The sequence below is a fragment of the Triplophysa rosa genome, unplaced genomic scaffold, assembly GCF_024868665.1.
Source record: "Triplophysa rosa unplaced genomic scaffold, Trosa_1v2 scaffold451, whole genome shotgun sequence".
NCBI lineage: Eukaryota > Metazoa > Chordata > Actinopteri > Cypriniformes > Nemacheilidae > Triplophysa > Triplophysa rosa.
Window position 1 is genome coordinate 13,080 of NW_026634454.1, and position 59,063 is coordinate 72,142.

Sequence of the window (59,063 nt, forward strand, 5' to 3'; positions counted from 1 at the left end):
TTTATAATTTAGCATTAAAGACTGTAAAGTGTCCTTCAATTTCCTACATGAGCTCTCAATTATACTGTTGAATGGCTATAATTAATGTTAAAATAATCAATTTAATAGAGACATCAGTTACAATACTAATATCAAAATGTTAGCTTTCATAAAATGATGCTGTTAAATAAATATGTTGTTTCTACATCAATTTGAAGATTAAATGTGAAATTATTAAAATGTAAAAGTATATTTTAAAATAAAATAGTTGTGTGTGATTAATCGTGATTAATCACAGAAAAAATGTGTGATTAATCCGATTAATTTTTTTAATCGATTGACAGCACTAGAGTTTACTAATATAATCTTTAATTTTGTCAATTAAAACACCTCTCCCCTTTAAACTTTAAAACTGCGCAGCTTGAAGAGATGCATGCAAAACACGTCTGACTTTAACACTGCGCACCTCTCGCTTCACGGAGAGACGCATGCACCGAGAGATACGTCTGACTTTAAAACAGCACGACTTGTGCCGCACGGAGAGACGCATCCACGGAGAGACACGTGTGACTTTAAAACTGTGCATCTCGCGCTGCACGGAGAGACAAGTGTGACTTTAAACTGCACAGCACGGAGAGACACGTGTGACTTCAAACTGCGCACCTCGCGCTGCACGAAGAGACGCATCCACGGAGAACCAAGTCTGACTTTAAAACTGCGTCACTCGCGCAGCACGGAGAGACACGTGTGACTTTAAAACTGCGCAGCACGGAGAGACACGTGTGACTTTAAAACTGCGCACCTCGCGCAGCACGGAGAGACACGTGTGACTTTAAAACTGCGCACCTCGCGCTGCACGAAGAGACGCATCCACAGAGAGACACGTGTGACTTTAAAACGGCGTCACTCGTGCTGCACGGAGAGACACGTGTGACTTTAAAACTGTGCACCTCGCGCTGCACGGAGAGACAAGTGTGACTTTAAAACAGCACAACTTGAGCCGCACGGAGAGACGCATCCACGGAGAGACACGTGTGACTTTAAAACTGCGTCACTCGTGCAGCACGGAGAGACACGTCTGACTTTAAAACTGCGCACCTCGCGCTGCATGGAGAGACAAGTGTGACTTTAAAACTGCGCAGCACGGAGAGACACGTGTGACTTTAAAACGGCGCATCTCGCGCTGCACGGAGAACCACGTGTGACTTTAAAACGGCGCATCTCGCGCTGCACGGAGAGACACGTCTAAAACGGTAATTTTAAAAGGGAAGATGCGCTTGATTTATAACTGCGCAGCTCGCAAGTGACGTCACAGACCAACTAATCGATAATGAAATTCGTTGACGACGAATTTCATTATCGATTTTATCGATTAGTTGTTGCAGCCCTAGAATAAACTATGATTATAATAAATCTCAATATTAAACTGGTACAGTGAACTAAACGTATGGAACTGACCGTAGTAAATTTACCATTTGATAAAATGTCACTGTTATGCAAAATAACAGCAAATATGCACAATATGTTAAATTTAAGACTGACCACAGTCAAAATCACTCGTCTCAAATACAAAAACATAAACAACTGTGCACATCAGCAACCAGAATGAATTGAGGCACGGTGGCCTAATAAACCATAAATAACTTACAATTGAATGATCAATTTACTTGATAACGAAGTCGTCCTCCTGTTGTTTTGATTGAACAATGAGCTTTTCTCTCTTTTCCGAGACTTGATAACAAAGTTCATCCACATGCTGTTTTGAATTATGGCATTTCTTCTTCTTCTTTTGAAGTTTTATGGGGGTTGGCGAACCAACTTCTGGTGCTTCTTCTGCTTTACGAGACTGCTGGTGAAGCCCCCAGATGGCCCCCAGATGGCCCCAGATGGCCGACACTTAGTAAAAAACAAAGCGCGCCCGTTTAGAAAGTTGATATGATTGGTCAGTTTTAATGTCACTCAAAATTAATCTCTCTCATTGATTTACTATTGTACTGTCAGCAATAGCCTAATTGAAGGCCCCCGACCTCTTGCAGCATGTGCAGGCTGCACAGACAGCGTATGACATCACAGAACTGCGACTGCTCCATGATCTTGAATTACTCTCGTGAGACGCATTTATAAATATATATATATGTGTGTGTTTCACAACTGTATTATACATACTGTATAATGCTTCAACAATTATGTTAATAAATAAATGTATCCTATTGTTAACAGCTAAAAAATTGTTGTGTCTTAAAAGATAAACAGTATAAATTAAGTACGATGCAAAATACCTTTTATTTCTAAAATCCTTGAGAAGGTAGTTTCTGTCCAGTCATAAATTTTTTTAGAATCAAATAGTTGTTGAACCTTTTCAACCTGTTTTTAGGAAATGCCACAGTACCGAATCTACTCTTTTAAGAGTGTCAAATGATATTTTATTATCTGTTGATTCTGGGAACTCTGTAATACTTTTGCTGTTGGATTTGTGTACGGCCTTTGATACCGTTGATCATGATTATTTAAATAATATAACTTTTTCTGTTTATTTAAATGGATGTCTGACCTCTAATCCAAAGCACATCTGACCTGCGGGGTTCCCCAAGGATCTATTCTTGCTCCTGTTTTGTTTTCTTTATATATGCTCCCTTTGGGTAAAATTTTTTGACATCACAAGGTATTATTTCATTTTTACGCAGACGATACTCAAATAAATGTACCCATCAAGCACCACGACAATGCTGGTCTGTGTGCTTTAGTTGTGCGCTTGTCAGATATTAAAGCATGGGTATCCAATATTTTTTTTAATTTAAATGAGAGTAAGACTGAGGCAATCATGTTTGGACCTTTATCTGCCTCTGGCAGCTTAAATCAAGTGCTGGGCAGCTTAGCTGCTTTTGTGAAGCCATCTGTGTTCATCTGTTGGGTGTTGTTTTTGACTCTGCCCTGTTATTTGATAAGCAGGTACATGCAGTAGTCAAATCATGTTTCTTTCAGCTAGGGATGCACGATATGTCATCGGCTATATCGGAATCGGCTGATGAATGCAATTTTTGTTGTGTTATCGTTATTGGTCCGATAAGAAATATATGTCGATATATTAAAACCGATAAATAACGTATTATTTCCTTTGGTTAAACCGCTTCTGGTACACGCTGCTCTCTACATTTTTATTGGTGCATTATGCGTAGTGTTAGGGCTGTCACGATAAACCGACGATAAATATCACGTGATTTATGCACAGCTTTTGAGTGAAGTACGAGAAAATGCTACTGCATCCGATAGCCATAGGGCGCACTCGTGCGGAAACTCCAAATACGCACTGCAGAAGAAGACCATAACACGGTCTAGAATCTAGGAAATGCCTATGGACATCTTTTTATCACTGTTACTCAAGCCTCATCGGGTATTTTTATGATAATAAAGTATATTTATAATGATCATGTTTGACGGGTGTTGCCTTTTCAAATGCACATTATAAGCGACTCAAACTCGCACTGCTTTTATATCGAGCAGCATTTCCTACTGATCCCAGAGACGTGCTTCACGGACAAGCTACGCATTAAAAAAAAAATATCGACACATTGCATATCGCAGCCAGCTCGATTACAATAGGATTTGGTGGTAGTGTTGTCAAAAGTCCCGGTACTTCGGGTCCAAGTCGGTACCTAAAAATAAAAAAGTTGTCGGTACCTAATTTTCATAAGACCCGGTAGCACCAACGTACCGGGTCAACAGGGTACTGATGCTCTGTCTGACAGGTTGTCAGTCGGAAACTTTTTATAGACGCAATAAGACGTGATGAGCGGATAAGCGCGGCTCCGATCCACAAGAGATGCGCACAGAAATACTTCAGATTGAAGTCATATCACGAAGAAAATGAACAGAGTTTCAGAGGAAGCATCCGGATTTAAGTTAACAAGTTCAAGCGGTAAGTTTCAAATCCTGTTCGCATTTGCATTATGAATGTTGTAGCATATGTTAAGTTAAAGGTTACGTTAAAACAAATGTCCCTGTTTGCGTGTTAATTTGCTAGTTAACTGTGACTCTATTCGGTTTAAAAAGCCACATTTAAACTAAAGAAAAATATATCTGTTGCATTTATTATTTTAAAATACAGTTACCTTAATGTAAGTAATCTTGTTTAAATGCAGTATAAAAACTGAGGTTTGTTTTAATATTGCATATGCATGTTTGTTCAGTCAGTTGACTTACTGAAGTTTATTCTATTTGTCTTATACAGCAGCAGACTGAGGAGGATGTTCATCAGCATGAAAGACCCCAGTGAGCACGCAACAGTTTCAGCAACAATTAACTTATACTTCATGTATACTTCATGTATACAAAATGGCATTGCTTTCTATACATTTATATTAACTATGAGCTTTTTTAATAAAATTGTGTTTCAATTAGCATGTACTGGTGTTTTGCTTTTGTACCGAAAGTGGTACCGAGAACCGTGGAATTTTGCTGGTATTGTTACAGACAACTGAAATTTTGGAACCGTGACAACACTATTTGGTGGTATCGCAATAAATTATCGTGCAGCCCTACGTGGTGTCACACATAAGCAAGCAGCAGGCTACGCAGAACGCCGCGTGCTTCAAAGTGGCACAATGTCGGTTGTGTGGGAATTTTTCACGGTGAAGAAAGACCATATTAAAACTGCAATTTGCAAGACCTGCCAATGTGAGGTAATGCGAGGAGGCAGCACAACAAGAAATTTTAACACAACAAACTTAATAAAGCCACCTGAAGTTTCGCCATCCCGAAATTTATAACAATTACCAGAAAATGGTCACAGCTAAACAAACTAAGGTACCCACGGGTAACGTTAACCTCCGGACAGTGCAACAAACAATTGAAATTCCGCGAAAATTCTACAAGGACAGCACAAAGGCAAAAGCAATCACAAAAAAAGTGATAGAAATGATTGCACTTGATGACCAGCCTTTCAGTGTGGTCGAGGACCAGGGATTCCGTCGGCTGATTGAATTCATTGAACCCCGCTACACTCTCCCTAGCCAATGGTACTTTGCTTATGTTTCACTCCCCGCTTTATATAATGAAGTAGCAACACATATCCACACTCTTTTGAGCAAAATTGTAACTGACATAAGTTTTACTACTGATTTATGGAGTTCTGACATAAATCCCCTGAATATGTTGAGCCTCACTGCTCAATGGATTGACGAAAACTTTGAATTAAGAAGAGCAATGCTGCATGCTCAAGAATGCTCAGGCTCTCACACCAGCGCAAACGTAGCGCACGCACTTGAGACCATGTTAGTTCTTTGGAACATAACAAAGGATACAGTGCACGCAGTATTGCGAGATAATGCCGAAATAAGTCTTGGCTGTATGGCTCACACTCTCCAGTTAACCGTTAACAAAGGGTTTTTGAGCCAGCGCAGTATCTCCGATTGCATTGCAATAGGGAGGAAGATGGTTGGACATTTTAAACATTCTAAGCTCGCCGTTTTTCCGAGAAATACAGACCAATCTAGGATTACCACAAAAGATGCTGCAACAAGACACACCGACACGATGGAACAGTACTTATTACATGATGTCGAGTTTGTTCTCACAAAAGCGGGCACTCGCTGCTTACGGAGCACGATACGAGCTTCCCACATCTTTCAGCGCACACCAGGGGCCTCGTTGAAAATGCAATAACACTACTTGCAGACGTGATTCCCTCTGTCAAGGCTCTGAACCGTTTATTGAGTAAGAATCTTAGTGAAGACAGCAAAAACTACTCTGCTGGAGAGTCTGAAGTAGACATGTGCACGGTTAACCGCGGTTACCACCAAATCCTACTGAAACCGAGCTGGCTGCGATAATGCAAGGTATCGTTTATTTTATTGATGCGTACCTTGTTCGTGAAGCACGGCTCTGGGATCAGTAGAAATGCTGCTCGATCTAAAAGCAGTGCGAGTTTGAGTCACTTATAACGTGCATTTGAAAAAGCAACAACCGTCAAACATGATCATTATAAATATACTTTATTATCATAAAAATACCTGAGGAGGCTTGAGAATCAGTGATAAAAACATGTCCTTAGGACCTGCAGTGCAGCAGCATTTTACCGTACTTCACTCACAAGTTGTGCATAAATCACGTGATATATATTTTCGGTTAACCGGGCATGTCTAGTCTGAAGCATCGTTTTAACAACATATACACCAAGCTTTTGTAGCTTTACGGGTATTTTTGTGTTTTGATCAAGATTGAATACACTTGCGTTCCTCTTTGTAGGCGAGTGCATATCTAAGTGAGCAGCCCATTTCCAGGAATGAGAGCCCACTGAAGTTTTGGAAAAGTAATATGTCCCGTTTTCCAGCTCTGGCCAAATGTTTACTTGTTTGCATTATATAAGAATAATTTATTTTTCAGTTAAAGTTGAATATACTGTAGAACTGTAACCGCCATTTCTTTTGTTGGCCTACCTGTTCTTAAAGAAACAGTTATGCTTGAGAATTGTTTCAGTGCACATGAAATGTGATTCTTTATGCAATAAATGTTTACTATGCATTATTTAATAATAATTTATTTGTCAGTTAAAAGTCATAGGATTTTGTTATTTGCAGTTTATGCTTTAAAAAAACGTAGCCTGTCCACTGTATTTGTTTGCTTTTTGTTTCAGGCTCAGATAAATGTATATAAATATTTATCGGTCAATATATCAGTCATCGGTTTCTAAATGTAAAGAATTATCGGTTATCGGCCAAAATTTTCATATCGGTGCATCCCTACTTTCAGCTGAGACTAATGGCCAAAGTTAAGCACTTTTTAACTTCTGCCGAGTTTGAAAGTAATACATGCATTTATATCCTCTCGTCTTGACTATAGCAATTAAATTTATTTAGGTATTGGTCAATCCTACATAAACCGATTGCAAATAGTACAAAATGCAGCGGCCAGAATGCTTACTGGCACACCTAAATATGAGCACAGTACCCCTGTCTTACTCTCTACTAAAAACCCATCCTTAAGGAAAGGCTTATAATATTTGAGTCGTTTTTGAGCTTGTTTTTTATGTCTCTGTTTTGTGTGTTTCTATTTATTTATATTTAAATTGTTAGTATTGTACAGCACAATGGTCAACGACCGTTGTTTTATTGTGCTTTATTAATAAACTAAACTAAACTAAACTAAACTAAACTAAACTAAACTAAACTAAAACAAAAAAACAAAATTTAACCAATAGAACATTTTAATTTATTTAGTTAAACTATATTTTAACTTAACAATCATTTAAGTATTAACCAATTTTTCATAGTACATAACACCATGTATGAACTATATACTACACATCATGTAAACATTACAAAAGCAAACAAAAGTCATAGCACAGAAGGCACACAATTAACAATAACAATCAAACCTAACTAAATAAGATTAAACGGTAACCTAAAATAAATCAAAATTCTTAAAACGCAATTAATCCTGAGAAATGTTTTGTTCAGACACTCACTCATCAAGGAAAATGTCCATATCACCCTCAAATTATTAACTCTCATCATGCGTTTCTGACTGTGAAAGCTGCAGAAGGGCTTTTTCTGGTCTCCCTTATTCAGCGTCAAATAATCCAACAACAATCGATTAACTGCACAAAGACAACTTTTTACCGTGTTCTCTTTCTCCGCCATGACGTTCGTTTACTTCTCACTACTTTCGCCCACTTCCGGCATGAGACTGCTGCCATGGCGCTGCTGCCTTGTGACCACTGTGACGTATGGTTCTACAATCGGTGTGGGCGTTGCCTAAACGCGCTCTGTCTAGTGTGTATGTGTTGAAAATAAAAATATTTTAATAATGTTAAATATATAATATCAGACGTTTTGGATCATTGCCACGCATTATGTATGCGTGTTTTATTATGTCTGCTCTGTGTTACTGTCATAGGGGAGTTGTTTATGTAGCCTATACAGTATATTAAAATTAACGGAAGACCATGATTATTCAGGAAAATTAGAATTTTATGTGCAGTATTGAAAGCGACCCATTAAAAGATTGGAGAAGGACAATACAGCTGTTTATGGTAAGCATTTTATAATGAGGTCTAATTTATTAATATTGGTAATAATACAATGTTATACTTTGTATTTCTTAACCTTGGTTAATTTTAAAGTTGTACATTTATTACATTTCACAATTTAAGTTTTAACATTTTACATTCTGTATTATGAATGAAGAATAGTGTTGCCACCCGTCCCTTAAAATACAGAATCGTCCCGTATTTGAGAATGAAATTGCGCGTCCCGTTTTGAATCAATACGGGACGGGTTTTGTCCCGTATTTTTTATTATTTTTTTAAAACAGCGTCTCATGCAAATCATCCCACACGCATTTTATGAAGATGCTTCCTTTCCAACTCTTGATTGGGTAATACTTGATGTCATCGCTAGTATGATTGGTTTGTTTAACTGTCCAGTGAGGAGAGCGGGTCTTTTGAGCAGAGTCTGCCAAGTCTTGGCAGAGAGTAATTAAAACAATGGCAGATGCGTCTCCAGGGGCCTGTTTCAATAAGGAGGTTCAACCAACTCTAGGTTAAACCTTGAACTCCGAGTTGGTTTACTTAGAAATTAGAAACTTTGAGTTTTTGGTTTCAGAACAGCTGATTTGAGTTAGTTCTATTTACTCTGGTAGGCTTACCCTGGGTTAAGCGCGTGCGCCATGACTATAAAAAGCCATCATCAATGGAGCTCCGATATTACGATTCACCATGGCAACGGCACCAAAAAACAACATGGCGGCAGGAAGCACGTGAGAGTGAAAGTGAAGTGAAAGTGACCTATTAGTCAGATATATGGTGACCCATACCCGAAATGTGACCATCCACAGAGTAGTGAACACACGCACAGCAAGTCGTGAACACCCGGAGCAGTGGGCAGCGCTCAGGGAGCAAGTAGGGGTAGGGTGCCTTGCTCAAGGGCACATCAGTCACTACCCGCCGGCCCTGGGGATTGAACCAGCAACCTTCTGGTCACGAGTCTGTCTCCCTAACCATTAGGCCATTAGAAATAATAGCTTAATAGCCTGTAGCTTGTCAGACTATCGTGCAAAATTAGACTGATCACCGGTTAGAACCCTGCTCTGAGCAAATTTCAGTTAGAATGGCTGCAAATCAAAATTACTTTTTTTACTTTTTTATTTTATGTATGTCTGTATTTATTAATTTCTTTATTCATGCACTTTATTTATACACTTTATTAAGTCATTTATCATTGTCCATAGAAAATTATGCTCTGATGTAATACAAACCCGATTCCAAAAAAGTTGGGACACTGTACAAATTGTGAATAAAAACAGAATGCAATGATGTGGAAGTTTCAAATTTCAATATTTTATTCAGAATACAACATAGATGACATATCAAATGTTTAAACTGAGAGAATGTATCATTTTAAGGGAAAAATAAGTTGATTTTAAATTTCATGGCATCAACACATCTCAAAAAAGTTGGGACAAGGCCATGTTTACCACTGTGTGGAATCCCCTCTTATTTTTATAACAGTCTGCAAACGTCTGGGGACTGAGGAGACAAGTTGCTCAAGTTTAGGAATAGGAATGTTGTCCCATTCTTGTCTAATACAGGCTTCTAGTTGCTCGACTGTCTTAGGTCTTCTTTGTCGCATCTTCCTCTTTATGATGCGCCAAATGTTTTCTATGGGTGAAAGATCTGGACTGCAGGCTGGCCATTTCAGTACCCGGATCCTTCTTCTACGCAGCCATGATGTTGTAATTGATGCAGTATGTGGTCTGGCATTGTCATGTTGGAAAATGCAAGGTCTTCCCTGAAAGAGACGACGTCTGGATGGGAGCATATGTTGTTCTAGAACTTGGATATACCTTTCAGCATTGATGGTGCCTTTCCAGATGTGTAAGCTGCCCATGCCACACGCACTCATGCAACCCCATACCATCAGAGATGCAGGCTTCTGAACTGAGCGCTGATAACAACTTGGGTTGTCCTTGTCCTCTTTAGTCCGGATGACATGGCGTCCCAGTTTTCCAAAAAGAACTTCAAATTTTGATTCGTCTGACCACAGAACAGTTTTCCACTTTGCCACAGTCCATTTTAAATGAGCCTTGGCCCAGAGAAAACGCCTGCGCTTCTGGATCATGTTTAGATATGGCTTCTTTTTTGACCTATAGAGTTTTAGCCGGCAACGGCGAATGGCACGGTGGATTGTGTTCACCGACAATGTTTTCTGGAAGTATTCCTGAGCCCATGTTGTGATTTCCATTACAGTAGCATTCCTGTATGTGATGCAGTGCCGTCTAAGGGCCCGAAGATCACGGGCATCCAGTATGGTTTTCCGGCCTTGACCCTTACGCACAGAGATTGTTCCAGATTCTCTGAATCTTTGGATGATATTATGCACTGTAGATGATGATAACTTCAAACTCTTTGCAATTTTTCTCTGAGAAACTCCTTTCTGATATTGCTCCACTATTTTTCGCCGCAGCATTGGGGGAATTGGTGATCCTCTGCCCATCTTGACTTCTGAGAGACACTGCCACTCTGAGAGGCTCTTTTTATACCCAATCATGTTGCCAATTGACCTAATAAGTTGCAAATTGGTCCTCCAGCTGTTCCTTATATGTACATTTAACTTTTCCGGCCTCTTATTGCTACCTGTCCCAACTTTTTTGGAATGTGTAGCTCTCATGAAATCCAAAATGAGCCAATATTTGGCATGACATTTCAAAATGTCTCACTTTCAACATTTGATATGTTATCTATATTCTATTGTGAATAAAATATAAGTTTATGAGATTCGTAAATTATTGCATTCCTTTTTTATTCACAATTTGTACAGTGTCCCAACTTTTTTGGAATCGGGTTTGTACATGTATGGTGGCTGATGTTATTGATGTTAGAATGGATGAGATATATTTTGATATATCTAATTCACTGTAAAGAAAAACGGTTCAATTTTAATAAAAATGCACAGGGAAATGACAAAATTGCTCTCCTGAAATCAAAGTACATCCCAATGAATTAATGCAGCCTCTTCATGGATCCTCTATAAAAGCACATATGACATATAAGTCACTGAGATGGTCTCTATGTGATCAAAATGTGTACCATGAATGACTGTATTAATGAATGAATGAATGAGTTACACCACTTGCGCTTTAAAAGCGGGAGGAGATCGAAAGAAACTCTGGGTTTACCAAAGAAAACCTGCTCCTGACCAGGTTAGGTTCACAGAGTAAGTTACTATTGTTACTGACTCTGAGTAGTTACCTCTCCTTTAGAAACGGGCTTGAGTTACCCCGCTTTCTCGGGTTTGACATACCTCACATTCTGAAATGGAAAACCCAGAGTTTCCCTCATTTCAGGGTTGATATACTCAGAGTTTTCACTAAACCTCCTTTCTGAAACGGGCCCCTGGTAACCCCCTGCATCTTAAAGTTTCAGAGCTTAAACCAAAGCGGCTGCAAAAATACCGCAGAGAGTGGGAGGAAACAAATACTTGGCTGCAGAGTGTTAGCGGAAATTGTTATCAAGCCAACTGCACAATTTGTCGGAGAGCGTTCTCTGTGGCTCATGGTTGTCTGTCAGACGTGCGACAACATGCCTCCGGAGAGCAGCATTCCCGCTATGACAGAGCTCACAAAAATCAAAGCACAGTCAGACAGTTCTTCGTACCCCAAGTCTCTCCCGAAGCAGACATGGTAATGACAGTGTGATTATTATCAACAACATTCAGGTTAATTGCTAAATAATGTTAAAAATGTGACCCAGTCTGTGAAAACCTAGCTGGAGTCATTTTTTGTAATTTACTGTTTTCTACATGAAATAAAGAACAGTCTGTGAAAATAATACAAAGTATAAATATATTTATTTAATATTAACTGAGTAAAACCATGTCAACAACTGAAATCATAGTGAAATGAATGGCTAAAATTAAACTTTATCTCAGAATTAGATTTGCCCTGGTTTCCACACACTGGGTCACAAATTGTAATTTGTAAAAAATTCTGTAAATACAATGTAAATGGATCACATTCCAATGTAATATTATGATTTGTTTGTTAAGGTTAAGTCAGACACATAAGCATTAATTTATTACATGAAACATTACATTTAATACATTAATAAACAACATAATGCCCATGTAAAGAAAATAAACTAGTAAATTGCAACTTTCAATATTTTAAAAATAGAAATAGGCTACATAAAAACTTTACTAGCTACTGTTTGTAGCTAGTTTATGTATGTGCTGTTTCCATGTTTGGATAGGCGTTACTGCAAATAATGACAAATATTTTAGCCAAAATCTGTTATCAATACCACCCTTTAAAATTAAGTTCATTACAGAGGTGTAAAGAGTACCTGAAAACCATACTTAAGTAAAAGTACAGATACCGTGCAGTGAAAATGACTCCATTACAAGTTACAAGTCACCAATTCCAAAACGACTTCAGTAAAAGTCTTCGAGTATCTGATTTTAACAGTACTTGAGTATTTTACTCATACTGAATGTAGGCTCAAAGCAGCACTATAGTCCTCAACACTTAAGAGACACGTCAGTGAAAAACTAGAAACAGATGATTCGTGAGGAGAGCAATCGCATTTATTTTCTTAAATCATAATAAGACTGAACACCTCAAAATGCAACAAATCATGGCCGACACCATAACCTATGTCATTACAAACACCCAAGTCTCATTTAAGCTGAAGTGCTCATAAGTAAACCAAACTCCTTCAAAAAGGTCTCTTCAATATAACAGATAAATAAAATAATGTTAAGTAGAATTAAAAAGTCAAAGCCTTTTTGCACTGGACATGCTGGTTTGGGCCTCATGGCCAGCTGCAGTCATGTCCTCATTTCACATACACTGTTAGCCCTTACCTGCCATTTCTACAGTCATATACTGTCAACACTGTTGCCTGCTAGTTACTGTAGGTGTTTTACAGTAAACTACTGCAATGGCTGTTTGAAGATTCATTATAAAGAATCTATTAATGCACTTAAGTCACACAGTCTTAGATGAACACGTGTAAATAGCAGATGAACACAATAAATCTGTCAAGATTTCACCAGAGGAGAATTAAACACAAACATCAATAACATCTTCACATATTACAGACACCACTTTCACTTTATTTCTGTCATCTGTGTAAGATCTTATTGAGATTGAACTCTAGTTCATAGTGGTTCAATTGTGTTTTAAGTCACCATTATGGTGATCAGTGTTTGCTTTGGTTGGACTCTTTGACTTTCTTGTAGCTTTAAAATGTACACTTATACAATAACACTGAAAGGGACTTTACAGGAACCGCAACTTTATGTTTGCTTAGTAACTGAAGATACATCTGAAAGAATTCAATCATTAAATAATAATAATATAGCATTTAAGATTTATTAAGATATGTTTGGTAAAGTGATTACATGTTATAATGGAAAGATCTCTGTCAGAAAATCTTTCTTTGCAATTGAGACACAGTTAGACACTTGACATACAAACCTCATCAATGGTGACAAACAATCATGAATGAGTTTTGTACTATGTACCCAGCATGCATTGCAGCATGAAGCTGTTCAGTTGATTGTCACCATTGTTGAGATTCATATGTGGATTGTTCATTTCTCTGTGTCCGACTCATTCTATAGGTTAATATTTTGTCTATATAGTGTGAGAGCACTTTTGAAAATTGAAATACTATACATTCTTTTTACTGGTTTACATCACTTCATGGCAATAGTCCCACCACATGGTCAAATTTTGAGCAAACATGTTTAGAGCACATTTAGGAAGAGTTAGTTTTAAAAATAAGAGCTTTTGTAGATGTGTGACCTACAGTAACTAGCTGGCAACAGTGTTGCCAATATATTACTGTAGAAATAGCGGGTAAGGGCTAACCGTGTGTAAACCGCCAGCGATTGACATCTACCTGATACTGCACTCATATTCATATAAAGAAGCCATGTTGACAAGTTTTTGTAAGTTAAGGCAAAATCCACAAGATTGTAGTACCTTCATTGCCCCGTAAATGGCAATATTAATTATAAGATAGGTGTCATGCAAAATGTAATGTGTAATTGCATTAGTCATTACAAATGTAGTGGAGTAAAGAGTACATATACTTGTTCAAAAATGTAGTTAAGTAGAGAGTAAAAGTTGCTAATATCTTTAATACTCAGTACAACTACAAAGTAGCCAAAAAGATACTTAAGTAAAGTAACTAAGTACATTTACTCCAATACTTTACACCACTGCTCGCAAGATAGCCGCCAAGTCACACCAAGGTCTTCAGCCACCATGGACGACACACCCGTGTTCCCAGGAGACGTGGACGACACTCCAGAGTTTCCGGTCATCATTGTCACCAAACCAGAGTTCCCAGTCATCATGAGTGTAGCATGTGATTACTTAAAGGCTTTCCTCAGGCATTTGAGGCTGGTCTCCCAGGGCTCAGTTCTTGGACCACTGCTCCTCTCCATAAACACAACGTCCCTAGGTTCTGTCATTCGGAAACATGGCTTTTCCTGTCACTGCTATGCGGATGACACACAGCTACACCTGTCATTTCAGCCTAATCATCCGACGGTTTCTGCGCTCATCTCAGCATGCCTGAATGACATTTCACTGTGGATGAAGGACCATCACCTGCATCTAAACCTTGCAAAAACTGAACTGCTCGTGATCCCGGCCGACCTGAAGACTCAGCACGACCTTTCGATCCAAGTAGGTTCGTCAACCATTACTCCTTCCAGAATGTCCAAAAACCTGGGAGTGGAAATTAATGACCAGCTGAACTTCACAGATCGTGTTGCCAGCACCACCCGGTCCTGTAGATTCTTCCTTTACAATATTAGGAAAATTAAACCTTTCCTGTCTGAGCATGTTACGCAAGTTCTTGTTCAAGCTCTTGTCCTGTCTAGACTGGACTATTACAATGCTCTACTAACTGGTCTTCCTGCTTGTACAACCAGACCTCGTCAGATGATCCAGAATGCAGCGGCAAGAGTGGTCTTCAACTACCTGAAGAGAGCGCACGTCACAACCTCTCTTGGTTAGGTTGCACTGGCTCTCTATAGTTGCTCGAATCCAATTAAAATCTCTGTTCTTGGCCTAAAAAAACCATCACTCGCTAATTCCGACTTATGTACCCGCCCGATCCATGCGCTCTGCAATCAAACAATGTCTTGTGGTGCCATCCCACAAAGGGAAAAAATCACTCTCACACACTTTGTCCGGATGTGTTCCACGACTCAGGAATGATCTCCCTCTTTCCACAAGATCAGCGGATTCTGTAGTTGTCTTTAAGAATCGGCTAAAAACACAACTCTTCCATCAACATCTGACCCATTAGTACAGTCTTCTACTTCTTTTCTACTTTCCTATCCCCCCAAAAAAATACTGTGGTAGGCTAACTGAGACCAGTTTTACTGTACCTATGCATTGATGTTCTTTTGTTGAACAAATTGCTTCTACTGTTTTCTGTCACGGATCTCAGGTATGGACTATTGCAGGAAAGAACCCAATTGCAGGCAGCGGGAGTACAGAGAGAACAAAAATACTTTATTTTAACAATAAACATAAAACAAAAACCCACGATGGGGTGAAAACAAGAACAAGATAACAATACAAGCAATGGAGACGTAAACTAACTTAACACTAGACTCACATAAACTTGACAAGGACTAAACTAAACTGAACTAAACAAAACACTTACTACAACAGACGAAACAGCAACAAGAGGCACAGGCATTACGGGGAACGTAGAACGCACACCATACACATACAATGACCGACACAGGACAATGAAACTTGAGGGTATTATATAGGGTAAGACAAACGAGGGATAATGACACAGGGCAGGTGTGGGTAATCAAACACTCAGGGAAAGATAACAAGGAAACGAGAGGAGTGGGGCCAATGACAAGACACTGGAGAGAACGTATATTATTGTCAAAAGGACAATAATATGTTTCTCTTCACACATAACCAGGCTTTGTCATGACTCTGCTACAGGACCAAGAAAAACATGACTAAATGAAGCAGAGCCATGACAGTTTTCCCCTACTTTGTAAGTCACTTTGGATAAAAGCATCTGCTAAATGACTAAATGTAAATGTAAAGGTCAGTGAAAGCAGCTGGCATCCCAAGGCTCCCAGCAGAGAAGATTGTAGAGGTATGTCCCCTATCTACTGTGATTCCTGTGATGGCTTCAGCTCTGTGGTGTTTGTAGTCTACGGTCTGTTCTTCAGTCTCCCTAGAGGTTGCTGCTGTCCACAAACCTGAGTCAAGTCAAGTCCAAGAATTCGCTCCTGAGTCAAGTCCAAGAATCTGTTCTGAGTCTAGTCAAGCCCAAGCATCCACTCCTGAGTCAAGTCAAGTCCAAGAATCTGTTCAGAGTCTAGTCAAGCCCAAGAATCCAGTCCTGAGTCAGGTAAAGCCCAAGCGTCGACTCCTGAGTCAAGTCAAGTCCAAGAATGTGTTTCTGAGTCTAGTCAAGTCCAAGAGTCCGTTCCTGAGTCAAGTCAAGTCCAAGAATCTGTTTCTGAGTCTAGTCAAGTCCAAGAGTCCATTCCTGAGTCAAGTCAATCCAAGAATTCGCTCCCGAGCCAAGTCAATCCCAAGAATCCGTTCCTGAGTCAGGTCAAGCCCAAACGTCTGCTCCCGAGCCTTATCAAGTCCAAGAGTCAGTTCCCGAGTCAAGTCAAGCCCAGGAATCCGTTCCTGAGTTTAGTCAAGCCCAAGAATCTGCTCCTGAGTCAAGTCAAGTCCAAGAGTCTGTACCTGAGCCTAGTTCAGTCAACAAGTTCGTTCCCAAGTCTGGTCAAGTCCAAGAGTCTGTACTGCTGAAGCCACCAGGGGCTCCACCTATGCTGCCCAGACCACCATCTGTTTCATCGGTGCCACCTGCTAGTCAGTCAACTTCACCTACTCCGCCTCTGTTCCTTGGCCCAGGTCCGCCTCTGCTCCATGATCCATGCCAAGGCCAAGGTCCTGTTACCCTTCACTCCGCTCCACCACCCTCCTGGACTGTTATGGGTTTTGGAGCACCTGGAAACCACTCTTAAAGGGGGGAGCTATGTCACAGTTACCAGCTGCAGTGCACCCTCAAGTCCCATCATCACCCGGTCTGCCAACACACACTACATTTCCCATAACCCTTTGCACAGACTAATCAGCCATGATTGTAGTCACGTGTGTCTTGTTAACTGTGTCTACAGTATTTATACTTGGTCCATTCTGTCATTCAGTGTGAAGTCTTGTTAAGTTTTACAACTGCATTTCTGAGCAATTCTCTATTGGATTACTTGTGTTTTTATTTTTGGACTTGCTTATTGTTTTGTGAACCTCTGCTGCCTGCCCCGACCATCACCTGTGACCTAGTTTATGATTGTTTGCTGCCTGCCCTGACCTACTGAATGTTTATCTCAATAAAGCTGCATTTAGATCCTCAACACCTTTGTGTCTCGGAGCAATTCGCAAGACTAGTCCTCTGGGGGGAAGTTCACTTCCTGAAGTCTTCAACAAAAACACACTGCTTATACAATATCAGCACTAACGTCCTGTTTAACAACTCAGAGATGGGCCACACTAAACCTGTAAGGTGTATTTTGTGCTGCTTTTGCTTTGTTTCCATAATATTACTGGCTAAACTACTTAAGATAATCTGTAATACTGTTTTAGTTCATTTTAGAGCAGTGCTCTAAAAAATCATGGTAGGATTAGGAAATGATTTCACTGTAGCTATGAAACATTTAGTAATGTGTATGATTTTACAACAATGACATCTGTTTATATGATTGTAATTCAGTAGAACTGAAAGAAGGGAGGGCTGTTTGAATTCACATAACTTGCCATTTGAAATCAAAGTACAGAGAGAGAGAGGGCGGATCAAATAAACTGACATCAGAGTTGCATGCCAGAATGAAATGTAGTTCAACAACAGTGAATAACTGCCAGAAACATTTGACAAGAACAGAGTCAAGCGACAACACTTCACCATAATGGAAACTCCTGACATGTCCTCAGTGAGTAAATAAATCTTTTTAAAAAAAAGAGCTAGTTAGAAATACATAATACTTTAATAAGATATAATACTTATAATAGATAATACTTAAGAAATACGTTTTAAAACATGTATTTTGTCTGGGTCAGTCATCTAAAATCAGTTCGTATTTTTTATGAGCCAATGTTTTAGTGATATAAAATATGTCTAGAACCAGAGCCATTGAAATACAGAGTTACGACATGCAATCTCGCTGCAGTGTGGTCATTTGGTTCAAGGAGCGCTCAATAGTTCCAAACAAATCTGTGATGTCAACCTATTTGATTGGATTTTAGTGGGACAGACAACAGTAACTATATTTGCATACATTTTGCTAAATATATTAGCACATTGTGTACACTTATTTCCAGTGTTTGGCACGTTACTTTAAAAGAAGTTATTAGTTATAGTTACTAGTTACTTCACACAAATAGTAATTGAGTTAGTAACTGAGTTACATAATTATAAAAGTAACTAACCCGGGTATGTAACTATTGCGTTACCTTTTAAAAAAAGTTCAAATATGTCAAATAACTTGGATGCCCCCAATATTAAATATGTTAAATGAATGACATGGAAACTAAATAGTAAAAATGATTTGTATAAAACATTGAACACTAATATGCACTATTGTAATGTTGCTGTGGGTCAATGTGACACCTATTAAATTCAATTTTTTATATCAATATATTATTATTGTAAATATTGTAAATATTATCATAACTATACTGGAACAATAAAACACAATAGAATAGTTCATAACTTTTACTATTTCTTGCACAGACCACAACTGGTCGACAAATAAGTCTATAAATTATGCTTCTAAAGACATGTACCAACTTCACAACTGCTGGACATACTGTACTGTACCACTTTTTTTTGTAGTTTTTTACAAAAGTAAACGGTTTAATAACAAGGAGTGCTCTTAATGTTTTAACTGCTTTCCAGTATGATAGCGGAATTTTAGTTTGTGCATACTTGATATTGCAATTTAGGAGATATTTAATTACTCGCAGTTATTGTTTGACAGCGGAGCACGAGGATAGTTTCACTTTCGCTTTGGAAATATTATAGTTTTGTGTTACGCGCAGCAGCATCCCTGCCTCATTCCATTCATTTAAAATAAGTCTCTGTGCTCTGTGCTTTGCTTCACATTACTGTGACATAAAGGCAGAAAGTAAACAAACGCCCACAGCATGGATTAATACGTATACGTTTCAGCGTGGATAGGCAGCATTTGGAAAACACAGAGGGGCAGGATCGTGACACAGACAGTATCATACCATGTGATGACACACTCAAGCCATATTTGACCTCGCAAAACCCGCCCCTTTTATTATGTCCGACATCAGCCAAAGCGCTCCCACTGCACTAAAGAATATTTATCTTGAAATAATCATTTCTGGAAAAAGAAGACGTGTACTTTCAGCCAAAAACAATAAGAAGGTCTGCAATATGCAGTTGATGTATAAATTTAGGATGTGGAAGTGACTTGGAATAAAGTAAACAAAAAAAAGATTGAAGCTATTGCCTACAGATTATAAAACTACTAACAGTAACAGTAGCCTATAGTGTGTTTGCTGTAACGACATAACGTGTGGATAGCGCCATTGGATTCTGACACATTTAGGCAACGGGTGAAACTGTGATTATGACCATAAAGATGTTTTTACCTCCCATAAAATTCTGGCAGTGTTGATGAGACACAGTCCTTCAGTGCGGCTCATATGACACTCTATGAAAACTTCTTATGTGAAAGTCTATGAAAGTCTTCTTGTATAAGTCTGTTTTAAGAAGTCTTTATTGTTGTACATTATGACAACTAAGATTCCACAGTGACATGACTTTCAACTGGGATCATGTTCGTACAGTGTGACGGCCAGCAACATTTGCGAAGGACTTTTTAAAACTGCATAGTGCTCAGCCGGTTAAACTCTATGGTTTGAATGTCGGACAAAATGGTGAATAGCGATGGGGGGGGGGCGCATAATATCGGCATTATCATTGGTCAGGTCGCCTGTCACTCAAACTCCAGGCGAAGGGTCAATTGTCACATTCAGCTGTAAGTTTAGACTGTAACTCACTTCTTTAAAATTAAATAACCTATAAGGTCTTGTGCAAAGATGAACAAAATTACAAAAATTCGACTTTTTAAGTCAAGTCATGTCGATTTCCTCTTACCTTTCATTCACGGGATATAAAGTCAAACACTAAACACTTAATCACTATGGCTTTTAATCACTAATCCTACTTGTGAGTAAGATTAACCAAAACAAACCAAAACGCCAATGGTGTATATATGTGGAGGAAAACAGACGTTCCCAGGAGAGCTGGTTTTATGCTGGCACATTACCAAAACACTGCTGCATGTTGACAAGCTAATACTGCTTGTAAAAGCTACTGAAAAAACAACCCATAAAAAAAGTATGTATCTCAGTGTTCTGATCACTTTTTGTAGTTTTGTGGCAAGGGCTTGTCTGGCCATTGCATCCCTATTGTGCATACTCCACCAGTCTGGTCACTTGCTGGATCATTTGTTGTTCCTGGTTTCAGTTGATCTAATAATAGGCGTCGAAAGCACAAAAAACGTGGGTGGGTCCTATCCCAGAAAGAGTGTTAGATGTAAAAACAATGTTACTTAACCAGCAGCTTCAGTGGTGTAGTGAGAAAGACATGTGACAAGTAGTTTTGATGCTATCGAATCCGCCTTTCACCAAACTCGCTCTTCTACATTTTTACATCATATATCAGATCGCACAGGCATTTATTTTTTATCAAAATCAAAAAATTATTTGAAAAATGGTTAAAAGGTGTTTAATAAAAAAGTCTACTGGTTAGGGGTAGTAGGGGGGTCTTTATTGTCCCAATTATGGGGCATCCATTTAACATTTTTATTATATATATTTATTTACACTATAGTATTATTGTATAATGAATAAGGTATAACAATTCTGAATATCAATAGCATCTAACTACTATTTACACTTTATGTGAAGAAAGTACGGCTAAAGTGTAAATAGAAAAATAGAATATCACTATTTTCACTGTTATTAGCATATAGCTAAGCAGTTTAAAGCTGCCATAACACAAGCAGTTTCTGCCAATCTCATATTAATCTTGAGTACCTAATAGAGTAGTATTGCATACTTTGTATCTTCAAAGAGTATTTAGTTTGATCAAATTTATTAAAGATAGATACAGCTGTACGATTATTTCCAGAAAAATACGACCTCCTGGGGGTGTGCAGGGGGAGGAACTAAATCACGAGCACACAATACATCATCGCAATACATTATCTCTGCATAACAATTGATTCACTATAAGTTTGTGTTGTTTACATTATGCACGTAGGTGCCGATTGCCAAAAAGACACAAACATATGACTTAGTTTCACTTACCGCACGGGTTCATGTCTGGTATCTTTTAGCGCTGGGACCGCACCATCTATGAGTTTCAAACGATCTCCAAATCCAGCGTTATATCCACCATTTATATAACATCCATCAATGAAATGCCATGAATATCTATCGCAAGAGTAACGAGCTGCAGCTGCAGGCCCACAGCACAGCCAATCTTGATTGTAAGCGGGTCTTCCACGCTCGTCGGTTGATGCGTGGGCGGGCTATTTCTTTCGCCTTGCCGTGGGCGTTCTTTTCCGGGAGAATTGCCCAAAAAGGGACAATGAAAAGTTGTTACAAAATGGATTTTCATGTTCGAAAAAAACTTTCCGAAACCTATACGAACCTTGGGGGATATCCTCTGTATCGAGCACAGAAATACTATGTAATACATCCAACTCGTTTTTTGACAAGTTGACCATGTCAAGCATGAGAAGACAGCACGTTTAACATTGTAAATAAGTCAGAATGCATAAAACACCGTTGCCTTTAAGTTTAAAACGGACAGATTGAGAGATACAATTGTGTCATGGCTCTGCTTCCTTAGTCATGTTTTTCTTGGTCCTGTAGCAGAGCCATGGCAAAGCCTTAGGTTTTATGTGAGAAGACCATGAGATGTTTGTTTTTTGACATCTCATGTGTTTTCTCAGGTCTTGTCATTGGCCCCGCCCCTCTCGTTTCCTGTATTGTCTCCCTCTTGTGTCTTATGTTCTACACCTGCCCCTGCTCGTTATCCCTCGTTTGTCTTCTCTATTTATACCCTCATGTTTCTTTGTCTTGTGCCTTTGGATTGCGTTCTGTACGTATGTGTGTACCGTATCTCGTGTGTGTTTCATGCTTGTGTCTTCATGGATGTATCACCCTTGTCAAAGTAAGTCTAGTTTAGTGTTAGTCTATTGTAATCTTGTCCAGTGTTGTATTAGTCTCTGTTTATTTAGTTAGTGTATTCAGTCTTTGTTCCTCTGGTTCCCGTTCATCGTGTCTTTTTTTCCCCATCGTGGGTTTTTGTTTTGTTTTGTTTATTATTTTGTAAAATAAACATCTGTTAACCCCTTCACCACCGCCTGCCTGCATTTGGGTTCTTCTCTGCACCACAACCGTGACAGAATCCAAAGGCCATAACGAACCCAGCAGGCATGAACGGTTCCCTGCGAGCCCGCCAGACTTGTAGGTTGTTTGGGCTTCGGCAGGGGGATCGCGGGGTCAGAGACTTCGCCCGGGAGTTTGTGGCTGCTGCGGGGGAGACTGAGTTCGGTGAGGCAGAGCTCAAGGTTATTTTTAACTGCTGCCTCACCGAGCCTCTCAAGCGGGCCGAGGTGGAGATGTTGAGTTCCCTGTGGTTGGGTGACATGATCAGGTACGTGGTCAACAGGGATGATCCCTGGCCTTTAGTGCCAGACTGGGTATCCACTCCCTTGGCTACCGTCCCGGAGGATCGCGTCCTGGCCACCCTTACCCTGGGGAACTCTGCACCTCCACCCGCCTCACCCCTTGCAGTCTCTCGACCACCAGCTAGCCACCGTGGTAGGTGTGGACGGAGGGAGTCGTGGGACTCCACATCCGACTCCTCCAACACGGAGCTAGTCGTGTCCCCCACCGCTTCCCTGCAGCCGGCCACACGTTCTGTGGGCCGGTCGAAGAATAAGAAGCCGAGGAGGGGGGCACCACCCAGGCCGGTGGTCCAGCCGGCGTCCAGTCCGGTGCAGCCGGCATCCAGTCCGGTGCAGCCGGTGTCCAGTCCGGTGGTGCTGCCGATGTCCTGTCCGGTGTCCAGTCCGGTGCAGCCGGCGTCCAGTCCGGTGGTGCAGCCGGCGTCCAGTCCAGTGGTGCAGCCGGTGTCCAGTCCAGTGGTGCTGCCGATGTCCTGTCCAGTGTCCAGTCCGGTGCAGCCGGCGTCCAGTCTTGTGTCCAGTCCTGTGTCCAGTCTTGTGTCCAGTCTTTTGTCTAGTCATGTGTCCAGGCCGATGATCCAGCCAGCGTCCAGTCCGGTGATCCAGCCGGCGTCCAGTCCGGTGATCCAGCCGGCGTCCAGTCCGGTGGTCCAGCCGGCGTTCAGTCCGGTGCAGCCGGCGTTCAGTCCGGTGTTCCAGCCGGTGTTCAGTCCGGTGTTCCAGCCGGCGTCAAGCCCTGTCCAGCCGGCCTTCCAGCCGGCGTCAAGCCCTGTCTAGCCGGTCTTCCAGCCGGCCCCTAGTCCGGCAGCCAATCCGGCCCTGGGGAGACCCCCAGGGTCAAGGACTGTTTCCCCCAGGACTTCTCCTAAGTCCCCTTGGACTACGCACCCTCAGGTGCAGCCGGGGACTTGGACTTCTCCCCATCCCCATGGACTGCCCCCTATGGGCTCTGGTTTGGCCCCTCCCCCCTCCCATGTTTGTTGTTTTTATTGTCTCACCATAGTCCCTTTGTTATTGTGTCTTGTCTGCCCTTGATTTTGGTTTCTTTGTTTTGTCTTGTCCTGTCTGTCTCCCAGTGTGTCTTGTCTCGTCCGTCTACCCCTTGGTGAGCACCTGGAGGTGCTCATTAAAGGGGGGGCTTCTGTCATGGCTCTGCTTCCTTAGTCATGTTTTTCTTGGTCCTGTAGCAGAGCCATGGCAAAGCCTTAGGTTTTATGTGAGAAGACCATGAGATGTTTGTTTTTTGACATCTCATGTGTTTTCTCAGGTCTTGTCATTGGCCCTGCCCCTCTCGTTTCCTGTATTGTCTCCCTCTTGTGTCTTATGTTCTACACCTGCCCCTGCTCGTTATCCCTCGTTTGTCTTCTCTATTTATACCCTCATGTTTCTTTGTCTTGTGCCTTTGGATTGCGTTCTGTACGTTTGTGTGTACCGTATCTCGTGTGTGTTTCATGCTTGTGTCTTCATGGATGTATCAACCTTGTCAAAGTAAGTCTAGTTTAGTGTTAGTCTATTGTAATCATGTCCAGTGTTGTATTAGTCTCTGTTTATTTAGTTAGTGTATTCAGTCTTTGTTCCTATGGTTCCCGTTCATCGTGTCTTATTTTCCCCATCGTGGGTTTTTGTTTTGTTTTGTTTATTATTTTGTAAAATAAACATCTGTTAACCCCTTCACCACCGCCTGCCTGCATTTGGGTTCTTCTCTGCACCACAACCGTGACACAATTGTGTTTTTCCCTCTAGAGTTTACACATCAAGAGCTTTACTCTTCGAAGGGAGTAGGGCATAGGGATGATCACTGGAACGCAGGGCATGTCTCTTACTTATAGCTCTCAGGGGCAGCATGCACAGTGTGAAAAGTAGCTTTCCTCAGCCCTGTGGCTCTTCATACTGAACTTATTATCAGTATGACTATGACACTTTCATTTACAGCTATGAACCGAAAACTGACAGATAAATATGACGTAAACCGTGTAAGAACAATGCCACTAATGGCAACATAATTTGTCTAAACTGCCTTTTCAAGTGCTTTCAAAAGTGCATTATATATACGTTTATTTTGCATACAATTTTTGATTCTTTTCAATTCTGCAGCTGAAACTGTCTAGGCCCGAGCTGATAGACTTTGAGGGCATTTCTATGATCCACTACTTCACTGACAACTGGGAAAACGTGAAGAACTTCAAGGCAAGACCAGATGACATTCTAATTGCCACTTACCCCAAAGCAGGTGAGTGCTGAATAAATATCCCAACTGTCAACCTCGCAATTAACCTAGAGTCTGTGCCTGTGGTCCACGTGTTGCAGCACTGCGGGCGACCCAAGATTAAGTCCCGGCTCATTGTCCTTTCTCAGCTCCTATTGCTCCCTCTCATCCTGTAACTTTCTGTCTCTCTCTCCACTGTCCTATCAAAATAGAAAATCTATTAAGGCCAAAAAATATGTCAATGTCATGAGCATTGTCATGACCCTCATCTTAAAAATATTCAGAGAGTTGTCATATACTGAGTTTGGCTTCAGACACTGACACTTGTTTTCCATCAAAGAATCTTTCCGAACAGCGGCTGTCAAGTCTAATGTAGTCTACTAATTTCCTGTCTTTTAAAACAAGCTTTTCTGCAAAGCTTTAATGACAGAATAACAAAACAATCCACATTGAAGTCTTACAGTAGTTTGTGAGCATGTTTTATATGTTTGGCAGTCGTTGTCTAACATGAATGACCTTCAGATTCTCAAGCCTCTCTCTCTCCCCATTGTCCAACTAGGTACCACTTGGGTTTCTTATATATTGGACCTTCTGTATTTTGGTAAAGATGCTCCAGAACGGCAGACTTCACAGCCTATCTACACGAGGGTGCCATTCATGGAGTCCTGCTTTCAAGTTATTCCATCAGGTCAGAGAAGTATTAGAGTAGTACACTCTAATATGCTGGGTTGTTTTTCAACCCATGGTTGGGTACCATATGAACAAAAGAGTTGGGTTGTAAATTAACCCATGCGGTGTAGTTAACCCATGGTTGTTGGATAAGGTGGTTGGATTAGAATAAAGGGATAGTCCAACCCAAAATGGAAATTCTGTCATCATTTACGCACCCTCAAGTTGTTCCAAACCTGTATAAATGTATCTTTGTTTAGTTAAAGGTCTCCTCAGATGAGCACTTTCAACAAGTTGGTATGATATATTAGGGTCTTCATGAAATGTCTGGAACATATTTTGCTTAAAAACACTCAATGGCTGTGTAAACAAAACCCTTCTTGCCTCGTCAATAGCAGCTATGCTCACAGCAACCCGTTTTGGTGCATGTCTCTTTAACTGATAATGAATTACAGCGAACCCCACCCCCCTTCTGTCCGGCGTGTCAACACAACACACGTGTAGTGGCAGTGGTTTAGCTAAATGATATTTCCTGAATTCCTCTGCGGTTAGTTTTGTCTTAAATGTCTCAAATCATTCGTCCGGAGACAAAAAAATCAGTCACAGCGCATCCTAATGCGCTTATGTTGTGTGTGTGTGCTTACCTAAAATCCACGGAATCTACTGCAGATCTCAGCGGAATTGCATGGACTTTAGCGCTTGTCATTGACAAGTTATAACGTTACACACACAACGTGAGAGCTAGTTTGCTGTGACATATTTTTCAGCCTAAGCACGAATGATTTGAGACGTTTAAAACGAAACTAACCCCAGTGTTCGCCCCTGTTCATTAGCAAAACAAACAGCTTGCCGCAGCTAAACATATTAACGCACGTAATGTATTAACATTCATACAGCTAAACTCCAAGTGTCCATCTGCACTTATATAGAGTAAGTTTAACACTGGCTTTGAATGTTCCATTTAGCCCGTGACTGACTTAGCTCCCTTCGCTATCATATGCTAATGTTATCCTCCTATATATACGGTACATTTACGTCAATTCAGACTGTTGATAAATATTACTTACATCGGCAGTTTTGTCTCATTCAGTCGGTCTCGATCCCTCTTGAGGAACAACTTTGAAGTTAATCCTGCTTGTACTGTCCCAGGTTGAAAAAGAACTCCGGTTTGAAGTGATTTGCGCAAACAAGCAGGTTTTTACTTGTGGTTTCTGATGGATTTCCACTAAAAATAAAATAAATCCACTCCTGTCTCTTCCTAGGTTTGGACTCTGTGCAGCAACTACATTGCATGTTGTCCACGAACTTTAGCCATGGAGTCACGTACACCGCTGTCGCTTGTGAAAACAACAATGGCGGAGCGCGGTGGGTGGAACTGTGTAGATTAAGGGGCGGTAACATTATAATAAAATCCGCTTTGGACGTCACAATCAGAGCGAAATCTGAATGATTCGATTTCCCACATGCTTGCAGGGAAAGGCACACCAAAACAAACTTACTGGGTTCTTATTTTCTGGGTTGCTAGATGCACCGGGGACCCGATTATAGCACTTAAACACAGAAAAAGTGGGGTTTTCATCTGATGTCTCCTTTAAACACAAATAAAGATACTTGGAAGAATGGTAGCATCTTAGATTTCTGAGGCACCACTGACTACCCCTAAACTATTTTGGGATTCCCATGAAATGTATACCATTTGTCCATTGAAGTAAATTAACATGTATAACTGTCTTGATTAATTGCAAATCTTATATTTTATAAATGTAAGGGTTATTGCTTATTGAATTTTTAACAGGCAGATATCTGTATTTATTTGTAATTCACCAAAGTGCATCTGTTGAGTTTATACTGAACTACTTGTTTTTCATTGGATCACATTCCACTTTCTTAATTTCTAGAAAATAATGTCTATTATAGGCATTTTTAATTACTTGTAGGCTAATGATGACGAACACACATAACTACTTTAAAAACACAAACAACAACTGACAAAAGCACAAGAAAAACTGCTGGTGAAGGTGACCAGGGTGGAGTTGGTAGTGTCAAAGGCCAAGGCAGAGGTGGTAACTTGTTCTGTAATAATGATACTCTACAGCTGGATCTAAATGCAGTAGTAAAAGGTTTATTAAATACAAGAGACACAGGGAAATCCAGAACAGAAAAGCCAGAAGACTAGGAACACACCAATCCAGAACAGAAAAGCCAGAAGACTAGGAACACACCACACCAAAGTGTTTTGCCCTGTGTCCTTGTCACCCACCGTGTCTTGAAGTGTATGTAAGTCTAGTCTAGTTATTTGTAGTCATGTCTTATGTAATATATAGTCTAGTCTAGTTAGGGTAGTGAGTCGATGTTCCTGTTTATGTTCTCGTTCCTACCCTAGCTGTTTTGTTTTGTTACCCCATCATGGGTTTTTGTTTCTCGTTTGTTCTTGTATTAAAGTCCTTGTTTCCCCTTACCCACTGTCAGCGATTGGGTCCTCTGTCCTTGTTCTCGTGTTCCCTCTCGCATCATGACAGAAACACAAATAACAACTGACAAAAGCACAAGAGAAACACTAGGAATACTTGTACTCAAAGGGGAAACAAGCTTAACAACTTGACGAGACACTGCTTCACGCCTTGCCTAACAACGCCCTTAACTGTTATAAAATGCACTGTTATAAAAAACTATTTTAATTTCATTAAATCTAGTGTTGCTGTAAGGCAGTAATTTCGAGTAATGCCTGTCGATCAATCACAGATGCTTTAAAGGTGGTGTTTTTCATAGTATCAAGGCAAGGCAAGGCAAGTTTATTTATATAGCACATTTCATACACAATGGTAATTCAAAGTGCTTTACATAAAAATAATTAATATAATCATCTAAAAATAATCACAAAAATAAAACAAGGAATTTAATAACCTTTTATTTAAAAAAAAGATTTCAAGTTAATTAAAACAGTTTAGAATAAACTGATAATTCATGAAATACAGTGCAGTCAATTCGGACATGGCACAGTGCTCATTCAGTAAATGCCCAGCTAAAAAGATGAGTTTTGAGTCTGCATTTAAATGTTGATAATGTTTTAGTACATCTGATCTCTTCTGGAAGCTGAAAAAAAGGGCAGAATAAAAGCTAAAAGCGGATTCCCCTTGTTTAGAGTGAACCCTTGGCTAGGGGTGTAATGGTTCAAATTACTCACAGTTCAGTCTGTGTCGCGGTTTTAGGGTCACGGTTTTGGTTCGGTTCAGAGGTGTAAAGAGTACCTGAAAACCATACTTAAGTAAAAGTACAGATACCTTGCAGTGAAAATTACTCCATTACAAGTTACAAGTCACCAATTCCAAAAAGACTTCAGTAAAAGTCTTCGAGTATCTGATTTTAACAGTACTTGAGTATTTTACTCATACTGAATGTAGGCTCAAAGCAGCACTAGTCCTCAACACTTAAGAGACATGTCAGTGAAAAACAAGAAACAATCGATTCGTGAGGAGAGCAATCGCATTTATTTTCTTAAATCATTATAAGACTGAACACCTCAAAATTGCAACAAATCATGGTCGACACCATAACCTACATCTATTACAAACACCCAAGTCTCATTTAAGCTCAAGTGCTCATAAGTAAGCCAACATTCTTCAAAAAGGTCTCTTCAATATAACGGATAAATAAAATAATGTTAGGTAAAATTAAAAAGTCAAAGCCAGCGATTGTCAACTACCTGATAATGCACTCGTATTCACATAAAGAAGTAAGGGAAAAATTCACAAGTACCTTCAATGCAAGAGGGGAATGTTGACCTACTTCGTGTGTGAATTTGTCCGTTTAAGCGCTTCAAAGACAACTCAATATTTGCGCCATGTCTGAGACTTTCCTTATGCGCGCTTCGGATCTTCTCACAGTGCGCAAGCGAGTTTTCTTGTGCATCATCTTGCACTTAAATGTTTAAATTGACAAGGCTTGAATGAGTTTAGTTTAAATAGCAAAATGTGCTGTTCAGGTCTCAGCTGCACTCGCGCGCTCACAACACCCGGGTGATGACAGCATAAATGACTGGTTATATTACAGCATACGTCAATCCTATTGAAATTTGTCTACGTTATTTGATTTGTTGTAGGTATTAAATGTGTATCCATCGACAAACATACATTAGCTGAACTTTGTCAGTCTGTTTTATGCATTATAATTTTTAATGAACCATATTATAAATGCGTCGTCAGATTTAAGATGAGACGCGGTCCAAGCGCATTGGACCGTGTGCCGAACCGTTGGTGGAGAACCGTGCGGTTCAATTATTTACTGAGAACCGTTACACTCCTACTTGGTACGTATATATAACTGACTTGATCTTAATGATCTAAATGGTCTGTTAGGTTTATATTTACTGAGCATATCTGCGATGTATTTCGGTCCTAGGCCGTTTAGTGATTTATAAACGAGTAACAGTACTTTAAAACCAATCCTAAAAATAACTGGAAGCCAGTGTAGGGATCTACGGACTGGTGTAATATGCTCAGATTTTCTGGTCCTAGTGAGAATCCTGGTAGCAGTGTTCTGTATGAGCTGCAGCTGTCTAATGGTTTTCTTGGGAAGGCCGGTGATAAGACCATTGCAATAATCCACCATGCTGGTAATGAAGGCATGAACAAGTTTCTCCAAGTCTTGACTGGAAACAAAATATCTAATTCTTGCAATGTTTTTGAGATGGTAGTATGCTGATACCGCTTTAACATGACTACTGAAACTAAGGTCTGACTCCTGAATCACACAAAGATTCTTGACTTGATTTTTAGTTGTTTGACTCCTAAAGTCAAGGTATGCATTCACCTTGAGAACTTCATCTTTGTTTCCAAATGCAATGACTTCAGTTTTCTCCTTGTTTAACTGAAGAAAGTTTTGGCACATCCAACTGTTAATTTCATCAATGCATGGGCAGAGGGAGTCATTTGGTGATAAGGCTAAGTAAATCTGGGTGTCATCTGCATAGCTGTGAAATGCAATTTGGTTCTTTTTCATTATTTGACTCAGTTGGAGCATATACAGGCTGAACAAGAGTGGCGCAAGAATTGAGCCTTGTGGGACGCCGCATGTCACTGACGTCCACTTGGACTTAGGCTCTCCTATACTCACATAATAACCTGAACCATTTGAGGACCGTCCCAGAAAGACCGACCCATTTTTCTAGTCTCTCTAGAAGTATGTTATGATCGACAGTGTCAAATGCCGCACTGAGATTTAGCAGAACCAGCACTGATATTTTGCCAGAATCAGAATTTAGGCGAATATCACTTATTATCTTTATAAGTGCTGTCTCTGTACTGTGATGCGGTCCAGGTATCCATTAGAGTTTAAGTAGTTGTTCAGCTGTTTAAAAACAATCTTCTCAATAATCTTGCCTATAAAAGGAAGATTCGATCTGTCTATAGTTGCCCAATATGGTGTTATCAAGATTGCTCTTTTTCAGGAGGGGCTTAACAACTGCAGTTTTCAGGGAGTTTGGAAAAGTCCCAGAAACAAGTGAGGCATTTACCACTTCTAACAGATCTATGTCTAAACAGTTTAGCACACTCTTGAAAAAGATGTGGGAAGTTTTTCAAGGTAGCATGTTGATGATTTGAGGTGTTGTACTATTTCTTTCAAAATGTTGCTATCGATTTCTTCAAAAGCAGACATAGTAGCTTGTTTTTGTGATTGCGGTCGAATCTGTCTGATCTCTGTATAACTTGCGGACGTGCTAATCGCCTTTCTGATATTATTGATCTTCTCAGAAAAGAAGGAAGCAAACTCATCGCATTTTCTGTCGGAGAGCATTTCATTGAGAATATGACTTTGAGGGTTTGTTAATCTCTCAACAGTAGCAAAGAGAGTGTGAGTGTTGTTTAAGTTACTGTTTATAAGGTTTGAGAAGAAGGTCTGTCTGGCTGTGCCAAGCTCCACATTGAAAGCGTGAAGACTGTCTTTATAGATGCTATAATGAATTTGTCATGATCGGGATGTGAGGGGACAGAGGACCCTCACATAAGGGGTAAGGGGTTAACACAAGACTTTTTAATAATAAAAATAAAACAAAAACCCACGCGGGGGTAACATAACAGAACAAGGGTATAAAACACGACGGGTCAACAGGAACATAGACTAACTACACTAGACAAGACTAAAGACAACACTTGACATAAATTACAAATAACTAGACTAGACTAAACTAAACTAAACACAGGAACTCACCCACACAAATCAAAATGAACCAGCACAAGACAGAAAACACAGGGGCATTAAATAAGGGATCAAATCAAGAGGGAACAGGTGCAGGGCATGAAACAATTAACAAGCAATAATGAGGAGACTACAGGGAACAAAAACGAGACCTGAGAGAGCGAACGGTACATCATAACAACAATATCATGTCTCTCTCACACTAAACATGAGGCTCTGTCATGATCCTGCCACTAGACCAAGAAAGACATGACATGATGAGGCAGAATCATGACAGAATTTCAAGTTTCGTCTTCCGCCACATCCGTTCAGCTTTTCTGCATTGTCTGTTCATACTCTGTACTACTGTTGATTTTCTCCAAGGTGCTTTTTGTCTGCCAGTCTTCTCACTGACTTTCACAGGAGCAATATCATCAATAACATTCTTAACTTTTGAGTTAAAGGACTCAAGGAGAAGATCAACAGAGTCTGCAGAGAGGCTTGGTGTTAAAGATATAGCCTTCATAAATAGCACACTCGTGTTCTCATTTATGCATCTCTTCTTGACAGAGACAGATCTCGATTCGGTGGTAGGAGAGATCAATATATCAAAGAAAATACAGAAGTGATCAGATAGTGCTACATCCTTGATATCAATGGATGAAATGTTTAGACCCTTACTGATGAATAAATCTAGAGTGTGGCCACGATTGTGTGTGGGTCCATGCACATGCTGAATCAGGTCAAAAGTGTTTAAAACGGTTATCATTTCTTTTGTAGTATTGATTTTCTGCATTATCTATGTGAATATTAAAATCCCCAGAAATAGCAAAACTGTCAAATTCTGAGGAAATTATTGATAGCAGTTATGTGAACTCCTCCACAAAGGCTGGAGAATGTTTTGGAGGCCTGTAAATAATGATAAATAAAATGCGTGGGGCACCTTTCAACACAATTCCTAGATATTCAAAGGACAAGTACTGACCAAATGACATTTGCTTGCATTTATAGACATCTTTAAATAGAGCAGCTACACATCCACCTCTCCTAATTGCTCTGCAGACACTGATGAAAGTAAAGTTAGGAGGGGCTGTTTCATTGAGGACTGTTGCACTACAGCTGTCTTCTATCCATGTTTCATTTAAAAACATGAAATCCAGGTTGTTTGTTGTTATGAATTCATTGATCAGAAAGTATTTGTTTTTTAGTGAGCGAATGTTTAGAAATGCTAATTTGATGCCATTTATTTTTGTCCCTAAAGCAATCTTAGTTTGATGCATAATAGGTTGCAGATTAGATGGGTTAGCTGTACGGCTTGAGATGACCACAGACTTTCTATCACGTGATAAAATTTGGTTCTTCTGGTGGAATCAGAAAATACCATTCTGCTTTTAAAGCAGGAGTAAGCTGGTTTGCCAAATAGTCCCTTGAGGACTAATACACTTGATAATTTCCCTTAATCAATGAAATGTTAAATAAATAACATTTATAAAAATAAAAAATAAATAAATCTATTGTTTTTAAATGTTAACTGTCATACTCATAACCATGTATACACACACCCCCATAAGGCCTGTAAGATCTTTTAACGTTTAAAATGTAATGAAAATTTATATTTTCCATAGCTTTGTTTATCGCTTTTGAAACAACCTGTACACTAAATAATCTAAACCTCCTATTAACATAACAATATCATTCCATTTATTTGGTGGTCGAGGTCAGACAAATATAATGTAATTTAGTGGCGGCAGGAGCTGCTTATGTTCACCTTCCAATTATAACCAACCCAAGGAACCGTTTTTAACCTCAATAAATATGTCTTTGATCATTATATTGAATAACACTACACACACTCTCATATGCTTTTTTCCACATTAATGCAAACTGCAATGAAACCTCTTTATTTATTTGTGCGTTCCTTATTTCTGACTATTAGCAGAGTATTAAATCCATTGCTGTTCTACCTGGAGCAGTGTAACTGGGCAGGACCAGTGGGGAAGAAGGAGCCAGCAGAGAGTCCAGAAGCTATGGGGTGGGCTGGACACAGGGTGGGAGAGGACTGACTATGAAACCCATAACAGCTGATTAAGAGTGACTGAGTCCAAGGTTGGGACTGGTTCAGTGTTCCAGTCAATAACCAGGCAAAAGCTCCAAAAGGGGGTCAATTTTTGGCTCTAGTCTTGAGGCAGATGCTGTGGGAGGCTCGCGGTCTGGGGTAGGATGCTTCTCCATCTCGTGATCAGTTGCGTGCGCTGCCACAAGCTCTGGTTCTGTGGCGGGCTTGGGCGTCAATGTAAGGTCCTCCTCTGCCTTTGCAGATGGTAAAGGGAAAACCGCAGTTGACAAAGACCCAAACAACAAACTCCCTCAAGGACCATAAACATGCCTTAGACCGCTTATTCAGGCTGTAGTGGTAAAACACACTAAATGAAAACTAAAGGAAACCTTCCTCATGCTCAAAGAAGACATTGTGGTCCTGTGAGGCACAACAATTTGTTCCTATTCTATCTCCATATGGCAGGATTGCAATATGCATGAATATGTACAATAGTTTAAATAAATCTCTTAAAAAACGCAAGATAATTTGAATTTCCAAGTCACATTTATCAACGTATGATCATTTGTATAATGGAATTGGCACATTACGAATTTTTCATGAATCACATGAGAATCCGTAAGATTATAACTGCAAACAGATCTGCACTTGTTTATGTCAAATTGATACATAAGGCCCACTGTATCTGAAATGTAATTACATATTTTTTTCCATTACTTTTCTGTGTCCCTTATGGATCGCCTACAAGAGCATTCCTTAACTGTTTCTACTGTTATGTCTTTTATTGTTACGGTCTTGGTCTGGTCTAGGTATTTTTTGCACATGGGTTGTATTGTTGTTTGTCGAGCACGTGGATAGCCGGTGGCTGATTCCGTCTCCTTAGACTTCCCCGCACTGGTGAATTTCCACTCCACACTCACACGCCTGCTGCCTCATTTCTCATTTAGCATTCGTTCCCAGTAATTGCCCCACACCTGACTTTTCTTACATCTCGTTATGTTTTCCCCATATATTCCCTCTGTGTCTCTCGTCTGTTGTCTGACCGTTGTTCTCGTAACCTGTTCAGACTGACCCAGATGTTGCCGCGGCACGTCTGATGAAGTACTCTATCCTAGTCATAGTCACAGTTTTGTCTTGTTCAATTTCTGCTCACCTTGTCTGTCGCCTCGGTACCTCCTTGTCTCCTGATAGCTCCCGTGGGCGTCTAGTGCAGCTACGGCCGTCGGCTGCCAGTGGTTTCCTGGAGGATTGGTGATCCTGAGTCTCGCTAGAATCCACTCCCGGATTCTCATCACGGCATCCGGGATGAGTGAGGTAGCCCAGCTCTCAAACCAACTCATCACCGCTGGGTCCCTATCCTTTGTCCTGGCCACCGTGCCCTACTCCCTCCGGGATCTTCTCTACTCACCACCGCGAGCGTGGCCGCTTCTGCAGCATCCACAAACTGTACAACCTCTTACCACCGCGGGCTGATACGCTCGCGGTCGGGTTTATTCTATCCTTGTCTGCTGTGTCCTTAATAAAGTTTGGTTTTTACCGCATCTGGGCCGTCTCTGTGCTTCAATCATGACATTTATGTCCAGCTACTTCTCTGCTGCTACGATTATTATACTTTTGGGTTCTAGATGTTTGAGCTGAGCAATAAACCACTTCTGCCATAAATGTCTCAAAAGTCATCCTAGTTTATGTAAGGGATATTGTACAGTAGGCAGCCCGCAGTTATCACATAATAAAGGGCGATTTATGGTTCTGTGTCCTACCTACGCCATAGCCTCTATGCTGTAGGTAACTCGTCGGTTTTCACAAATACTTCTGCGTTGAAAGAAAATGACCACTAGTGGTCAGTGTCCAGAGGTATTTTGCTTGTGTGTAACCAAGACAAGAGACAAAAAAGTAGCAGCTTGTTGTCCATGTTGACGGAGAAGCATTAGGCAGTAGTGGTGGGCGATACTGTAAAATTTGGTATTGATCCGATACAAAGTAAATGTAGGGCCAGTATTACCGATACCAATACTTTTTACTTTTAGAAGCATTCACTTGAACTTACATTTACTTTCCTGTAGATGAAGTGTCATGATTTATCAGATGAATGCATCATTAATATGCTAAATCTGAATACATTTTCATGACCCCTAAAATATTTTGTGATTTGTGCTCTTAATGTGCCTGTAGGCTAATTAATCATTTGCATGTTAAAACACAGGACATATTTTAAACCAAATAAATATATTTATTTATTACTGTAATAGAATTTGCAAACATGAACTTTGCAGAAAATTATTATTGGAAACTAGTAATAATAACAGATTGACAGAACAGAAAAACAATATATAACAAAACAATTTCTCCCTATCCCAGTACTACTTCTCTAGCTTTAAAAAAATCAAAGTGCACAAAATTATTACAGAAGAACAAAGATTTTAAAACGCCTTTTCCGTTTTTGTTCAGTGTTATATTCAGACACACTAATAGAACAAATGAACATGTCTCCCTTTCATTACACCGTTTTAAGTGAATTTATGAACAATGTGCACACAACTGTTTGAAAAACAAAGTAAATAAAGTGCTTAAATAATAAAGTACTTTAACTCTCCATATTTGTTTTTTTACCCCCAAAGCCCTACTGCCATACATCGCAGTGTTTTTATTCACGGCAGTGAAATAACTTCACACGATGCTCCTCTTCTTTCTCCTCTGCTCAAAGATATTAATATTAACAAGATGCGCCACTGCCTGTGCGCAGGCGCAGTAGATGAGGCGACCTCGAAAAAGGTGATTTTTAGCGCAATTTAAGCTTAGCAAACCAAAGTTATGGTACATGTTTAACCATTGATCGGACATATGCTGTTTAGTTGTGCTTTTTGCCAGCAATTTTAGAAAATTTCTACCTTCCCCCATTCAAGTACATAGGCCTGTGGACTTACATGCGTGACGTAAATAGCTGCCCAGAGGCGTTGCAAACATGGCCGCCGTGTGGCACGACTTCTGTAAACGGACTTTGCTCTGCTTGCGCTAGGCGCTACTGAGTCACATGATGGCGGACAACAAAACTAGGTGTATGGGAAAAAGGTTTTCTATATTATACAATTATTAACTTCATTAGTAAATAAATGAAATCAGTAGTAAAAACACATTAGCATTTATCAGAATCTATCCATAGCTGAAACGTTTTGTTTTTACCATACATGTTGAAATCTTCTATTGCAAATCGTGATTGTCAAGTGTTTTTCTCACAAGATGATGCCAGATGTTATTTTTTGTTGGTAGTATCGGTCAAGTATCAGTCAAGATGACCATGTGTTACTAGTTTTGATCAGTTGTTATTAGGGAATAACAGACCTTAGAACGTTTCAACTGGCCAATCAGAATCAAGCATTCCAGCAAACCATATAATAAAGAAACTTGGCTGGATAGCTTACTTAGCTATTTGAAAGACCAGCTGCATTGCTGGTAACCTTTTTTTTAGATGTTGGTGTCTTAATTAGTTAAACTGACAAAACAACCAGGTTAGTTAGAAAACAGTGCTGTTAATCAGTTTTTTTTCCTTAAATTAATTCACACACTGGATTGGCAATAACCAGCATAAACAACCTGAACCAACATGGACAACTGCATGGAGGCTATTATTTAACTATCTTGTAACCTCTGTAGAAATATAAACACTTTTAACGTAGAACAACATTTCTCACTTTCAGGGACAGACCTGGCTGATAATCTGACGACTTCTCCCCGCCTCATCAAAACTCATTTACCTGTTCAGTTTGTGCCTAAGTCCTTCTGGGAGCAGAACTCAAGGGTATAGTGTACTTACAGTTACAGTCATAAGTTTGTCGTGCAGTACATTCAGTTGTGTGGTATGCCATCCTGAATATACCTATAATAATAATAATAGTACATTTTATTTGAAGGCGCCTTTCAGAACACTCAAGGACACCATACAGTTGAGTTGTGATTATAAAACGAGAAGCAGCAATACAACAACAACAATTGTTAACTGTTAAAAATGATCAGAAAACCCAATCTAGAACTAAGAGCAGCAGTACAACAAACAACCATTTTTGCTCTTTTGGCAACGGTATCAAATATGTATTTGAATGGCTGCTCATCAAAATGACTTGTTTATTACCTTTATCGCTTCATTTCTGCATGTACTGTATGTCTGTATTTATTAATAAATTCCACTCGGAATTTATTAATAAATTCCACTATAAATTCCACTCGGGTCCTAATTAATTTCTTTATTCATGCACTTTATTTATACATTTTATTAAGTCATTTAAATACCACAAAACCTGGACTTGTATTTTTATATCCACTGTATTTTTTGCTAGTTTTTGGAGTGCATAGTGTTCCTATAACAAGCTTATGGTTAACCAAAGCATGCTTTGCTTTTGCAACATGATTTAAATTTAGGTAAAATGATTCCATTTTGTCTTGAGTTCTTTAAACATCTGAAATGAAAATGAAGCATGTGAAGAGTAGGTCAGAGCTTAATAAATGCATTTGTGATAGCAATTAGTGCACCTCTGTAACATATTTGTTTATTTATTCAGGTGGTGTATGTAGCCCGTAATGCAAAAGACAATGCAGTTTCTTATTTTCATTTTGATCGAATGAACATGGCACAGCCTGAACCGGGAGACTGGAACAACTTTTTAGAGAAATTTATGGAAGGCAAAAGTAAGTAACACAGTTGTGAAAGTGAACAATATCTCACTTAGACATCCACTGGAAATTATTTCTTTTTTTTCTGTAATTTCTTGGACATCTGTTTGGTTTCGATTTTGTGGTGAACTTTTCTTCATGTAGCATATTAGGCTTGTTCAACTTCATGTGGTGCTGCACAGACCGATTGGCAGTTGACTTGAAGTAGTCATTCCTGTTAGAAAACTTGAACAGGGGCCAATTCAACCAACTCTAGGTTAAACCTTGAACTCCGAGTTGGTTTACTTAGAAATTAGAAAGATTTGAGTTAGCTCTATTTACTCTGGGTAGGCTTACCCTAGGTTAAGCGCATACACCACGAAAAAGCCATCATCAATGGAGCTCCGATATTACGATTCACCATGGCAACTTAAATTTAAATTAATAAATTGATAAATGTACAATAAACAAACAAATTAATCATTAAATGAATGAAACAACAGAAATAATAAAAAAATGTATGTTCTCACTTACCATGAGTGCTCTAGTTACGAGAATAACATGTCATGGTGTATAGGACACCTGTAGGGCATCAGACTCTCCTGCAAAATTAAACTGATCGCCGGTTCGAATCCTGCTCTGAGCAGATTTGAGTTGGAATGGCTACTCATCAAAATGACTTGTTTATTACCTTTATCGCTTCATTTCTGCATGTATGTCTCTATTTATTAATAAATTCCACTCCGAATTTATTAATAAATTCCACTATAAACTCCACTCGGGTCCTAATTAATTTCTTTATTCATGCACTTTATTTATACACTTTATTAAGTCATTTATCATTGTCCATAGAAGAAAACTATGCTCTGATGTAATACACGTACGGTGGCTGATGTTATTGATGTAAGGATGGATGAGATATATTTTGATATATCTAATTCACTGTAAAGAAAAACGGTACAGTTTTAATAAAAATGCACAGGGAAATGACAAAATTCCACTCGGGTCCTAAATTGCTCTCCTGAAATCAAAGTACATTCCAATGAATTAATGCAGCCTCTTCATGAATCCTCTATAAAAGCACATATGACATATAAGTCACTGAGATGGTCTCTGTGTGATCAAAATGTGTGCCATGAATGACTGTATTAATGAATGAATGAATGAGTTACACCACTTGCGATTTAAAAAGGGGAAGGAGATGGAAATAAACTCTGTGAACCTAACCTGGGGTGCGTTTCCCAAAAGCATTGTTAGCCAACTATGGTCGCAAGTTCCATCGTTCCAGCGTAGTTCAACGATTTAAGTGTTTCCCAAAACCATCGTTCCAACGAACAATCGCAAACAGCGTCGCAAAGTTGCGTTGTTGGAACTACAGGTCTAGAGCTGTGGTTAGAAGCATAGTTCCTTTTTATTACGACATAGACTTACAAGCATAATGCCTTTGAGCAAACTAAGCAAGCAACATGCAGTGCATTCTATATCCATAATTCGAAATACAAACAAATTAAATTTTACATCTTTTAGTTTGTTAAGAAAATACGAGCTGTTTTTTGAAAAGTGCGCATGCGCACGATGTTACGCGCACTAGGACCCTGGGGAATCCCCGGGCGGAGTGATGTAGGAGGAAACTTATGAATTAATGAAATATCGTGAAATAAAGCAACAGATAACAAAATAGGATAACTAAAGTCGCCGTTAAATGAAATGTTATTTACAGCAAGAATATGACATTAATTCGATCTGAACGTATTTATTAGTAGACGTCATTACTCCATCACCTGTGTGGCGTCATCAACTAGATTGCTGAACCAACTTGGTTCAAACGATTGATCTCCGACAGAGTTACTACGGTTTCGGGAAACACTACATCGTTAATTTCCCCAATGATCCATCGTACTATGGTGGTCAACCAGCGAGTTATGTCGTTGTTCGGGAAACGCATCCCTGGTCGGGAGCAGGTGTTCTTTGGTAAACCCAGAGTAAGTTACTATGGTTACTGATAACCATACGTTACCTCTCCTTTAGAAACAGGCTTGAGTTACCCCGCTTTCTCAGGTTTGACATACATCACATTCTGAAACGGAAAACCCAGAGTTTCCCTCATTTCAGGGTTAATTTACTCAAGAGTTTTCACTAAACCTCCTTTCTGAAACGGGCCCCAGGGCAAACAGAGAGCAGGCAAGACGAGAAATCCAAGGCATGACGAGATAAACCTAGTGATGTTAGCTGTGACACCAAAGCTCCGATGCTTGTGTCAAAAAAATGAAGCGATTTTCAGTGAAGCTATGCTTGATTCGTTCTATCAAAACCACATGACCAATGACGTCCGAAGCTTCGTTTCACACACACCAACGTGACTGCTTCGTACTTTGATTAAAAAAGGTTTGAAAATTCGCGACACAGGCCATGCCCTCATGGGTTTCTACAGCTACAGATTTACTATAATCGTATGAAAGTGCATGTGTATTTTTGTGTGCATGCACCTGCATTTATTTACTTCCTCTATTCATGAATTTGACTTGTTTACAAACAGGAAAAATGTCCACATCCACAATACAAAATGTTATATTTATTGTTTTGAGTTACCAAGTATGCGAAACAGATTGTTGTCATGTACTTAATATACTGATTTATTAATTTACTAGTCTACCCATGCATTCGTTCATTCATTTATTAAATCATTATTGATTCTAAAATGAATGCGTCGGTCCATTGTGAAACATTTTGCGACACAGCGCTTTCCCACACGAGCTCTGATTAAAAAAGCTTCGAGTAATGAACCTTTTCCCGATACAATTTTGTTGAAAGCCTCGGTGGTTCACAAAGCTTCACTTCGCCATCACTAGATAAACCAGACTAGACTAGATAACTAGAGCTTTGGCTCCGTAAAGATGCTATCACTAACTACTGTGATAAATGCATACAAAACTGGTATACTTTCACTTGTATACCACTTGTAAGTGTGAGGTTATGTAGTGTGAGTGTAATGAGTAGCAGATGCAGTTGTAATCAGTGCAATGGTTTCTGGTGGATGCAGTTCAGAGTGTATTATGACAGTTCGTGTGGTGCATGAGTCCAAGTGGTGTGTGGTGACCTCTGGTGGTGAGTGAGTGGAAGTCCAAAGACAGAATTTGTAACAAAGAGACTATTAAGACTTGGGAAGAGTACATTTATTTAAATTTTTGTGCGCAAAGTCAAAAGAAGACATATACATATTTCAGGTTATATGCTGCACATAAAGGAAACTTTCCTTTGGCTCAGTGGTTAGAGCATGGCACTAGCAATGCCAAGGTCACGGGTTCGATCCCAGGGTATTGCACATAGTCAGAAACAAATGTATAATACAAAGCAATGTAAGTCACTTTGGATAAAAGCGTCTGCCAAATATGTAAATGTTAATGTAAGAATCTTAAAAATGTATTGTTTTAACGTGATCATTTTACTTCACAGATGTGTTTGGTCCGTGGTATGACCATGTCAGCGGATGGTGGGAGAAGAAACAGACATATTCTAACTTACTGTACTTGTTCTACGAGGATTTGGTTGAAGTAAGATCTGTTCATACAGCAACTTTATTTTTTCACACTCAGTACAATGTGTTTAAAGTGTATTGTGTGCACGACTCTGTCAGGACACAGGACGTGAAGTGGAACGCTTGTGCTCCTTTTTGGGATTATCAACTTCACCTGAAGAGAGAGAGAAAATAACAAAAGGAGTTCATTTTGATGCTATGAAAAACAACAAGATGACCAATTATTCCACACTCCCTGTCATGGACTTCAAAATCTCACCCTTTATGCGGAAAGGTTAAAAAACCCTCATATACATTCTTCCAAATACAAATGCAGTTCTGTCTTTCACCTGATTTTCTACTTTTGTTTGTGTTCTAAAAGGTAAAGTTGGAGACTGGAAAAATCACTTTACTATGGCACAAAATGAACAGTTTGATGAAGTCTACAAACAAAAGATGAAGAACACCACTGTCAAGTTTCGGACTGAACTTTAAAGTTTGTGTTCTGGATGTTGCTCGATTTTAGTGACTAAATCATTCATCTGACAATAGGAACATCTTTACAGTATGATTAATGGAAATTAATGCAAGGTTGCATCACTGGATAAAACTGTCAGTCGTTCAACATTTCTATCATTAAAGAGTTATGACACATACACACATACATTGTGTGTTGCACCCTTTTACCGAAAGCATCCTGCTGAAGACGTGAACAGGAACACTGTAGTTTTTTATTTGATTGGTCACCTTCGACTCTGTAAACAGTAACTCCCGCCTTCTTTCATTTGATTTGCCACCTCAGCTATTGTTACATTGAGGAGCACTGTTGTGTTGTAAAATGTATGCAGCAGCAAAGTACAGTTACGCTATTAGGCAATTATTTCACAAATTTTATTATACACCACGTAAAAATGACAGATTCGGCCTTGCGTGAGAAAACGAATGTGAGAGCATGAGAACAGAGTCAATTGCGTGAGGCTGGCAGCCCTGTTTAGCAACTAGTTAGCAACTGCCATTTTCAAGAGACAATAAAGCTTTAAAAAATCACGAGCGAGTTATAACAGTCAATATTTAGAGGTTTTGTTAACCACAGACTTTATTTCAGACGTTTAACCAAAAACCATGTTCCATGTTTCAATGACTTTCATGAGCTGCCCATCCATAGAATTAGCCAGTGTCTTGATTGGTTTCTGATTAATTTTAGCTGAAGGAGTCACCACAGCCTCCCAGATGTTGTTCAAAGATGTGCACTGTTTTCCCACACTGTAAATCTCACACCTGAGAAGGGCCCACAAATTCTCAACTGGGTTCGACTTGGTCCCCCTGGGAAGGGGACCAAGACATTATTCTGTCATCTTTAAAGCCTTTACTGGCAAGCCAGTCAGTGAAATACTTTTCACTGACTGGCTGCATTTAATGTAGGATTGTCCTGCATAAAGATCATAGCCTTTCTGAATGCTACTGACTTCTTGTTCATTTTCTCCCCACCTGCAACCTGTAAAGGTCCAACTAGCTCATCATTAATAATAGCATCCCACACCATTATACCACCCCCACATTTCTGACGTCTGAATCGAGCTGGTGCTCTGTGTTCATTATGCCCCGTTCACACTATAAATGAAAAAGCAACATGATCCCATTCATTTCAGTGGAGAGCTGGCAACTTCCGGCAACACGAGCGACAGCAGCTGTTGATGACTGGATGGGGCATGTCTAGCAATGCAACAAAGTTGAGAAAGATTTTACTTCATGCAACTGAGGAGCAACCTTCGGGAGCGGCAGAAAATAGAAGAGAAAATAGGAGCTAACGTGACTCTTCTCTTCACAGGAACACCCACTAGCAGCCTAATCACCAGCCCCTGGTGACTTGCAGTGACAAAGTCGCTTGTAATGTGAACAGGGCATTTGTGAGCCAACCACGGGCCCAGCCATCTGGTCCATCAAGAGTTACTCTCATTTCATCTTTTATAAAATTTTTGAGAAATTTGTCTTCATGTATATCTTGGACCAATTATGATGCTTAAGTTTGTGATTTTTGTTAAGTGGGGGTCGTGTTATCGTGCTTTCTTTACCTTAGCAAATTCACAGAGACTCTGGCATCTGGTACTTCGAGAGACTCGAGGAAGGTTGCAGTTGTGGAAAATGGTGGAGGTTAAAGGGTTCCTGGTGGCTTCATACTCATGTTTATTGCAACCCTGTTAACTTTTATTGATAAACTGCTTGATTGTCTGATTGTCACACGTTAACAATTTGGACATTTTCAAAGTACTACATCTTTTTGACAGGCGTTTTACAATTTTAGACTTTTCAGTGTCAGGTAAGTCTCTCTCTTTCCAGTAGTACAAAAATAGCCTACTAATTATGCACAATGATTTTGAAGTGTTTGCCACCTTAAGCCATACCTTCCCTTATTAACAATTACACATATTCTGAAAATGATTATACTTGGTAATTATTAAAATTAATGTGGGCTTTGGAACAGTTTAAACACACTTTTAAATTACACTACTAAATTTGCCACAGTTTATAAAAGTAAATATTACAGTATACTGCAGTTTATTTTATGTGGTTGTTATAGTTTTTTCATGTGGGTGTCATAATTTGTTCAAAATTTTATTTTGACAGGTCGTTGCAAACACCTTTGAGTTTCAGTGTGTGTCTGACAATAGCCCAGACAGTGAAATGCTTGTGAAGTAAACTCTCAGAGCAGCTCTGGGTGTGCAGTTCATTTGTAATATGCAGATGTTTTATATGCACATATTTAAACCGCAACTGAATAATTACTGATTTTATTTATAGCACAAGTTGAATTATATTAGCTGTTCAAGCACTATTTTCTAATTAAGAAGTTGTAAATTTGCCAGATTCCATGCTTTTCCGCGTTAAATACTATTTTTCATTTTTATGCCTGGATTCCGTAATTCAGCATAAATCATAGGCCCCTATAAGCGTGCTGTGTATGTAGTGCACTCAAAATGCGAGGTGAAGACTAAACAAACTTTTGAAGTTCCACACGTAAAACAAGTCTACTGTTAACTACTGTAAAAGATTTGTAACACCTCTAGCACACATAAAATTGCATCAACATTCTGCATACTACTCGCTATGATGGATTTTAAAGAGCAGGTTACCTGGATTTCCTAAAAACGAGTGAATTTATTTTCGAATCTCAGGAGTGTCACATTCAGAGGTAACAAAGTAACACCTGGATAATCCCTGCCTATCCGCGAAACAATAACACTCTGATCAAACAAACACTTCTGCTAGTAGTGTGTTTACACTGTAAAAGCAAGATTGCTTTGTTTTCGCTGCCAAAAGATGATGTAAAGAAACCGAGGGTAAAAAAGATTTTGCCCCACGATTGCACAGCAGTATGATCCAAATTGTTTTACCCGTCATTTTACTGACAACTGTTTCTGAGTTCAATGTGGGATTTGCTAAACGCTTGTTCATAAAAGATGGGTCAGCACGACTTTCAGAATCAGAATCAGAATCAGAAGAGCTTTATTGCCAAGTGTGCTTGCACACACAAGGAATTTTCTTTGGTGTTGGAAGCTTCTAGTACAGACATTCAACACAATGACAATACAATATAATACGATTTACAGTCTAAAAGATTCTAAATTGTGCATATATAAAATAAAGACTATTTTACAGAAAATGGGGGATAATAACATATAAGAGACATTGTACAGGGTAGTATATAGTAGAATAAACATATTAACAGATTGTATGTACACTTGTGCAAATGGATAATTTAGTAAGTAGAGGTAGTGTTATATACATGTATACATAAGATGTAGATATAATAAGGCACTATAGTGCACACTATAGGAGTAGTGGAAGTGGAATATTGCTCTTAAGGAGCAGTTATCTGTTTAGGAGGGAGATTGCCTGGGGGAAGAAGCTGCTTCTGTGTCTGGAAGTCCTGGTGTTTGGTGCTCTAAAGCGCCGGCCAGAGGGCAGCAGATCAAAGAGTTTGTGTGCTGGGTGTGTGGAGTCAATGATGATTTTTCTTGCCCTGTTTTTCACTCTGGAATCGTACAGGTCCTGAAGTGTGGGCAGAGGAGCACCAATAATTTTCTCAGCACTACGAACTGTCCGTTGTAGTCTTCGTAGGTCTGATTTGGTGGCCGAGCCATACCAAACAGTAATTGAAGTGCACAGAACAGATTCGATGACCACTGAGTAGAACTGGGTCAGTAGCTCCTGTGGTAGGTTGAACTTCCTCAATTGACGGAGGAAGTATAACCTCTGCTGGGCCTTCTTTACAATGGAGTCTATGTGGGACTCCCACTTCAGGTCCTGAGAGATGGTGGAGCCCAGGAACCTGAATGACTCCACAGTATCCACAGTGCTGTCCAGGATGGTGAGGGGAGGAAGTGATGGAGGGTTCCTTCTGAAATCCACTATCATCTCCACTGTCTTGAATGCATTCAGCTCTAGGTTGTTTTGACTACACCAGGCAGCCAGCTGAGCAACCTCCTTTCTGTAGGCAGATTCATCACCGTCTTGAATAAGGCCAATGACTGTGGTGTCATCTGCAAACTTCAGGAGTTTGACAGAAGGGTCTGTAGAGGTGCATTCGTTTGTGTAGAGTGAATATAGCAGTGGAGAAAGAACACATCCTTGAGGAGCTCCGGTGCTGATGGTACATGTGCTGGATTTAAATTTTCCCAACCTCACTAGCTGCTGCCTGTTCGACAGGAAGTTAATAATCCACTGACAGGTAGAGGTTGGCACAGAGAGCTGGGTAAGCTTGGGCAGGAGGAGGTCTGGGATTATGGTGTTGAAGGCCGAGCTGAAGTCTACAAACAGGATCCTGACGTAAGTCCCTGGTCTGTCTAGGTGTTGTAGTATGTAATGCAGTCCCATGTTTACTGCATCGTCCACAGACCTGTTTGCTCGGTAAGCAAACTGGAGGGGATCAAGAAGTGGTCTGGTGATGTCCTTCAGGTGGGGTGATGTCCTTTATACTGTATATACAGTATACCCATGTGTTTCCTTTGTCTATCGCAGTTTTTTTATTCTACATTCTGTTTTTGGATTACCTTGGTTTGTTTTTGTTCAGTATTACTTTATTACATGTTTTACTGCATGTGCATCCACTTCCTGCCTGGTTTCTCTTCGTTACATTTACATTTATGCATTTGGCAGACGCTTTAATCCAAAGTGACTTACATTGCATTATACTATTGTCAGGATTTGCTAGTAGTGAAGCAAATAGTAGTAAATAGTAGTAATTGTCAGGAAATGCTACTATACATTTGTTTCTGAGTATGTGCAATCCCTGGGATCAAACCCATGACCTTGGTGTTGCTAGCACTGGGCTCTTTCTAATTTTGTGTTATGTGGGTGTACACGTAGTACAGCTATTACTGGCTTACTGAAATTATTCTGATGTGAGCCCATTATTGTCTAAAAATGTTTCAATTAATGTAGAGTGTCTGTCTTGGATTCATACCAGTCAAGTCATACCACGAAATGACGTAGATTCGTGGGGGTGTGGTTACACGAATACATGCATGGGCAACTTATAACACACCAAAGACACAGAAAAACACGTATTCGCACCATATGACCCCTTTAATAAGTGTTAAAAATGAAAGGATTATGATGTAAAAGATTACTGTAGTGTACATAAAGACGATAACCCACCGTGTCCCGTAGATGATCTGCTCACGCACTTTAACCTTGTGCGCAAGCAGATCCGATTCCTCTCCGTTTCCTCAGTCTTTGTTCTTGCAAATTCTACCATGTAAATAGCGAATCCACCATGGTGCAAGTGCAACTTGCTTTTAAAGGGATTCAGACACGCCCTAAGTGCACCTGCGCCATGAGCTTCAGTCCATGCGCTTAGATTGTTGATATAGGACCCATAGAGTCAGAAAGAGGAGCCATATAATTGATCCAGCAGGAACTTTGATACAGCAAAGACGTGTCATCAGAAGAAAAGTGTACAATTCAAGTGTATATTTACCACCCAAGCGGCAGCGTGACACATTCAAAAATAGAATGACAAACGTACTTTAATTTCGAAAATAGATTTTTTTTACATTCAAATCCATGAAATAACTGTACGGATGCATCAAATATTTTATTAAGCAATGCTTCAAATTCAAGGGTGTAACTGTGGTTTGAGAATGGGGGGGACACAAAATGGGGGGAAATGTTTTTGATTTGAATTCCATTTCCTGCATTTACATACGTTTAGGCACTATGCCAAATTTTGCCAAAATAGAATAGTAGGCTACTAAACTATGTATAAAAAATATGTCTTACTTTATTGTTTAATAGGGGCCGATCACCAAGAATCATTAAAATGAAAATTGTTCACCATTAATGGTTTGTGTTTAAATAAATTTTAAATAATGTGAGACTCAATTTCCACTGTTTATTTCAAAGTAACTGCTGTACCTGAAAATGTAAAATAAATCACTTCTTGCACAGGATGTTCAGAATAGAAAAAGCTTTTATGAACTGTGTGTGTTAAATCACTATTCTGTAATATCAATTGCAGATAGACAGCAGCATTCATATGTAATTATATAAAAATGTTGATAATTACTTGAATAATTGTCTCTCATGCATAAACAACCACCCTTGGTTAATGAACAAATTAAAATATTTACATTCCTGGTGCTAATTTTCTGTGTAGCACAAATACCTAAATTATATCATTTGTATGCATCCAACACTGCATTATACCAACACTGTATTATCCTCTACATTTAACCCATCCACAGAGTAGTGAACACACGCACAGCAAGTCGTGAACACACGTACACCCAGAGCAGTGGGCAGCGCCCGGGGAGCAAGTAGGGGTAAGGTGCCTTGCTTAAGGTCGTTACCCGCCGGCTCTGGGAATCGAACCGGCAACCTTCTGGTCGACTGCCCGACTCTCTAACCATTAGGCCACGACTGCCCACTATATGCAATATTAATTATCTAAGTGTAATGCACGTGAAGGACTGTAATACCTGCTACATTGTTAATGCGACTCTGCAACATTGTGCTTCTCAGCCAGGTCTTTAGCCTCATCAGAGCACTGAAGCTCCTCTCTGCTTCAGCAGAGGCAGTAGGTACAACCATAAGAAGTCGTATAAGTGCTTCTACTTGGTTAAAAAGGCCACGGACTTCAGGCAGCTGATTCCTCAGAATAGTTGTGGCCTCTGAAGTGGTTGTGTATGTGTATTGGAGCTTAAACATGTTAAGATGCACCTTCAGTGACCTTTGGTTTAATTCAGGATACTGGTCCACCACAGCAGTGTCAATCTCCCCAGTTAAGAGGGTTTCCTCCAGCTTCGCCAGTGTTTTCAGACCACCCTGATCAAACCTTTCCTTCAGCTGGATGTTCACAGTATCCAGCATCTTGAAGAAGTCAGCTCTGTAGTGTTCTTCTGGGGTTGTATATGTGTTTGCAGTCGTGAGATTGCCGATGAAGCGTTTTGGTGGACAGCGGATGTGGGGTATGGGTTGAATATTTAGCTTGGTAATCATCTGTTTTAATTTTAAGGCAAAAAAGCTTGCAAAAACATGCCTTTTTTAGTTTACTAAACAATAACTGTCATGTAATTATTAGGATAAAACAACTATCGGCGCAATATGGGCACAGTTAACAGATATAATCATTGCAATTACAAGTAGTGATAGAAAATTCTGATCATTTTACTGACTCAAATCTTTGAATCTCGTTCAGCAAAATGAACGAATTTTTTTCAAGTCATTCTGTTCAATTAATTAACTTCATCAGAATATTATTAAAATGTTACATAATGGCCAAATTCCCCAACAAATCTTATTACACAAACATTGATCACATTTCGAATAAGAATAAAAATGATAAAGCAGCCAAGGTCAAATTATGAGAAACAGAAATTATTAATTAATTACTCATCTGGGTCTTCGGGCTATTGCAGACTGTTAGTGTAGCTTTTTGTCTTGCGCTGTTCATTCTTTTGTCACATAACATCTCGGCACAAGCTTTGCAGTTTGTAGCCAAGGCACTTCTCTAGTTTTCGGTCCCAGAGTCCCAAGACTGTGTTCCTTCATTATATGACTGCTCCATCAGCTAATGCAATGAAACAGAATTGATTAGCTCATCTCTCGATTCTTCGGATTCGAGTCGTTTGTTCTTTTGTCACATGACCGCTTCCCAGCGCAGTATTTTACAACAAATACAACATTATTGACTGTATGGTGTATTGTATTTAGGAAATATGTTTTCTAGTAATTATAGTCATTTTGTGCAATAAACATTTTCTGAACAATAAAAAAGAATTCTGCCATACCATTTCTGTCTTGTCTGTAAACAAATTTCACTTATATAGAAACTGAGCTTACACAATGCAGACTGGATATATTGGCCTGATATGTGTAGGGTAAAACAGGCTAAAGGCTGTAGCGGTTTTAGCTAGTTAAAATAATGATGAGCTAAGCTCACCAAATATGGTTCTCCACCAGATCTATCAAGATCACATCCATGAAATGAGTTATTTAAAACATCAATTTCAGTCAAGGAATTAGTTTAGCTCAAAGGAAAATACGTATAATAATCGTGATCAAATATACATATTTTATGGTCTCTGATTAGTAATATAAAGCATAACAATACTTGTATCAATGATCAATGATATATCAATGATATTATATACTTTAAATGATCTCATGGCCATAAGTAACGTGACTTTACCGAACAGGATTTAGAGCAAAGGTAGTGTAAATCGAAACACAGTAAAAGGGACCAAGTTTGTGAGCGTGAATACAGAAAACCCATCACAAATGAATATATATGGTTGTTTATTAAACTCTACTCTACATGGTAAACAAAACAATGACGATTGCATAAACACAAACAATACATGAAACATGAATGCGCTAGGGAGCGCGGAGAATGAAAGAGAGATAAAGTGAGAGAGAGAGAGAGAGAGAGAGAGAGAGGGCATGGCAGTGATTTCTGAACACCAATAAAAACATCTTTAACAAAGAGGCACAGACTTAACGCAGCTATTCTATAAATAGAAACGGATACTTGTGAGCTCTGTACAGGACTGATATCCGTATGCATGTGAAGAGATGGAATTGTTCAAAAGGTTTCAGAATGCAGTCCAGCTGGAAAGTTCCGGGCCTCGTGATCGGCCGCATGGATTAGCAAAATACACTTTACACTTACAAAATACCATTCAAAAATATAACATAATGAAAAGAAAATGTTCTATGGTCACACACTATATATAAACAAGGAGAAATTGTAAAGACAAACATTTATATAGCAAATATGCTAAGGTTTGAATTGCATCAAGACATGATTCATTCGGAGATACGAATACAAACAATGCCTGAATTAACTTGCCTATTTAACAATTACAGATTATTCAAAAATGGCAAGAGCGACAACATATAACCTAGATATTTAGATATATTTATAAAAAAGGACAGTTGAATCACACAAGTTTCTATTTGTCAGAGAAGTTTCTCTGGTTAGCCTCAGATGTTAAGTTTCAGATGAGCCAGAGAGACTTCTCACCTCTGCTTTGAAGTTTAGGAGTCGTAAAATATCCCACAGAGAAACAAATGGGGTTATCAACACTTTCAGTGAGAGCACCAACCCAAGTCCAGGCCCCCTGGATTTAGATCTGACTCCGTCCTGGTTTCTTGATATCAACATCAAAAGACCAAAAGAGAGTGGAGGGGGTTTATGGCGCTTCTTTTAATGACTCCAACCATTTGGCTCATACTAAATTCTCTACAAGGCACACCTTAAGGAATATGTCCATTTTACTATTCCAATAATGTATAATTGCAAAAAATGAAGAACAATGAACTGACACGGGACAGAAAGAACAGTGGCTTTAAATAGGGGAACACTAACGAGGGATGATTACACAGGGAGGGTGACGGGCAGGTGACAGGGATCAAACACTAAGGGAAAGCTAACGAGGGAACGAAAGGGCGGGACTTAGAGACGAGACACCGGAGAGAATGCATATTATGTCGTGACAGACAATAATATGCTTCTCTCCACACAAAACATGTGGGTCTGTCATGATTCTGCCTCAAGGCTCAAAAAGCACGACAAGAGAGGGCAGAATCATGACAATCATGCTCTTATTCATGTACAGGCTTTTAAACCACTTAAACTTGATTTGAAACAGTTGCTTTGATGCTTTCAGTGAAGATAGACAGCTTCTAGCGTTGGATTACCCGTTTGATTACCTGTTGGATTACCCGTTTGATTACCTGTTGGATTACCCGTTTGATTATCTGTTGGATTACCCTATTCCCTTCGTTTGTTGTTGTTACAGTTGTTACAGTTACCTTGGACCTTGTTTTATTTCCCCTCTAGGAAGTTTTTAGTTTTGCCTCTTGTTTTGGTTTGTAGTGTTGTCCCCCATTGTGGGTTTTTGTTTGTCTCTTTTAATAAAGAGTGTTTTTGTTAACCCTTTGTCTGCCTGCACTTGGGTTCTGTCCGCGAACGTGACACAGTGTTGCAGTGATTATTATAAATGATTTATCAGTGCACACCATTATTTTTTATAAATTAATTTGCTTTTGTAAACTTTAATCAAAAACGTTAAGCTCCTCTCCCCTTCTCAACAACAACTCTTCACCACATGACGTCAGCAAAAAAAAAAGAGGTAGGACTATACTGACTGTCCAATGGCCAGGCATTTTGAGCCCTCCCCTCCAGGCTCAACTTACAACAAACCAATCACAAAGGGAAAGGCAAAATAAAGCCCCGCCCTACATTTTTTTCTAATTTCAGAAGCCGTTTCACTCGGACACACTTCACAATACGGAAAATAAGTCAATTGCAACTTCCGTTTCATGGTGACTTTAAGTGGCAGGCCGTCCTTGCAAAGCTGGATTTGCCCCATTTTTTAGAAACAGCCTTCGTGCACAACTAGGTGCTAATGCGCTGCACACAGTCGAATTTGGGGATTGTACTATTTTGGAACAGTGTTGTAAATAAAACTTAACCACTGATTTCTAATTGTGTCCTCTTTTGGAAGACCCAACAAAGTAGTTTTGTTTTCACAATGAAACACACAGCATCTCCACAACATTGCGTCGGCAACAACATTACAATAAGAATAGTCAGGCCTTCTTTCTTTGTGTATACATATGAATGGTGTTATGCACACAATTGCATATATTTGTAGGGGCGTGTGTAAATGAGGCATATTACGCAAGTCTGGATGAGCCTCTGCTTTTAAATAGAACATATTTTTTGGTTTGAGACTTTAATTTTGGAAATTTTATGTGTCTAATATATAGGGCTGGACCAGAATCTTAGATTATTCAATTATTCGTTTTAATTTTGAGATTTGAATATTATTTCTTTTCCTAACACTGGCATCCCCGCGAAGCGGTTGCAATGCACGCTTGAATATGAATCGCCCATGAGTGAAGGTCGTGATTTAGTTAATCTTTAGGTGTGTGGGAACACTTTAAATTCAGTGAGGATTGACAAGGAAGACAAAGGGAGTGTGTCAAATATGCAATTTGAACTGGCCTACCACAACAGCACATCAAGTTTGAAAAATCACATGAGCTCTGTAAGTAGTACGCCTATAAAAATGCTAGTTTGTGATTTATTATGTGTTCAACTTTATGTGCGCGTTGCGCAGATCTGCTTATGTTATCAAAACAACACGAGAGCAATTAATGAAAGATGCTTTGCGCTGTCTAATATTTGGAGCAGTTTGGGACCCGGCGAGGACACAGGTTACATGTCACTATGTCGCACATATCCAAAGTTTTTTATTCTTACGGTGACAGCTGAAGCTGAATGAGGATACATTTAAGCAGTTTCATGCCTGTCTTTTAAATCCGCAGCTCTGGCACGGTTGGCAATGAAACGGTGTTCTGTGCCTGAGCAAGAAAAATAAGAAATACTCAAAACATTTTTCTAAACTGACATAATAAAGAAAGGAAACTAAATGTTTATTTACCATTTTACCACTTGAAAACAAAACAAAACTATTTTAATGGCTGCAACAGTTTAAACAGTCTCCTTCGTGTTATGCATTTAAATCCGCAATCAAGCGCAGTTGGCAATCAAACAATGCTAGCACCTGAATCACAAAAAAATTAACTTAAGACAGAAACTAAACTAAATATAATTTGCTATTAAAAACTAAACTAAACTGTTTTAATGTGAGGCGTGCCACTTCCGGCTCGCACTGTTCTGTAGTTTATTAAAAGTTTATTAATTCTGAAAGTGTTGCGTGTCCATATTGCACCAAAATGCGACACTGCACTCCCATGGGTCCACAGCAACACACCCGCCACGCGTGAAGCCGACTGGATGAACGGTTCTCGACATAATAAAAATGCAGACAGACAGACACAGAGATTCCTGCCTTTATTAGAGAGAAGAATATGTTCAGTCCCCTGCCTCCAAAGCTTCGAATATTCGGTGTTAATCACTACCGAAGCTGGAAATGGTATTCGGACCAGCCCTACTAATATATGAATGAACAACTTGTAACACACCAAAGATACAGGAAAATACAAAATTGTATCTAATGACCCCTGTAAATCAAATTCAGCAAGTGCATCGTCAAGTTCTTCAATCAGTTTGAGGCACCAAAAAGAGTACTAACAGATCAAGGAAAATTATTTGTTAATGTTGCATGTACATTTTGTTTTTTGTTTTTCATGGTATAGATTCTTAAAATAAAAAACAGTTATAATGCACTAAGGCATATATTAAAAGTATGTGTTGAAATGTTTTATTTAATGTTATTTAATTATCGATTAATAATCAATTTAATTAATGACCATTTGTGCTATAATAAGTAAACTTTATACTTTCAGTTAAACAGGGATGTGTGCGAAATTTTAGGACTTAAAAGGCGCCTTATCATCCCCAAACCAATGGATTGTTGTAGAAAATGAATGGGACGATGCAGAGGTAATTGTTATGAGATGTCAAAAAACATGAGAGGTGCTGCCTATAACCCTACTTTTTCTTCTTTACTTCCACAATCTCCTTCGTCTCTATCGTGTGTGCCTGTGTCTGTCCTGTCCGTGTTCTGGGGCATCTCCTCCTGAAGCAAGTTCCTGGAATCCCGCTATCCTGCAATAGAGATATTCCGTCAGTATCATCAACTTATCCTTCCAAGACTGTTTATTGAACTTACTCACCTGCCATTGTCTCATTCAAAGTTTGTGCAATAAACCAACCTGTTTGGTTCTTACTCTACTTCCTGTTACATCTATATTATTATTTCTATTTTTACTTTAACGTAGGGCCTTGGGGACACTTCTGAACAGCAAACCAAACACATGGGTCCAGTACACATTGGATGCAGTGAAGTTTGGGCTCGCAACAAAGAAGCAAATAACAACCTTCACAACTTTTCATTTATTTCTTATGTTTGGCAAAGAGGCTGTCATGGTTCTACCTCATCTTGTCAAGTTTTTCTAGTCCTGGGTCAGGATCATGACAGTACCATGTGTTCTGTGTGGAAGCTTGTAGGCATCGCTGGGTTCGGCATGTCAATCCCTGACAGAACAAAACTGCCAAAAGAGAACCCAGTAGACAGTGAAACGGACACGCTGCAGAGAGCGCCATGGACAGCGCTCATGCTCGATAGTGCAGCCATCACGCCCGGAGACTCTGCAGTCTCCGTCAAGGGGATACCGCTGTTCGGGCGTTTGCCTTGGAGTTCCTGGTGACGGCGGGTCCGATGGGTTTCAACGAGGTGGAACTAGCAACCATGTTCGGTGGCTGCCTGGAAAAGCCCCTCACGCCGGTGGAGATGAGGAGGCTGAGGGTCTCAGCTGACGACGCACCATCTACCTCATTGTCCCCGATCCTGGAGGGGCATATTGTGGCAGTCGCCACACTGGAGGAGACTGTGCCTTCCGCCTCTGTGCCCATCGACTCTGTGTGACCAGGAACTCTATGCGGTAAGCGAGGGAGAAGGGAGTCGTGGGAGTCGGTGTCGCATGCTTCCTTGATGGCGCCACCCACGCTCCCGGCCACAGTTCTTCAACCGGCCGCTAATTCAGCAGGCCGGCCCAGGAGGAAGAGGAGGAGAATGGCTGCCACAGAGCCTGCAGCAACGGCCGCCACAGAGCCGGCAGCAGCAGAGGCCGCCAGCGAGCCAGCAGCAACGGCCGCCACCGAGCCGGCACTCCAGTCTGGTCCAGCCGCAGGCATCCAATCCAGTGGATCCGCCAGGGGGCGTCCTTTTAAGCGGGGGGTACTGTCATGGTTCTGCCTCGTCTTGTCGAGTTTTTCTAGTCCTGGGGCAGGATCATGACAGTACCACATGTTCTGTGTGGAAGCTCGTAGGCATCGCTGGGTTCGGCATGCCACGAGCTCTCCGGTCTCGTCTATGTCCCTGCCCTCTCATTACCTCATTAAATGTCTTGTTATGGTTTCATGCCCCTCACCTGCTCCCTGCTTGATTTGGTTCCTTATTTAATGCCCTGGTGTTTTCTGTCTTGTGTGGTTTGTTTTGCCTAGATATCTATGTGAATGAGGCTAAAACTTTTGTCTTGATACTCTGTTCCTGTCATTAAGGTTAAGTAAAGTCTAGTCAGTGTTTTAGTCAAGTGTTTATTCTTAGTCAGTCTAGTCAGTGTTTTTAGTTTTCTGTGAAGTATTAGTTTATTGTCTTGTGGTTTTGCCCCCTCGTGGGTTTTGTATTATGTTTATTTGATATTAAAGTATTTTCTGTTAACCCTTTCACTGTCTGCACTTGGGTTCTCTCCACAATCCCTGACAGAGGCCTGCTACTCCTCAGAAATCCCTGAGGTTTGAGAAAGGTTTGAGAAAGTAACCAAGCTTGCTTATCTCAGTCCAGATTTCTGATCCAATATTTTAACTCAACTCAACTCAACTTTATTTATATAGCGCTTTTACAATTTTCATTGTTACAAAGCAGCTGTACATAAGACACATTGACAATAAGCAAAACAATTAAAGTTGTACCTGCAAAAACAAGAAAAAGTTGAAAACACAGAAGACAGACATACCCACATACAAAACACTCCACACACACAATATGCACACGTACTAACACACATAGACAGACAAGTACGCACACACACACAGACACGCACGCACACACACACGCTCAGTGAGAGCACACATTTAAGATAAAGGTGAGAGAAGCACATGTCAAATATAACCGAATATAAATTCCTATATGCAATATTAATTCAGTAAAACTTTAAAATTCTAAATTTAATTGTTCATATTTTGGTTATTATGTATAGGTTGGCCTCCACTACCACAAATGTATCCCAGACCATGTCTGCCTCTACTACCACCAATGCCTCCACTAACACCACTGCCTCCATGACCTCATCTGCCTCTGCCTCCACTACCACCAATGCCTCCATTATCACCACTGCCTCCACTACCACCTCTGCCTCCACAACCACCAATGCCTTCACTACCACCACTGCCTCCACTACCACCAATGCCTCCACTACCTCATCTGCCTCCACTACCACCTCTGCCTCCACAACCACCAATGCCTCCACCCTCACCACTGCCTCCACTACCACCAATGCCTCCACTACCTCACTGCCTCAACTACCACCAATGCCTCCACTACCTCATCTGCCTCCACTACCACCAATGCCTCCACTACCTCATCTGCCTCCACTACCACCAATGCCTCCACTACCTCATCTGCCTCCACAACCACCACTGCCTCCATAACCACCAATGCCTCCACTACCTCATCTCCCACTGACTCTAACATATTGCATGACACAGTTGATAGTTAAAAGTATCCCAGAGTACAGAAGTTCTTAAAAAAATCAGATCTTTATTTGTAGATATTTTATTTTTAAGATAAATATCTTTATGTATATCTGCAGACATAAAAGATGCTTTGAATGGGAAGGCTCTTCATGTCTTTCTCTCAAGAATAGGACCCTATGCAGTTTTTTTTTAATTAGGACACAGCAAGAACTGCCCCAAATCAAGAATTAGAGTATGCAGTATGAACAGATCTGTACAATGTAAATGACACAGCTTAACCGCCCTTTTGATGTAAGAGTTGATTGGAGAATTTTGTAGCTTATTGTCAAGTTAACGGTTTACAATGTAACTTTGCACTCTGGCTATTAATAAACAAACTGCATGCGTTCTGTGGAAAAACATTGTAGCCAGAGCTACTTCTCTCTGTTTATGTCTAGTATGAGTCGCACAGCTACTGGGCTACACCACAGTGGTTGGAGGTTTGTTAACTGCAGTGATCCAGGATAAGGGAAAATGGAAGTCATTATCTTGTCACCTGTCAATTTTAATTCTTATCGATCTCAGTGCAGCCTTTGATACCGATGATCATTCTTTGTTGCTTACCCGTATGGAATCTGTGTTTGGCATCACTGAGACCACAAAACTTTGGTTCAAATCTTATCTTTCAGACCGTAAGCAGTTTGTATCTATGGGCGGACATAAGTCCAAAATTGGCTCAGTGAAATATAGGGAGTTTTTCAGGGATCAATTCTGAGTCCATTGCCTTTTAGTATGTATATTTTTCCTCTTGGTCATCCTCTCAGATCTCTTGGTCTTAAGTATAATTTTTATGCAGATGACACAGATTTATATTCACTCTAAACCAGGTGACTACACAGCAGTGGCCTTCCTTGAATGTTGCGTTTCAGATATAAAAGCCATCGGCTCCCCGTCAGGTCTCGCATAGATTTTAAATTCCTGATGCTTACATATAAGGTTATGCACGGTCTGGCACCTCATTACCTATATGAACTTTTAAAAGCATACTCGCCAGGGCGTGACCTTCGTTCCTATAAGTCTGGCCTTCTGACTGTTCCGACTACGCGCTTACGTTCTATGGGTGATAGGGCATTTTCTTCCATTGCTCCAAAACTCTGGAACTCCATTCCTTCTGAAATTAGACAGGCTACTGTTGGACTTTAAAGGCAGTCCTGCATGCTCAAAAATTTGCACAGAGACGTTCTCCAAAATTAAACAGAAGTTTTATTATCAGATGTAAAAAGGTAACAAAGCTTTGGGTTGTCAGA

At 39.8% G+C, this 59,063-nt stretch overlaps 1 protein-coding gene across 2 annotated transcripts; it reads left to right on the plus strand.

Annotated features, from left to right (window-relative positions):
- The first annotated feature begins 17,865 nt into the window (after positions 1-17,865).
- On the plus strand, positions 17,866-43,378 carry LOC130550858 (cytosolic sulfotransferase 3). Of its 2 annotated transcripts, none has more exons than XM_057328373.1 (8): positions 17,866-17,975; positions 24,876-25,011; positions 25,547-25,675; positions 37,582-37,682; positions 38,440-38,566; positions 41,984-42,081; positions 42,165-42,339; positions 42,427-43,360. In XM_057328373.1, the coding sequence occupies exons 1-8, from the start codon at positions 17,952-17,954 to the stop codon at positions 42,537-42,539; spliced, it is 903 nt and encodes a 300-aa protein (XP_057184356.1). In that variant the 5' UTR covers positions 17,866-17,951; the 3' UTR covers positions 42,540-43,360. The 2 variants fall into 2 exon arrangements, with proteins under 2 accessions (XP_057184356.1, XP_057184357.1); XM_057328374.1 differs by lacking the exon at positions 17,866-17,975 and adding an exon at positions 26,919-27,021 and having other exon boundaries at positions 24,898-25,011; positions 42,427-43,378.
- Positions 43,379-59,063: the final 15,685 nt, after the last annotated feature.

Bases quoted from the DNA above. Each gene is read 5' to 3' on its own strand.
- LOC130550858 (XM_057328373.1), top strand. From the start codon at position 17,952: ATGGAAACTCCTGACATGTCCTCA. The intron at 25,012-25,546 runs GTGAGTGCTGAA...TTGTCCAACTAG, and splicing joins TGCCACTTACCCCAAAGCAG to GTACCACTTGGGTTTCTTAT. The intron at 42,340-42,426 runs GTTAAAAAACCC...GTGTTCTAAAAG, and splicing joins CTCACCCTTTATGCGGAAAG to GTAAAGTTGGAGACTGGAAA.